Here is a 72,089-nt window from a genome sequence, read left to right as displayed (position 1 = left end):
GAGCTGATCCCCCTGTGCTAAAAGTTCCAAAGACTTTCTTAACACAAAGGTAACCATAGACAGTTGCACACTCGTTACTAGAAACCAGACTTTATCCCCAGTCTCCTATCTTGTGTTTAAAGTAGGTGAGCAGGTAAATCTCATACTCTTGTCATTCTAGCTGAAATCCTGGATGCCTGGACTAGTAGTCAGGCCAGAACTGGCAGCTCCATGCCTTTTATCACTTGGAACCCCACCATGCCAGCTGCCTGGTCCTCCAGGATATCCCAGTTACATAACTGGGGAAAGAGAATTCAAAGAAAGAGTAACAGAAATGGCTACAGGAGTTCAGCTCCATTTATAAACCATTTACTTTAACCATTAAACTTCCTCAAAAGGAATGGAGCCATGAAGAAGGAAGCCTTGGGATCTTCCTATAGGCTGGTATATACCATGAACAATAAATTACAAAATAAACTTACTTGATGAAATAAATTTGAAGGGTAATCTTCATTGACATAATGGAATCTGAGTATTTCTATTATATAGAGAGCATTTATTTTCCTTTTTCTGTTTTTAATTGATGACTTAATTCAGGCCTTCTGATTCCTCATAAGATGGTTAACTTGTATTGGCTGCAGGCATTTTCCCAGGACCAAACCCTGGAAATGTCATCATAGCAAAAGAGAGGATCTATAAAACTATGAATAAAAATGTGAGAAACCCTGAAAAGACAGAAACTGTTTTGGGAAAAAAAACAGTAACCCAGATGCAGCATACTTGAAGTCTTGGGAAGAGTTTGTTTGATATCATTTCATTTCCTCAAATGCTATTGGGTGGAAGAGTACCTTCTGCTTTGATACTGTGAGGCAGCAAAATGGTAGGACCACCAGGGCAGTGAGTGGGAGGGTCACACCAGGATGGTGCTGGTGGTGGTGAAGACTAGATAACAGCAGGTCCTGGAGTTATCCCTTCTTCCTCCTTCACTCCGAGAGCACTGGGTGTGTATAACCAAAACATTAGGAGACTCTGGTCTATGCCCAGCTCTCAACTCCTTAAACTCACCAGGAAGGGTACAATACAGGGACTGGGCTCTCCCCTCCAACCCAAGTTCGTATTACTAATGAAGACTGTGAATGTGACTGTGAGCTTACGGGGAACGCTAGATAACTGAGGAGCCCAACAGCTACAAAACAACTAAACAAGCTATAGTGGATGACGTTTGATCTTATTTCGTTAAGAAATAGATTACAAATTTAAGATAAGCATAATACATGTTCTCTAAGAAAGAAGAAAGCTAGTGGTAACATGAAATAAGAACTAGTAGTTATAAAGGAGAATAAAGAAGAAATACCTGAGTAAGAAATCCATGATTTAAAATAAATAGCAGAATAGAAACAACCAATAAATTAACAAGGAGGTGAAAAAATAGGTCAAAGAACTCCACCAGCAACACCAGGAATAAATAAAGGGAAATCATGTGACAAGTGTGGCTCAAATCTTATCTCTGCCACTTACCAGCTGAATGACTCTAAGCAAGTCACTTAACTTAAGCGACTTAACTCCCTGCAACCATTTTATTATCAGTAAAATGGATATATTAATAGTACCTACTCTATACATTTATAGTGAGGATTAAATGAGTTAATATATGCAAAGTGCACAGAAGAGTCTTTGGTACATAGCCAATACTATATACAATAAGCTATTATCATCATTAAGATATAGGATATATAAAAGAACAATTTGTAGGAGATGTAGGAGAGAAGCACACATGTCATCATTCAAATAATAGGAGTCCTGGGAGAGAAAAACAATTGAGTGGAAAAAAGGTAATGTTTGAAGAAAAGATTGCAAATATTCCAGAATGAAAGAAAGATGAAACATCTCTGACTGAAGGAGCTCACAGAGGGCTAAACAAAATGGATGAGAAAAAATCTATAGCTAGGCACATTATGATAAAGCTTAAGATCGAAGAGTGAGAGAAATTATAAATGATTCCAGAAAGAAAAAATAGAAAACCTTCAAAAGAACAATATTTGATTGACATCAGACTTCTCCACAATAACATTGGATGCAAGAAGATAATGAAGTAATGTTTCAAGGTGTTGAAGTAAAAGAAGTAAAAGAATTGGAAAAGTAGAATTTTGTATCCAGCAAAACTATTATTTAAATATGATGGAGCAAGAATGATGGTGTCAGGCATTCAAGGCTCAGAGGGTTTGTATCCAAAAACCAACTTTGAAAAGACTATTAGAGGGAATAGTCTAAGAAAAATGGAAATAAATTTAGGCAGTCACAATGAGATCTATGGAAATAAGAGCTGAGTAAAGAACTTATTAAGTAATTTATAAGAATAATATGCCTGTGTGTGTGTGTGATGTATGTGTGTGTGTATGGTGATGCAGAACTAAAATTCCATGTAACTGCAACCAAGAATGTGTGTGTAGTTTGGCTGCAGGAGCAGGTGAAAGAAAGAGGGAGCTGAGAGAGTTCTAAAGTCCTTGTCTTAGAGAGAAAATACAAATGTTGGTAAGTGTAGGTCTTCGTAAGTTAGGCATATAGAATATATAATTTTCACATCAGCAGAAAAATAATCTATCATAGAAGTGGGAGAGGGAAAAAATAAAAGAACTCCATCCTTTAGCTTCTCCCATGGTATTAAATCCCTACTTCCTTTATTCTTAATTTTGTCATACACAGGTTGAGTTAACAATTGGCCACACACTCATTTGGCTTATTCCATTGTCACTATTAGAGACAGATAATATACTAGCTATAAATTATATACCAATATATCTGAAACCTCATTAATTCATAATTAATTTGCTAAAAAATTAACTTAATAAGTTGTATTCTGTGACACGGCTGACAGAGATGGGTTGAGACTTAATTCCACAACAATTTAAGAAAATTAGGAGTGCACCAAGATTACAAGAGAGAATATTTAAATTACTCGAGACAACATTGTAAGGATCCCAAATATTTCCAAAGCAGCCATTTACTCACATCATTTGCTTGCAAATATGCTCAGCTAAATCACTCTCATGTATTTATTCAATCTGTTCTCAATTCTTTCACTCAGTATTTTATCGCTCAATTTTCTGTTTAGAATAAATATTTATTATCAGTCTGGACATATAAAACATTTGAATTTTTCTTAAATTAAGACAAAAGCTTTCCTCCTTTTGATCTGAATGAGTGGGGTAAGTTTCTACTGTAAGGAGAAATCTAGTATTAAATCTTTACTAACTGCAACACAACACTCGGGCCAACGTCACATCAACCTTGGGTGGCAGTGTACACCCCCTAGGTAGGAAGCTGACCCATCCATGGGGATTCCAGTTCTCACAGTAAGCAGTATCGAGATTTAAAAAAAAAAAAACTTTACACTTACATATACCATGCGGGTGCGTTCAGACAAGGTAACTGGTGCATAACCAAGTAACACATTCCTGGTTAAAACTACAACACATGTTTCTTTGGCTTATTACTATTATCTATCTTTTTTTTTTTTTTTAATGGCAGAGACTTGTTTTACTGAGTGGTTGGTCTTCACAGTTGCTGAGGCCAAGGAGAGGAAGGGGGGAAGCTTTATTTCGTGGTCTCTGCCTCCTGGCCGGCCTCCAGGAGCTCGGCCTTGGCCGGGAGCAGCTCCCCAGGGCGCTGGCGTGCTTCCCGTGTTCGCCCTGAGCTCTCGGCCCTGTCAGCCAGGAGCTCTCTGCGGGCGTTGTCCGTCTGCAGCTCTGATGTGTTCCGTAAGAATCCGCCTGCTCTGGGACACGCTCCCCTTCGCTTGCATGTACCGGCTGTGATGCAAGCGGCGGTCGCCCGACTTAGACCCGCGGTGTTCTCTGAGTAGTGGGCACAGAGTTCTCATCCCCCTCATCCAGGTTGCCTTCTTGGACATTCGAACGCCCTGTGCTTACCTGTACCCGTGTGCCTGCCCTTTTCCGGCATCCAGCCCGGGAAAGGACAGTCACAAGCTTGCGGGTGATCAGCCCATGTTTGATCGGCTCTGGATCTGCCAACGGGAGCCGGCAGTGGCTATTTCATTAGTCTCCTCAGAGTCCAACCAGGCCTTCTTCTCGACACAGCGGAGGACGCTGGAAGCGAGCCTCTTCTGAGGCCTGACATTCTCACGGCTGCGGTCCAAGCGCCAAAGAAAAGTTAAGTTATCGGATTTTTTTTTCTCTTAAAAAATGTATTATCTTTTTACAAAATAATTATATTACAAACTCACTGTTGCAAAAAAAAATTATCTCTAATCCTTTTGTTAATATTACATAGGAATATTTTACTTTTAATAAAAACAGGACTCTCCTTTTGCCATCAAAATCATAGTAAGGAGTGTTTCCCATGCCATGAATAGTTTTCCATAACAGAATTTTTTTTTTTAAAGGATATTTATTTTACTTTTTTTTTTAAAGGAATTCCTTTATTTTTATTATTTATTTATTTATTTATTTTTGGCTGTGTTGGGTCTTCGTTTCTGTGCGAGGGCTTTCTCTAGTTGCGGCAAGCGGGGGCCACTCTTCCTGGCTGTGCGTGGGTCTCTCACTATCGTGGCCTCTCCTGTTGCGGAGCACAGGCTCCAGATGTGCAGGCTCAGTAGCTGTGGCTCACAGGCCCAGTTGCTCCGCGACACGTGGGATCCTCCCAGACCAGGGCTCGAACCCGTGTCCCTTGCATTGGCTGGCAGATTCTCAACCACTGCGCCACCAGGGAAGCCCCATAACAGAATTTTTAATGACTGCAAAGTACTCCACGGTATGGATGCTTTACAATTTATTTAATCAAGTCTGGAATGTTAAATATTTTTCTAGCTGTGCAACCTCCTCTCTTTTCTGCATCTGTAAAATGAGGCCAGTACTCATGCCAGCTTTAAGGGTTGTTATGAGAATTAAATGAATTAAAACATGCAAAGTCTTAGAACAGCGCTGATTGATATTCCCTGTCTAAACTATGACCACCATCAAGGCAAGGATCTTGTCTGCCTTGTTCAATATGGTATCTCTAGGATCTAACATCAACTTGGCACAGAGGAGGTGTTCAATAAATGGGAATAGTAGTGTTGGTTTTAACAGTACTGCTGGTAGAATTAAACTCTCAAGAAATATTTGTTGAACAAAGTAATTAACATTCTTTTACTTATATATTGATAGACAACTATTTTAAAACAATTAAGTATACTCGGACGCTCTGTAATAAATTCCAGGGTAAGTAACATTCCAGGGTAACAAACATTTCGTTTTTAAATGCTCAGACCCTTTTCGTTGCCAGCTGGAAATTCAGTGCAGTCTTAAATTCACTGGAGCAATATTTTCCAGGAAGTATTCAATGAGTGTTCCACAAGTAATTAATAGCTATTCTATGAACCTGTTGGGTGATTAAATAAGTTTGTTAAACTTTAAGTTAAACAGAATTAAACAGTTATCTTTGCCACATCTCTGAACTTTTATAAAGCTTCTGTGCACTGAGAATTTCTGAAAGGAATGTAGTATGTGGTGTTTCTCAAATTAATTTTATCACATAACTTTTTTTCATGGAACATTTTCTGGTTTAAGTATTGTACTGAACACAGTTTGGGAATTCAAGGATAATGTTTCTGAGATATAGATCTTTCCATTTTATAAACAAGAACGCCTATGTGGAGTAGGCTGGAGAGAGGAAAGGGACGAATGTGAGGTGGATGCTATGCTAGATACTTTACATGGAATGTCTATGGTCATCACTGATGTTGCTTAGTAAACATGCAGGTGCCCACATTTTGGGTGCCGGTAGCATGATACCTCCTAGACCCCTTTGTTGGTGGCGACCTCTTAGACACTTTTGTTGGTGGCACCATGTGACCAGTCCCAGCTAACGAACTGTGATTGGAAAGAACATGTGGCAATTTGGAACTTAGCATGTAATTGCCCATGTGAGATCACCCAGAGCTCTCCTGTCCCTCTGCCATGGCCACCTACAATGTGACAGGTGGCAGTGCTCCATCAGTCTGGGCTCCTGAGTAAAGGGAGGAGGAATGGCTGCATGGGAGCAGACCCACAGCTACTGTAGCTCAAGAGAGAAATAAACCTTTGTTATTTTAAGCTGAGATTTGTGGGACTGTTTATTATTGCAGTATAACCTAGTCTACCCTGACTGATACAGTATCTTATTTAATCTAGACAACCAACATACAAGACAGACAATATTGTTGTAAGTGTAAGTGATGTGAAAGTGGAGACTTTGAGAGGCTAAGTAATTTGTGTCTAAAGTTACGCTGCCAGCCTTTGAACTGTCTTATTCCAAAGCCCATTTCATTTCCATCTTATCACTCTGACTCAAAAAATGTGTTGAAATACAACTCTTCGATTTACTAAAGTACTTAGAAATAGGTAGGAGCTAGACAATTTTTATTGAACAATGTTGCTTATGCCCTTGAATTATTCTTTCACTGGGGTTAGTGAAAGGATGGAGTCCTGTGCAGCGGTCCCCAACCTTTTTGGCACCAGAGACAGGTTTCGTGGAAGACAGTTTTTCCATGGACGTGAGGGGGCGGGTGGGATGGTTCAGGTGGTAATGCAAGCGATGGGGGTGCTGCAAGCGATGGTTTAGGTGGTAAGGCGAGCGATAGGGAGTGATGGGCAGCGACAGATGAAGCTTTCCTTGCCCGCCCGCCACTCACCTCCTGCTGTGCGGCCCGTTTCCTAACAGGCCAGTACTGGCTGGAGACCCCTGCTGTACTGTGCCAGCTAAGTACATTTCTAGAGGCTAAAGTGAAGGCTGGATGTAAAATTTCCTCTGGGGTCAGCAGAAATTTGATTCATCATAATTTCAAATCAAGGGATAAATCAACAGAGCAGCATAAATTGTCCAAAAGCTAATTTTGGAGTAATTTTCATCAGTTTCAAAATATGTTAGTTATAAGTTATCTAACCTTGACATTATGAAAGCCATTCCATGCGTATTTCAAAAAATAATTATTCGACTTTTTCTATAGAAGCAGGAAGATGGGGATGATATCTTTTTATGTATCAGCAATTTTGAAAATCACATAAATTACACTTTTCTTTCATTAGGTCACTTCAATCATTAAACTTTGAGAGGAAAATAAGCTGCTCTAATTTTTAATCTCTTATTCATTGATTGGACAAATAATTTTTGAGGGCACTGTGCTAGGCACTGCAGGTAGAGCAATAAATAAAGCAGACCAAAATCTCTGTGGTCTTGGATGCCATATTTTAGTAGGGGAAACAGATAATAACAAGATAATAAAATACAGTGTTAGATGGTGAGAAGCACTATGGAGAAAAATAAAGCAGAGATAGATATAGTTTGTATGTATGATGTGGAAAAAGGATGTAATTCACACAATATGGCCTTGGAAGGTCTTACTGAGAAAGTGAAATTTCAAAAAAGCCCTAAAGAAGATAAAATAGTCATCTACCTGTCTTTGTGGAGGGCGCACATTCCAGGATTATGGAATAGCCAGAATAAGGGCTCTGATGCAGAAGTTTGCCTGGTATGGTCAAGAAGGCTGAAAGTCACTGTAGCTGGAGTAAAGTAAAGGCTAGGATTTTTTCAGTCTGGTTCATCATGAATACTGACCCTGGCAACTAGCACTGTACCTAGCACATAGTAGGCACTCCGTAAATGTGTGTTGAATAAATAAATCAACCAATGGGAAAAGGGTGTAAATGGGGTTAGCACTGGTGGCCAGAGGGATTCTAATTTTATCATATGTGTGCATGTATATACACCTTTTTTTAATAAAAAAAGGATTAAAGTAAATATGACCAGATCTTAATTAACCCAGTAGTCAATTCTGGGTTGTGAGAAAGTATAATGTAATAGAAAGTACTCTTTAAATGTCTATTCAAAATTTCTAAAATTATAATACACAACAAACAAACCATGGCAAACAATTCAAGAGATAATACCAAAAAATCACAAATCCCAAAGTGTCCAGTACAGGGCTTAGTGTTTTCACTTGCTATATCATGTTATTCTACACACCTGTGAGAAAGTTGGTATTATGTCCATTTTACAACTGTGAAAACTAAAGCTCAGAGAGGTTACATGAGTTACATGAGTTGACCAAGCCTATGTACAACTGGGAAAGAGAAGAGCTGAAATTTTCATATAGGTTTTTATAATTCCAGTGCTTTTTTTTGAACACCATTCCGCATATAAAATATATGAAAATATCTTATATGCAGACATAAAAATATATGTATCTGTGTATAAAAATAGGCTTTCTACAAGTATAGACTATAAGATATGCTTAACTATTTGTCACATCTAGTAAAAATAAGTAGTAAGAAAAACAAACTTGTGTAAAATTTTAATATGATTTCCTGCTATTAATATTTGTTCATAAAGCAGTCATTCTGATTTTGCATCCTGTAGTCATTCTACCGACCACTCCCCTTCTTTCCTCTTACACCTCCAACTAATTGACATAGACACTACTCACCCACTTCCTAGAACTTAAACACATGCTTTGGACTTACTCTATATCCTAGTTATTCATAGAACTGAAGCCCTGTCTCTGGGTTACAGGGGGCTACTGGACTGAACCAGAGAAGTGGTTCTAATTCAGTCTGGTTAGCCTGCCCCATATACACAGGACAGAATGAAAATCAGAATTACAGATTGTAGTTGTTTCAATTACAGATTGTATTTCTTTCAAGTTTCCATTTAAATACATTATTCCTACAGAAAAAGATTCCAGTGGTGCTAAGACACAGGTTGAGGTGGAAATGTATCTCATTTATTAAGAATGAGAATTAGAATGGAATGACTAAAAGCTGGCAAAACATAAAAGGTCAGTGATTTCAGGGTTGCCCTAGAGATTGTACATACAAGCGGATCAATGCAAATTAGAACAGATATAATAATTGCTTAGAAAGATCTGATGCTTTAATTTAAAATGCAAACTATTTCCTTAATTTCATTTTCTGATATTTCTTTGTTAGTGTATAGAAATGCAACATATTTCTGTGTATTAATCTTGTATCCTGCAACTTTAGCAAATTCATTAATGACCTCTAGTAGTTTTCTGGTAGTGTCTGTAGGATTTTCTATGTATACTATCATGTCATCTGCAAACAGTGACAGTTTTACTTCTTCCTTCTCAATTTGGACACCATTTATTTCTTTTTCTTCTCTGATTGCTGTAGCTAGGACTTCCAAAACTATGTTGAATGAAAGTGGCAAGAGTGGGCATCCTTGTCTTGTTCCTGATCTTAGAGGAAATGCTTTCAACTTTTCACCATCGAGAGTGATGTTAGCTGTGGGTTTGTCATATATGGGCTTTATTTTGCTGAGGTATGTTCCCTCTCTGCCCACTTTCTAGAGAGTTTTTTTTTTTAAATCATAAATTGATGTCAAATTTTATCAGAAGCTTTTTCTGCATCTATTGAGATAATCATATGATTTTTATTCTTCAATTTGGTGTATCACATTGATTGATTTGCAGATACTGAAAAATGCTTGCATCCCTTGGATAAATCCCACTTGATTGTGGTGTGTGATCCTTTTAATGTATTGCTGAATTTTGTTTGTGAGTATTTTGTTGAGGATTTTTGTATCTATGTTCATCAATGATATTGGGCTGCAATTTTGCTTTATTGTGATATGTGGTTTTGGTATCAGGGTGATGGTAGCCTCGTAGAATGAGTTTGGAAGTGTTCCATCCTCTGCAAGTTTTTGGAATAGTTTCAGAGTGTTAGGTGTTAACTTTTCTCTAAATGTTTGGTAGAATTCACCTGTGAAGCCATCTGGTCCTGGACTTTTATTTTGGGGAGTTTTTTTTTTTTTTACTGGTTCAATTTTGTTACTGGTAATTGGTCTGTTCATATTTTATATTTCTTCCTGGTTCAGTCTTGGGAAATTGTACCTTTCTAAGAATTTGTTCATTTCTTCTAGGTTGTCCATTGTATTGACATATACTTGCTTGTAGTAGTCTCTTATGATCCTTTCTATTTCTGTGGTGTCTGTTGTAACTTTTCCTTTTTCATTTCTGATTTTATTGATTTGGGCCCTCTCCCTGTTTTTTTGATGAGTCCAGCTAAAGGTTTATCAATTTTGTTTATCTTTTCAAAGAACCAGCTTCTAGTTTCATTGATCTTTTCTATGAATTTTTTAGTCTCTATTTTATTTCTGCTCTGATCTTTATGATTTCTTTCCTTCTACTAACTTTGGGTTTTGTTTGTTCTTCTTTTTCTAGTTACTTTTGTAAGGCTAGGTTGTTTATTTGAGATTTTTCTTGTTTCCTGATGCGCTTGAATCACTATAAACTTCCCTCTTAAAACTGCTTTTGCTGCATCCCATAGGTTTTGGATTGTTGCGTTTTCACTTTCATTTGTCTCTAGGTATTTTTTTATTTCTCCTTTGATTTCTTCAGTGATCCATTGGTTGTTTAGTAGCATATTGTTTAGCCTCCATGTGTTGTTGTTTCTTGCAGTTTTTGTCTTGTAGTTGATTTCTAGCCTCATAGCACTGTGGTTGGAAAAGATGCTTGACATGATTTCAATTTTCTTTAACTTACTGAGGCTTGCTTTGTGGCCCAGCATGTGATCTATCCTGCAGAATGTTCCATGTGCACTTGAAAAGAATGTGTATTCTGCTGCTTTTGGATGGAATGCTCTTTAGATATCAATTAAATCCATTGGGTCTAATGTGTTTTTTTGGGGTTTTTTTGAATTTTATTTTATTTTATTTTTATTTTATACAGCAGGTTCTTATTAGTTATCTATTTTATACATATTAGTGTATATATGTCAATCTCAATCTCCCAATTCATCCCACCACCAACCCCTCTCTGCCCGCTTTCCCCCCTTGGTGTCCATATGTTTGTTCTCTACATCTGTGTCTCTATTCCTGCCTTGCAAACCGGTTCATTTATACCATTTGTCTAGATTCCACATATATGCGTTGATATATGATATTTGTTTTTCTCTTTCTGAATTATTTCACTCTGTATGACAGTCTCAAGGTCCATCCACATATCTACAAATGACCCAATTTCGTTCCTTTTTATGGCTGAGTAATATTCCATTGTATATATGTGCCACATCTTCTTTATCCATTTGTCTATCAATGGGCATTTAGGTTGCTTCCATGACCTGGTGATTGTAAATAGTGCTGCAATGAACATTGGGGTGCATGTGTGTTTTTGAATTATGGCTTTCTCTGGGTATATGCCCAGTAGTGGGATTGCTGGGTCATAAGGTAATTCTATTTTTAGTTTTTTAAGGAACCTCCGTACTGTTCTCCATAGTGGCTTCATCAATTTACATTCCCACTAACAGTGCAAGAGGGTTCCCTTTTCTCCACACCCTCTCCAGCATTTGTTGTTTGAAGATTTTCTGATGATGCGCATTCTAACTGTTGTGTGGTGATACCTCATTGTAGCTTTGATTTGCATTTCTCTAATAATTAGTGATGTTGAGCAGCTTTTCATATGTTGGTTGGCCATCTGTATGTCTTCTTTGGAGAAATGTCTATACACATTTTCTGCCCATATTTTGATTGGGTATTTTTTTTTTTTAATATTGAGCTGCATGAGCTGTTTATATATTTTGGAGATTAATCCTTTGTCTGTTGATTCGTTTACAAATATTTTCTCCCATTCTGAGGGTTGTCTTTTCATCTTGTTTATAGTTTCCTTTGCTGTGCAAAAGCTTTTAAGTTTCATTAGGTCCCATTTGTTTATTTTTGTTTTTATTTTCATTACTCTAGGAGGTGGGTCAAAAAAACATCTTGCTGTGATTTATGTCAAAGAGTGCTCTTCCTATGTTTTCCTATAAGAGTTTTATAGTGTCCGGTTTTACATTTAGGTCTTTAATCCATTTTGAGTTTATTTTTGTGTATGGTGTTAGGGAGTGTCCTAATTCCATTCTTTTACATGTAGCTGTCCAGTTTTCCCAGTACCACTTATTGAAGAGGCTGTCTTTTCTCGACTGTATATGCTTGCTTCCTTTATCAAAGATAAGGTGATCATATGTGCGTGGGTTTATCTCTGGGCTTTCTATCCTGTTCCATTGATCTATATTTCTGTTTTTTGCCAGTACCATATTGTCTTGATTACTGTAGCTTTGTAGTACAGTCTGAAGTCAGAGAGTCTGATTCCTCGAGCTCCATTCTTTTCCCTCAAGATTGCTTTGGCTATTTGGGGTCTTTTTTGTCTCCATACAAATTTTAAGATATTTTGTTCTAGTTCTGTAAAAAATGCCATTGGTAATTTGATAGGGATTGCATTGAATCTGTAGATTGCTTTGGGTAGTATAGTCATTTTCACAACATTGTTCTTCCAATTCAAGAACATGGTATATCTCTCCATCTGTTTGTATCATCCTTGATTGCTTTCAACAGTGTCTTATAGTTTTCTGAGTACAGGTCTTTTACTACCTTAGGTAGGTTAATTTCTAGATATTTTATTCTTATGGTTGCAGTGGTGAATGGGATTGTTTCCTTAATTTCTCTTTCTTATTTTTCATTGTTAGTGTATAGGAATTCAAGAGATCTCTGTGCATTAATTTTGTATCCTGCAACTTTACCAAATTCATTGATTAGCACTAGTAGTTTTCTGGTGGCATCTTTAGGATTCTCTATGTATAGTATCATGTCATCTGCAAACATGACAGTTTTACTTCTTCTTTTCCAATTTGAATTCTTTTTATTTCTTTTTCTTCTCTGATTGCCATGGCTAGGACTTCCAAAATTATGTTGAATCACAGTGGCGAGAGTGGACATCCTTGTCTTGTTCCTGATCTTAGAGGAAATGTTTTCAGTTTTTCACCATTGAGAATGATGCTTGCTCTGGGTTTGTCATATATGACCTTTATAATGTTGAGGTAGGTTCTCTCTATGCCAACTTTCTGGAGAGTTTTTATCATAAATGGGTGTTGAATTTAGTCAAAAGCTTTTTCTGAATCTATTGAAATGATTATATGGTTTTTATTCTTCAATTTGTTAATATGGTGTATTAACCATACACCATATGTGTATGGTTATATGGTGTATCACATTGATTGTTTTGCATATATTGAAGAATCCTTGCATCCCTGGGATAAATCCTACTTGATCATGGTGTATGATCCTTTTAATGTGCTGTTGGATTCTGTTTGCTAGTATTTTGTTGATGATTTTTGCATCTATATTCATCCGTGATATTGGTCTGTAATTTTCTTTTTCTGTAGTATCTTTTTCTGGTTTTGGTATCAGGGTGATGGTGGCCTCGTAGAATGAGTTTGGGAGTGTTCCTTCCCCTGCAATTTTTTGGAAGAGTTTGAGAAGGATGGGTGTTAGGTCTTCTCTAAATGTTTCATAGAATTCACCTGTGAAGCCATCTGGTCCTGGACTTTTGTTTGTTGGAAGATTTTTAATCACAGTTTCAATTTCATTACTTGTGATTGGTCTGTTCATATTTTCTGCTTCTTCCTGGTTCAGTCTTGGAAGGTTTTACCTTTCTAAGAATTTGTCCATTTCTTCCAGGTTGTCCATTTTATTGGCATAGAGTTGTTTGTAGTAGTCTCAGGATGCTTTGTATTTCAGCAGTGTCAGTTGTTACTTCTCCTTTTTCATTTTTAATTCTATTGATTTGAGTCTTCTCCCTTTTTTTCTTGATGAGTCTGGCTAATGGTTTATCAACTTTGTTTATCTTCTCAAAGAACCAGCTTTTAGTTTTATTGATCTTTGCTACTGTTTTCTTTGTTTCTATTGCATTTATTTCTGCTCTGATCTCTATGATTTCTTTCCTTTCACTACCTTTGGGTTTTGTTTGTTCTTCTTTCTCTAGTTCCTTTAGGTGTAAGGTTAGATTGTTTATTTGAGATTTTTCTTGTTTCTTGAGGTAGGCTTGTATTGCTATAAACTTCCCACTTAGAACTGCTTTTGCTGCATCCCATAGGTTTTGGATCATCATGTTTTCATTGTAATTTGTCTTTAGGTATTTTTTGATTTCCTCTTTGATTTCTTCAGTGATCTCTTGGTTATTTAGTAACATATTGTTTAGCCTCCATGTGTTCATGTTTTTTATGTCTTCTTCTCTGTAATTTATTTCTAATCTCATAGTGTTGTGGTCAAAAAGGATGCTTGATATGATTTCAGTTTTCTTAAATTTACCAAGGTTTGATTTGTGACCCAAGATGTGATCTATACCGGAGACTGTTTTGTGTGCACTTGAGAAGAAAGTGTAATCTGTGGTTTTCGGATGGAATGTCCTATAAATATCAATTAAATCTATCTGGTCTATTGTCATTTAAAACTTGTGTTTCCTTACTAATTTTCTGTCTGGATGATCTGTCCATTGGTGTAAGTGAGGTATTAAAGTCTCCTACTATTATTGTGTTACTATTGATTTCCTCTTTTATAGCTGTTAGCATTTGCGTTATGTATTGAGGTGCTCCTATGTTGGGTGCATATATATTTATAATTGTTATATCTTCTTCTTGGATTGATCCCTTGATCATTATGTAGTGTTCTTCTTTGTCTCTTGTAACATTCTTTATTTTAAAGTCTATTTTATCTGATATGAATACTGCTACTCCAGCTTTCTTTTGATTTCCATTTGCATGGAATATCTTTTTCCATCCCCTCACTTTCGGTTTGTATGTGTCCCTAGGTCTGAAGTGGGTCTCTTGTAGACAGCATACATATGGGTCTTGTTTTTGTATCCATTCAGTGAGCCTGTGTCTTTTGGTTGGAGCAATTAATCTATTCACATTTAAGGTAATTATCGATATGTATGTTCCTATTACCATTTTCTTAATTGTTTTGGGTTTGTTTTTGTAGGTCCTTTTCTTCTCTTGTGTTTCCCACTTAGAGATGTTCCTTTAGCATTTGCTGTAGAGCTGGTTTGGTGGTGTTGAATTCTCTTAGCTTTTGCTTGTCTGTAAAGCTTTTGATTTCTCCATTGAATCTGAATGAGATCCTTGCTGGGTAGATTAATCTTGATTGTAGGTTCTTCCCTTTCATCACTTTAAATATATCATGTGGCTCCCTTCTGGCTTGTAGAGTTTCTGCTGAGAAATCAACTGTTAACCTTATGGGAGTTCCCTTGTATGTTATTTGTCATTTTTCCCTTGTTGCTTTTAATAATTTTTCTTTGTGTTTAATTTTTGTCAAGTTGATTACTATGTGTCTCAGTTTGTTTCTCCTTCAGTTTATCCTGCCTGGGACTCTCTGTGCTTCCTGGACCTAGATGGCTATTTCCTTTCCCATGGTAGGGAAGTTTTCGACTATAATCTCTTCAAATATTTTCTCGGGTCCTTTCTCTCTCTCTTCTCCTTCTGGGACCCCTATAATGCGAATGTTGGTGTGCTTAATGTCGCCCCCTAGGTCTCTTAGGCTGTCGTCATTTCTTTTCATTCGTTTTTCTTTATTCTGTTCTGTGGCAGTGAATTCCACCATTCTGTCTTCCAGGTCACTTATCCGTTCTTCTGCCTCAGTTATTCTGCTATTGATTCCTTCTAGTGTATTTTACATTTCAGTTATTGTATTGTTCATCTCTGTTTGTTTGTTCTTTAATTCTTCTAGGTGTTTTTTCTTTAATCTTCTAGGTCTTTGTTAAACATTTCTTACATCTTCTCGATCTTTGCCTCCATTCTTTTTCCGAAATCCTGGATCATCTTCAGTATCATTATTCTGAATTCTTTTTCTGGAAGTTTGCCTATCTCCACTTCATTTGTTTCTTTTTCTGGGGTTTTATCTTCTTCCTTCATCTGGTACATAGTCCTCTGCCTTTTCATTTTGTCTATCTTTCTGTGAATGTGGTTTTCATTCCACAGGCTGCAGGATTGTAGTTTTTCTTGCTTCTGCTGTCTGCCCTCTGGTGGATGAGGCTATCTAAGAGGCTTGTGCAAGCTTCCTGATGGGAGGGACTGGGTAGAGCTGGGTGTTGCTCTGGTGGGCAGAGTTCAGTAAAACTTTAATCTGCTTGTCAGCTGATGGGTGGGGCTGGGTTCCCTCCTTGTTGGTTGTTTGGCCTGAGGTGACCCAGCACTGGAAACTACAGGCTCTTTTGTGGGGCTAATGGGAGACTCTGGGAGGGCTCATGCCAAGGAGTACTTCCCAGAACTTCTGCTGCCAGTGTCCTTGTCCCTGCGGTGAGGCACAGCCACCCCCCACCTCTGCAGGAGATCCTCCAACACTAGCAGGTAGGTCTGGTTCAGTCTCCTATGGGGTCACTGCTCCTTTGATGTGCACACTACTTTGTGTGTGCCCTCCAAGAGTGGAGTCTCTGTTTCCCCCAGTCCTGTCTAAGTCCTGCAATCAAATCCCACTAGACTTCAAAGTCTGATTCTCTGGGAATTCCTCCTCCCATTACTGGACCCCGAGTTTGGGAAGCCTGATGTGGGGCTCAGAACCTTCACCCCAGTGGGTGGTCTTCTGTGGTATAATTGTTCTCTATTTTGTGAGTCACCCACCCAGCACTTATTGGATTTGATTTTATTGTGATTGCGCCCCTCCTTCCATGTCATTTTGGCTTCTCCTTTGTCTTTGGATGGGGGATACCTTTTTTGGTGAGTTCCAGTGTCTTCCTGTTGATGATTGTTCAGCAGTTAATTGTGATTCTGGTGCTCTTGCAAGAGAGAGTGAGCAGACGTCCTTCTACTCTGCTGTCTTGAACCAATCTCCTAATGTGTTGCTTAAGGCCTGTGTTTCCTTATTGATTTTCTGTCTGGATGATCTGTCCATTGATGTAAGTGAGGCATTAAAGTCCCCTACTATTATTGTGTTACTGTCAATTTCTCCTTTTATGTCTGTTCAAAGTTGTCTTATATATTGAGGTGCTCCTGTGTTGGGTGCATATATATTTACAATTGTTATATCTTTTTGTATTGATCCCTTGATTATTATGTAGTGTCCTGCTTTGTCTCTTATAACAGTTTTTATTTTAAAGTCTTTTTTGTCTGATATAAGTATTGCCACTCCAGCTTTCCTTTGATTTCCATTGATTTGGAATGGGAATCCCCTCACTTTCAGTCTGTATGGAAACAATTCTATTTGCCATTGTATCAAAAAGAATAAAATACATAGGAATAAACCTACCTGAGGAGGCAAAAGACCTGTAATTCAAAAACTACAAGATGCTAATGAAAGAAATTGAGGATGACACAAACATATGGAAAGAAATACTATGTTCTTGGATTGGAAGAATCAATATTGTTAAAATGACTATACTATCCAAGGCAATCTACAGATTCAGTGCAATCCCTATCCAATTACCAATGGCATTTTTCACAGAACTAGAACAAAAATTTTTTAAATTCATATGGAAACACAAAAGACCCGAATAGCCAAAACAACCTTGGGAAAGAAAAACAGTGCTGGAGGTATCACACTCCCTGATTTCAGACTATACTACAATGCTATCGTAATCAAAACAGTATGGGTCTGGCACAAAAGCAGACACATACATCAATGGAATAGGGTAGAAAGCCCAGAAGTAAACTTGCACACTCATGGTCAATTAATCTACAACAAAGGAGGCAAGAATATACAATGGCGAAAAGGCAGTCTCTCCAATAAGTGAAAACTGGACAGCTACATGTAAAAGAATGAAATTAGAACACTTTCTAACACCATACACAAAAATAAACTCAAACTGGATTAAAGACCTAAATGGAAGGCCAGACACTATAAAACTGTTAGAAGAAAACATAGGCAAAACACTCTTTGATATAAATCACAGCAAGATCTTTTTTGACACACGTCCTAGAGTAGTGAGAATAAAACCAAAAATAAACAAATGGGACCGAATTAAACTTAAAAGCTTTTGCACAGCAAAGGAAACCATAAACAGGACAAAAAGACAACCCTCAGAATGGGAGAAAATATTTGCAAATGAAGCAATTGACAAAGGATTAATCTCCAAAATTTACAAGCAGCTCGTGCAGCTCAATATCAAAAAAAAACCAACCCAATCAAAAAATGTGCAGAATATCTAAATAGACATTTTTCCAAAGAAGACATACAGATGGCTAGTAAACACAGGAAAAGCTGCTCAACATCACTAATTATTAGAGAAATGCAAATCAAACCACAGTGGGGTATTACCTCACCAGTCAGAATGGTCATCATCAAAAAACCTACAAGCAATAAATGCTGGAGAGGGTATGGAGAAAAGGGAACCTTCTTGCACTGTTGGTGGGAATATAAATTGATACAGCCACTATGGAGAACAATATGGAGGTTCCTTAAGAAACTAAAAATAGAAGTACCATTGGACCCAGCAATCCCACTACTGGGCATGTAGCCAGAGAAAATCATGCACCCCAATGTTCATTGCAGCACTATTTACAGTAGCCAGGACATGGAAACAACCTAAATGTCCATCAACAGAGGAATGGATAAAGAAGATGTGGTACATATATACAATGGAATATTACTCAGACATAAAAAGGAACAAAATTGGGTCATTTGTAGAGACGTGATCGATCTAGAGACTGTCATACAGAGTGAAGTTAGTCTGAAAGAGAAAAACAAATATCATATTTTAATGCATATATGTGGAATCTGAAAAAATTGGTATAGATGATCTTATTTACAAAGCAGAAATAGCTACCCAGATGCAGAGTACAAAGATATGGATATCAAGCAGGAAGGAGGGATAGGATGAATTAGGAGACTGGGATTGACATATATACACTATTGATACAATGTATAAAATAGATTAACTAATGAGAACCTACTGTATAGCACAGGGTACTCTACTCAATGCTCTGTGGTGACCTAAATGGGAAGGAAATGCAAGAAAGAGGGGTATATGTATATATATAGCTGATTTACTTTGCTGTACTGTAGAAACTAATACAACATTGTAAAGCAACTATACTCTAATAAAAATTAAAAATAAAATAAAATTACCAGAAAGCTAAAAAATAAAATAAAAAATAAATAAAAAGGAATAATAAAGAAAACCCCCCAAACCCCAAATAAACAAACAAAAAAATGCAGACTGCTTTGTGGATTATAATGGCATTCTATTTTCCCTTTAGAGTTCCATGGGCCCTGTATTCCCTGCATATGAGAAAATGCAAAATGTTCTTGGCACAAAGAAGGAGTCTCCTTCTGCTTCCTCTGCTGTGACAAGTGACAGAGTTGGATAGTCAGAGCTGTAGTCATCTAGGGAGGGCACCACCCATGGTGTGCAATAAAAGAAAAGTCATACCTGAGGTACTGCTTTGCTTCAGGAATCCTCCATGGCCAGGTTTACTAATGTCTCTGAGCCAAGCTGGCCTCAGCCAAAGTAATTTTCTTCATTGAATATATTTATCATGGCACTTTAAAAAAGTGCCATCATAAATATATAGAAGTTAAAAGTCAAATTTAAAAGTTTCTGTGAGAGCTAGTACATAAGATTGGAAGTCAGAGGTGAGGAGTTGGGGACCCAGTATTGCCACTGACTGGCTCTGTGACGTGGGGCTGGCACTCCAGCCCCCCAGATGACTCTTAAGGTGTCAGTCAGCTCTGGTTCCATTGTACCTTGTTATCCAAGGAAGCACGCAAGTACACCAGTGAGATAACACAGGAAAGAGTTCATCATGCTCTCTCCCCAACCAAGTGTTTACGTTTCTAATCTTGACTATCAGAAAATTATTTTTTACATGTGTCAGTTTTCTCATGTTATGAGTTAAGTCAGAGGGGGAAAATATTTTTTTTCTGCATTACCTAACACTATTTCTAATATTGTAGTTGATTAAAAAATTAATTGGATGACTGGATTTTTTTAACTGAAAATGGGAAACCAGGGGCCAGATGATCAGCATAGCTCTACCATTATTGACAGATGATGTTACTGAAAGATGAGTTACTAGCATTCCATATTCTGAGGTTTATTGCAGTTTTTTTCTATACTAGAAAGGCTACATCAAATTAATTTGGTGATTCTAGCATAATGGTTCTCCATTCTTTTTTTAAATTATTTTAATTTTTAAAATTGAGGTATAATTGACATAACACTATGTTAATTTCAAGTGTACAACATAATGATTCAATATTTGTATATAATGCAACATGATCACCACAATAAGTCTAGTTAACATCTACCAATATATATAGTTACACCTTTTTCCTTGTGATGAGCACTTTTAAGATCTGCTCTTAGCAACTTTCAAATATGCAATACAGTACTATTGACTATAGTCATCATGCTGTACATTACATATTACATCCACATGACTTATTTATTCTATAGCTGGAAGTTTGTACCTTTTGACCCCCTTCACCCTTTGCCCTCCCCTCACTTCCTGCCTCTGGGAACCACTAATCTATTCTCTGTATCTGCAAGCCCCTTTTATCTTTTCTTTTCTTTTTTCTTTTCTTCTTTCTTCCATTTCCTCTTTCTTCTTTCCTTCCTTCCACATAGTTACTAGCATTGCATATTCTGAGGTTTATTGCAGTTTTTAAAAGTGAGATCATACAATATTTGTCTTTCTCTGTGTGACTTATTCACTTAGCATAATGCCTTCAGGTTCCAACCATGTTGTCACAAATGGCAAGATTTTATCCTTTCTTATGGTTGAGTAATATTCCATTATATATATATATGAGCCACATATTCTTTATCCATTCACCCATTGATGAACAATTATGTTGTTTATGTGTCTCCAGGCCTTAGCTATGGGTTTACTCCCTGTGTAGACCATTAACCTATGTACAAAGATCCCAAAGATTTGCTGCCTTGGAAAGCTAGGTTGTTAATCATGGGAGGTACACTGAATGGATGTAAAAATGGCTTGGTATAACCTATCACCAAAACTGGAAAAAGAGCTATTCTACTTTATAATCATCTTGGTACTGGCATTCACATCCCAGAGTCATGAAAAATTCAAATTAATCTGTCAGGCAGAAAGCAACAAATCAGGGTGAGAAAGTAAGGGGCAGTGAGTTGAATCAAACATATTTAATGTAAGTATGGAAAAAGCTCCTATACTTCTGAAAGGGTTTTGAGATATCATTTAGATTTGAGAGTCACCAAATTAAAGGAGGTTCTCTAGCTCCCAAGCTATATTCATTATTTCTATAAACATGCAAGTAGTTGCCATGTTTTTGGTGGATCTGTGCCATCATGGCCAGATATGGATGAAGGAAGCTCCAACACATAGAAAAGAAAGCAGACTACTACACAAGCCTCTTTTATATAAAACTGTTCACTTTTTACTACTTTTATTAGGACCAAGCTGGATTTTAAACATTTATAAGGACTTCTCATTGCTTTTATTTCCCTTTTGGGGTTTTGTATTTTATAGAAAGTATGTGAAGATAACTTAATCCAAAAAGCTTGCATTTAATATGGGGAAAAATACATTTACATGGTATCCAGATCCTTTATCCAACTATATTTTGCATACTCCTCCAGTTTTTTATTGGTAACTTTTTCTTTCCATGTTCCACAGTATTATTTATCTTTCTGGCATTTACAGAGCTCCCCTTCTATTTTCTCCCTCACCAATAAGTATCTTTCAACTTTTGGCTCCTTTTCAAAAACACCTCTACATAGCTTATCTTCTTTCTTCCATTCATTTGGATCACATTCCCCATAAACTTGCAAATAAACTTCTAATAAACCCTAATTTGGGATCTATTCCTGAAAAATAATTCAAGTTGGTATAAGTGTTTTAGATTCTCTTTTCTAGGAACCTTGAGAAATAAAGTTAAACATCATTCCTTCAATTTTACATGTAAAGAATATAGTTTTAATAGCATTTGAGAAATATACCTATTTACAGGCTATGGATAATAAAAGATTTAGAAGGAATCTGACCAAAACGACATATAATATAAGCAGCAGAGGGGTCTTTAAGTAACACTGTCTTATCTAAAGCAAAGTTCTTTGGCCTGACTCTAATGCCTATTGAGGAATTTTTCTTTATTTGGTTTCCTTTATACTTGGAGTAGAAGAAAAAAGAAAAAAGAAAACTGGAAATGTAAAACAACCCTTCAGTCTACTTCCAAGAACATCTTGTGCAGCTCACAAGATAACATCTCCACCTAGTGTCATTTTAAGGATCCTACAGCAACTCCTTAAAAAATGATTAAACTTTTCAGACTAATATGTCTAACACAATTTTAGTTAGTTTAACCTTAAACATGTGTTATTTAGAATTAATTAATTGGAATTGAGGAGGCATCAGCATGAAAATTAAGAATGTAAGGAATCTTTTTCTTCAGAGAAATAAAAAGAGCAGCCACAAATAGTAATCAATATGATAGAACAATTATCATCCTTGTAGTTCCTGAAGTGGAGAAATGACATGTTTAAAAAAAAAAAAAGCTAAGTAGGTGTATCCCATCAGTCTAGGTTTTCTGGTTGCTGTACTTTGAATGCATGCAGCCTATATAAATGAGATTGGTATTCATTGACTGAAAGGCAGAGAGTTTAGGGAAGAGTATTTGTTGAGCTTCTAGTATGCACTGGGTATTATGCCACTTGTTTCTGGACACACTTTGAGACAGTATAACATAGTGGTTTTGTCTGCAGGTTTCAGAGACAAACTGGGGCTACTTATTGGCTATATGACCTTGAGTAAACTACTTAAGCTCTGTGTGTCCCAGTTTCCCCAACTGAAACGTGGGGCTACAGGGGGCTAGCATGTTTGCCAAAGTTACTGGGAAAAATAAATGAACTAATATGTGAAAATCCCTTAAAGTTGTTTCTGGCAGATAGTAAGTGCTCATTATTAACATCATCATTCAAACCTCATGAACCCCATTTTAAACTGAGGCTCAGAGAAGTTATTTCTCCAGGGTGTCATAATCACAAAATGGTAACAGGGATTTGAGCCCAGATCTGTATGACTCCAAAGTTCTTGCTCATTCCTCACTGTTGGAGTATGTTAAAAAAAAAAAAAAAAAAAAAAAAATATATATATATATATATATATATACGCACACATGACTTGTTAACTAAGCAAATTTAAGACATTCATTAGTGCCTCGAATATATGGAGACAACAAATTGAAATCACAAATTAGTGTAGAAGAAAGCAACACGAGGTTGGGAATTAGGGGGCCTGTGTTACTGTGTTAACTCAGTGCATTATTCTGGGCATCAAGTTCCTCCTTTGTTAAAGGAGAAGCTACATGATCTAGGTTCTTTCCAGTTCTAATATTCCATGAATCTATGGAGTTGGTTCCTAAAGTCATCTTTTTCTTTCGTTGTCTGCCATATAAACCCAAGCTCTATCTTTAAAGGAGGCAAAATTCAGGGTTATGCGTGCAGAATGCGACACAACCGTATCCATGAAAGCTGGTTTTACACGAGTACAACCTGGTTCTTCAGCTCCACCACCGCCAAATCACTCTCCCAACTGATTAGCGGTAGAGTCCGACCTGTTACTACTAAGTCTCCGATTCAGCCCAACCTCTTGCGCACTTAAACTACTCAATCTTTACAAGTCTAGTCTATTGCAAATCCTCCTTTTCGGCTTATACCTCCCCACCCCCACCCCCACCCCCAAGTCCTTATTTAAAGAGGTCCATAGTTAGTATATATGACTGTCTTGGGTCAGACTAGCAGTTTAAGACTTGAAAACGCTGAGAAAAAGAACCTTTACAATGCATCCACATTCCCCCCAAGTAAGAGAAGTACGGAAGTTCAAATCACAGCCCTTGTTTTTAAACGTCTCAACAAAACACGCAGAACCCTTTTTTGGTATCAGTCTCTGTCCAACTGCGCCGACAACTGGCTCTTCTCGCTCCAATTGGCTAAAGCGTCTGTCACTCCAAGAGTTTTTTTCTCCCCTTCCAAGAGCCACCTTCGGATTTAAACCTTGGTCCCGCCCGCTCCCCCGCCCCCCTCCCTGGGGCTGGTCACTGATTGGTCGAGGCGTCATTCCGCGTGGGCTGCCAAGGCCACCAAGCGTTGCGCCAGCTAGGCGCGAGGACCGCGCGAGCTCCTCCACGTGGGCTCCCCTCCCCCCTGCGGCGACCACCGCTCCGACCGACTGGCCCCGAAACGGTGGCGGCGGTTTGTGGTCGTTGGTCCCAGGGATTTAGGACGAACATTTGAAGACTCGAGGGGTGAGGAAGGGATGGGGGTCGCGGGGACACTGCCAAACCGCTGGTAACGGCTGGAGACCCTGTCTCCTGGCTGCAGAAAGCCCTGTCCGACTCCCTGCCCCGGCAATTTAGCAGCGGGGACCCAAGCCCGGCGGGAGGCGGTGTTTGCGGGTTGCCCCAGCCCCGTCGAGCAGCGGGAGGGCAGGTGCCCTCGGCCTGGCTTCCCGCCCCAGGGGCATCTTTTGAGCAGACTGGTCCCGCCGTCGCCGCTCGCGCCGCGTGGCCCCGCAGGCAGTCCGCCCCCAGCCCCGCGGTCCCGTCGGGGCCCCTCTGCGGCTCCTTCCGTCCGCGGCGCCCTGCCCTCTCTCCGCCTTATTTCCGCTCTTCCCCGCCGCCTTCCGGCCGCTTCCCATCCGCTTCCCTCCATGTTCTTCTCCTAACACTCTTCTTCTGTCGATCGCCGCAGGTCCAGGCCGCCCGCCTGACCTCCCGGCCGTGCAGCCGTTGTCGCGCCCGCGCGTCCCCTCTGGAGGCTTTGGGACGACTCCCTGGGCGTCCGACTGCTGGGTGAGATTTGGCAGTTACGTCGTTCTTTTCATCGAGTTGTAACGGGGATGAGCCTCGAAGTTTCTTCTCTGCCTTGGACTCTCTTCTGTTCCTCCCCAAGGGCTCTCTTGTGTGTCGCGTGTTGACAGTGGCGGGCTGCGGGTGGAGAGGGCGATACTGACCCCTCTCCCCCGCGACAAGCGGCGTGCAGCCATGGACGGTATACACGCGTGAATACCCGCATAGTATCATCTTTGTTTCCTAGCGCCAGATGATTTTAATTACTAAGTAAATAAAAATATTTTTGGGGGGTACCGGAAAGACCGCTGAACCTGGAGTCAGGAGACCTGGGGTTTCATCCTTGCATTGGTTTGAATTCTGAGATCCTTGTGAAGCTGCTTGGTTTATTTGGGCACCGTTGCCTTCATATGTGAATTTAGTTTAGCTAATGTTGACGTTTCTTTAAGCTGTCGCTTTACATTCTTGATGAATACTCTATAGCCTTTATCGTATATGGTGATTCTAATATAGGCCAATATCATGGAACATCAGCAGGTGCTTTTAAAGACTTGCCTTCTTTTACACATCTGTACCACTTTGTGTTTGAGTATGATGCTATAGAACCAGGAGGCAGGATATGTTGCATGTATAAGTAGACTAACATATAAATAACATTCGCGTGTTGATAGAATTTTGCTAATTTAAATAATTAGAAGGTATTTTCCTTTGAAGAATCACTGCAGTGTATAGTTGAGGAGTTCGACAAACTTCCATTTAGAGCTTTTCAGAATTAAAGTTCATCATGGGCTCTAATGATATATTCCTTTCCAGAGTACACATTAAAAATGTTCTATTTTAAGAATAGCTTGTTTGCAATTATGTGCCATTATAGACATAAAGATTACTACTAGTGCTGCAGTTATTAAATATTAGCAGTGCCGTAATTAGCACTGCTTCAATTGCTAATTTTCACTTAAGAAGATGGAGTATTCAACTTGAACATAATTACCTAAGATTATAATACATATCAACACTTGAAATATAAAGTGAAATATAAAGTGTATATTTTATTGAAAAATAAGATGTAGCATTACTAGATATATAATGAGGTAAAAATTATTAGTAACAAGAATATGCCCAATTTGTGGACAGAAATTAAGCCTTATATTTTTAAGGGTGTCATTTTTGTTGTTAGGAAACTTAGACATGCTAGTTTAAGGAGGGTTTGGTGTAAAATCTGTCCAGATATGCATATTAATGCTGGGTGTTGTTTCTCATTTTATTACCTGAGAGTTGGTGAAGCAAGAAAATGAGGGAAGAAAATATGATCTCTGTGTTCAAATTGTAACAGATTTCAGGTGACAGATTATAGAAAACCTTATGTAAGCAATAGTAATGCATAATTTTGTAGTAGTGTACAAGAATTTTGGTGCTATCGTGGATAGCTTTATCCGAAGTTCAAAGAGCATATTACACTTTTGTATCCAAAGCACTATTTTAAAAATTTATTTTTAGTTACAATTATTTTTTAAAGTAGTTCAATTTTTAAGTCTTTTCTGAATTTAAACCTGCCCTCCACAGTATTGCTAGAGGTTGTGAGACACCTAGTACTAAAACTTTTTATACTTTATGTATTTAACTTCTAGGAATAAAAATGTGCTCTCATTCTTTCATAAAAGTAATGGAATTGAACTGATCCATTTATACCCTTTTAATGTTAGACTTACACATCCATACATTTTTGACTAATCCTTCTCATTTTTCCAACCATGTTCCTGTAGTACAGTCTGTCACTAAAATGAGTTGTTGCTAAAAAACCTCCATTGACCTGCTAACCATGTACCACACTCAGTAACAACTGAACAAGTGAGGAATTTAATGCCATGTAATTTAAGGGATGCCTTAAAGATCTAATGTGCTTTCTATAAATGTATTTTGATATTTTAAAAATTAATACTTTTTCACTATTGCATTGTTTTTAAAAATCCAAATAAAATTTATAAAATGTTCATTTTCACAACTTCATAAATTTTTACAGTAATTCAGAAGATGAAGTTTCAATTTAAGTAGTTTGAACACAACTGACAAGTTCCTTTAGATGAATGATTAATTTTCATTTATATTTTGCTAAAATTGTGCTTGTTATTTTTTCATTAATATATTTTCTATTTTGAAAGGCAGTAGGAATTTGAAATTTTATATTTTTGTTAACTTATTAAGATGTTTAATATTAATGAAGCTATAGTTAGCATTTCAAGCTAAAGGCTTGATTCAAATTGCTGCTTGAATATCTATCCTGTGATTGCCTATGCTATCTTGGACTTTTGCTTTATAGCTTAGTGGATATTTTTTTTTTTTCTTTTTCTTCTACTTTTGAAACTGAGACGGAGAGGAATCTTTGAAAGTCCAAAGTTTAGGAAAAAAAGATTTATCTGTGAAAGCTAGAGTTTATAGGGTACAACAACTTTTAATCTACCCTTCCCACTTTTTTTTTTTTTTTTTTGCATAAACCATGTATGCCATTCTCATGCTCAGGACCCTCCTTCCTTTACTCAGATTCCTTGGGTCAGCAGGGTAGGAAGAAAGTTTGTAAAACACTTAGGACTGTGAATACACAGCTGAAAGTGGCAGAGGACTAATTGAGCCTTGGAGGCTTCAGTTGGTATGTCAGCTTTGTCATAATGTATTGGACTGCTATGCTTCCTTGGAATTTTGGTAATTCTCAGATTGATTCTGGAACATTTTGGAATGAATATAAAGATATTGTATGCCTGTTTTAGATTTGATTTATAATTCTCTGGTTGAGGTTCTTGAATTCTGGCTCTTTTAGAAATGTATTTTGGTTAAATTAAGTATGGTCTTCATGTTAGATATTTTTAAACTTTCTTAATTGTGACTTAGATATGTGTATATGTTACTTGTGTTTTGGAGACTTTAAGATAAGAACATACTCCTTTTTAAAGAGAGGGTAGGATTGGTGACTTTCCAGTGTATCTTATACTTCTGTAATTTCAAGTTTTTATATTTTGATTGAGATTTCTTGAAATGTACTGAATATAACATACGTTTCTAGTATTTCTTTAGTGAAAAGAGTCTTTAATGTGGAGTCTGGCCTATTGGGGGCTTTAGATAATGTCTTCAAAAATATAACTTCAGTGACATGGATTAACCCAAAATATATGTCTATAAAGTAATTGGAGGGGTGGGGTGAGTTGCAGAAATCAGCCATTTAGAGCAGGCTACGCATTACAGTAAAAAAAAAAAAAAAAAAAAAAAATAGTCCAAGACTTCTTTGGATAAAATGGAAGCAGAAGCAGTATTTATCTATTATGTTTATAGGCAGTAAATTTCATGTGTAAGGTAGCATATTAAACTAGAGTCTTTTTTTCCGCATCCTTTTTCCTGCAGCCTGTTTTAAAAATGGAAATCTCACACTTTGCTTTTCTCCACATTGTATCAACATGATGTCTTTAGTGTAGTGGGCCAGTATGATGTCCTGTGGGATGTTTATTCCATTAAGGTTCCTCTAGACTAAATGATAGAAGAGAGCCAGAGTTCATAAATCTCTGAGGGCTTGAGCCTCAGGTCTTTTCAGTTACTAGTTTTGTGACCTTAAGCAAATTTCCTTACCTTACTTTTGATTTTCCAATGTATAAAATTGGAGGCGGTTTGAGGTCCACTTGCAATTATAATATTTTCTTACTGTAAAGTCTTCAGTGATGGTATAATGGCAAAACCTAGAATAAAAACCATCTTAAACGGAGAAAGGTAGTTATATCATTTAAAATGCTTTTGATTTTAAAGGAATGATAGTAGAAAAAAATTGTGTTTAAAGACAAAAGGTTGGTTAACTAATCTTTCTCTCATTAATGATTTTGATTGTCAAAGAGTAGCATCTCTTTTATAAGAATCTATTAATAATACATTGATTTATTTATTGGGATTTGATGTCACATTAATAAAATATATTCCTGAAATATAGTGTAAGGTACACAGCTGAATATACAGACTTAAGACTTTTCCCTTGATAAGACTTCTTTCCTACTTCTGCCATTTAGTAAATATATGAGGCCAGTAAATTAAAAGAATCTGAAAATTATATAAAGAGAAATGAGACGTTACTAGCCATGATGAAATGAACATGAAAGGAGGAATCGAGGAAAAGCTGAACAGCTTTTTACCTTTTCTGGAGATGGGCCTTTACAATGTAGCTTTATTATTTAAAACAAAAGTTCTTTAGGATATCACATATACCTGTTCTTCAAGTGTAAATACATTTTTAAAATGAATTATTAGTACCCAAATAATATTGATGGGTGGACATTCTGTTTTATTACAAGGATGACAGAATGTTGACTATTTAAGCCAATGTTGAATTCTGTTACTATTCACTGGTTAGACTAGGGCAGATTTAAGTTGTTTTTTTATTATATTTGGAAAGATAGCTCTTAATTAAGCTTGGACATATGTGAAAGTTGTGTCTTGGAAGAGGGGGATAAGTTAGGTCATTTCATGTATGGAGCACCAGTTGGATTAGAGAGGAGGGTGGGAAGAACTGGTGGGTTAAACCTAAGAAGATGAAATTCAGTATGACTCTAAAATCTGGTTACGTGATATAGTCTAGGACAGATTTGGGTTTTTTGGTTTTTGTTTGTTTTTTTGACAGTTTGCTTAATTTGAACTGTGAGTGTCATGCAGCTGTGTAAAACATGTAATCTTTCTCTGTACTGGTGGACTTTTCACTCTTGGCCATCATGCTTTCAAAGGAAAAAGAGGATAGTGAGGGAACATGAAACTATACAAGAAGCAGTTAATACACCCATTTTTCCAAATGGCTCTATAGAAAGCTAATAGAGGTACTAAGGAAAATTAGGGTATCATATTGAAATGTTTGGAAAACACTGAGTTAAACAAAGCTGAAAGGTTTGTTTAACTAAAACTTTTTGTGGGCTTAAATATGCTGGTGTTCCTTGTGATGCTCTTAAGAGGAAGGTATAGTGATTCTCAGATGTTTTTAGGCATTGAACACAATTTTGAGGCCTATTTGTTAATAACTCCTGGAATAATCATTTTGGGGACATCAATTTAGAAGATGTTGGGTTAAAGAAACTGATAATGTTTAGCCTAGAGAAAAGAATCGTTTTTCAAATGCAGTTGTATGAAAGAGGCATGTTCAGTTTGGCCAGAAGAATAGAGTCAGAACCTATAGGTGAAAGTTACAAGGAAAGAGATTATGATCCATTAAAAGGAAGAACTTTCTTAAAGAGTTAGCCAAACTTACGTTGCTCTAGTGGATAGTGAGTTTGTTGTAAGAATTCAAGAATAAGATGGATGACTGCTCTGCAGCAATATTATAAAGAAGATGTAAACATCAGGTGGGTGGTTGAATTAGATGATTTTTAAGGTCTCTGATAAGTTTGAAATTATTTTATTAGGGGTTTTCCAAAAAGTTTTTGTTGATGGATTTTTTTTTCCCTCTAAGTTTGTACAGTGTTGTGGTTTTTTTTTTTTTTTAATTGTATTGTAGTTTTTCAAAGAAGGCATGAATAATTGATTAGTTATTTTAACCTTTTTTTTTAAACTATTCTGAAAAAAGTCTGGATTCAGGTACTGGTATTGCAGTTTATAAGTTATATGATCTCCAGCAAATTATATCACTCTTTGGAGATCTCAGATTATTAAATAACTAAAATGAGGGTAATATAAAGTAGGGGTTTAGGAGTCCAGTATTTAGGCAGACAGGTCTCTAATTTGCATATCTACCCTACAAGTGCTATGACTTTTGTCTCTCTTAGTCTTAGTTTATTTATTTTTAAAATGGAAAAGAATACTTACCTCACAGGGTAAGTACTAAATGAGATAATGTGTATAAAGTGCCTGTCGTCATGCAGAGTATATAATGTGGTAAATAAATGAGAGCAGAAATAAGCATAAAATGGAATTTCAGAAATTAGTAAAGGTAAAAGTGTAAAGTGATTTGTCAAAGGTCTGTTGACTGAGAAGTAGAACCCAGGTCCATTACTTTTAGTTAAACCACAATGTCTCTCCCTCCCTGTCTCATTCATTGAGAATTAAACATATGCCAGGGAATGTACATTGTGATAGAGATATGGAAATAAAAGACTAGACCCTTCTAAAACTCTGTCGGGGGTCGGAGAGGAGGAGCGGTAGGGGTTGACAGCCCAGCACTCTGAGATGGCAGCAGTACAAAGGAATACAGTACCTAATTTAGCGTTGAGAAGGGAAGGTCGACAAGGGTTTTTTTGGAAAATATTAAGAGTGGGAAAGGCAAAGAAAGTGAGGAAGGACTGTGGGAGCAGCCTATGCAAAGACTGGTATATGAGAACATGGCACATTTGCGAAATTGCAACTAGATAAGTGTTGTTGTTGACATATAGTAAGAAATGAAGTTGGAGAGGGATAGGTGGGCCAGGTTAGGAAAGGACCTTTATGACTTTTCTAAAAAAGAGTTTAGATTTTATCTTTACGGAAGAGTGGGAAATCCCTGAAAGGGCTTTCTGCTTTTAATAAAAGTAGCATACTCTTGATATTCACAGAATAGTGACAAATTAAGGTCCCTTAACTCCTCATTCCTACTTACCAATGATAACTACTGTTAAAGTTCCTTGTAAATTTTTCCAAAATTGTATGCCTTAATTTTTGTATTCACAAGCATCTGTGAGTGTATACATATATGTCTTTAAACAAAACACACAGTTGATATATAGTAAAATGTATTGTTCTCCAACTTACTCTCATGTGATATTTCTTGAATATTTTTCCATATCAGCACACACAAATCTATAACATTCTTTAATAACTACATAACATTCCATTGTGTAGTTATACCATAATTTTTAAATCACTCCTCTATTGGTAGACAACTAGATAGTTTTTAGATTTTTTTATTTTGCATACAATGTTTCAGTGAACATGCTTGTGCATATATCTTTATATACTTGTGCAACTATACCTGTAGGTTAATTTCTTAGTAATTGAATTACTGAGTATATGTACATTTTAGATTTTAATAAATACTAACAAATTTTCCTCAAAAAAATCATTACAATTTAATGCATACCTGCCCAAAGTGTATGAAGTTATGTTAAGGATTTTTTTGAATTTTCTGTTAGATTCTTCATCCAACAAATAATTACTGAGTACCTACTGTGTACCAAGCACTGTGGTGGGTAACAGGGAAAGTGTTCAAGGCAGGTGGGATCTCTGCTCTTATGCAGCCCAGAGTTTAAACCACAGAAAGTCTGCAGGTATTTTGTTTGGTCTCTACAGTTTTTATTATTGTTTTTTTAAATTGAATTTCCAGTTTTTTTTAAAACCCTGCAACATTTTGTTTTCAAGGAACTATGAATCTCTTGTAGAGATAATGCTCTCTGAAATGCAGGCTTAAAACATAGAAGACACCTAACTGGATGATGATGATGATATTACTCTTTCCTGGATTGTAAGTCCTTTTAAGGCAGGGTCTACGCGTGAACTCTCTTTGTACTAAATTTTGGAAGGAACGTTAAAAGCCACATGGTCCAGCAATGCACCCTTTGTTTGAATCTCTCCAGCATGTCCAACCTGTATTTGAATACTTCAATTTGGCGGGAAGATACCTTCTGTTCAGCCCTTTCCAACTTTGTGCAGTTCTCTCTGCTTAGTAGAACAATACAATAGCCAGGTGTTCCTTTTAAAATGAAAGATCATATTACCCTTGTGCTCAGAATCTCCAGTGGCTCCTCATTTACTCAGAATAAACCCTGAAGTCCTTCGGCACCTGACTTACAAGGTCTGTGTGATGTGGCAGCTTGTTACCTCACTGACTTCATCTCCCACTGTTCTCCTCTTGGCTTTACCATACTGGTCCCCTTGCTGTACCTTATATGTGCCATGCATACTTCTACTCTTGGGCCTCTGTCCTCATTTTTCCATTTGTGTTGAATGTTCTTCCCAAATAACTGCAATGGCTAGGTTCCTCAATGTTATAGGGAGGCCTATGCTGGTTATCTGTTTAAAATTACACCCTGTCTTCTGCAAACCTCTTCCCCACCCATGTGCCCTATCTCTGTTCTTTTTCCCCCTACTGTTATCTTTTAACATATATTATTTACATATTACTTGTATTATCATTTGTTTTCCTTACTGGAGTATAAGCTATACAAGGGAGGAATTTTGGTCTTTTACTTACTGATGTATCCCAGACATAAGGAATAGTGCCTGGCACACAGTTGGTCCTTAATAAACATTTCTTGAATAAATGAATAAATTTGAGTTTGCAGTCCCTGGTCAGCAGTTTTTTTTTATTGTTTTATTAATTTATTATACAACAGTACTATTTTATTAGAAATTACTATTAATTATATATTGTATTATATTAATTAGATAGTAAATACATTTATAGTGCTTATATGCAAAATACTATTTTAAGCACTTTATGCTTAATCCTGACAATAACTCTGTGAAGTAGAAACTGTTACTATCTACCTTTTAGAGACAAACTGAGGCCAAACTTGCCCAAAGTCATAGCTAGTAAAGGGGAGGAACCAGGGTTCACATTTAAGCAGTCGTTTAGGTACCTGAATTTGCTCTCAATTATGACACCATGCTGCTCTTTTTATGTGAAGGAAATTAGCCTTTTATTATGTTGTGTTGCAGATCATTTTTCCCTGTTTGTAATTTTCCATCTTAGTTTTGTGGTATTTTTTGCCTTCAAAATAGTTAATACTTAGGTAGTATAAATAATCTAGTAATATTTTTCTTTGAGGCTTTTTGTTTATTTTTTAGCAGGGCCTTCTTGACTCTAAGATTTAAAAAATAAATTTACCCATTTTTCCCCTTAGTTTTGATTTGTAGGAGAAGCTTAAAGTAGTCATATACATATTTTATATCATCTTGACAGCATTGTGGAGATTTTGTTTGTAAGAGACAAGGCTAAAACCTGGAACAATGGTTAGGAACCTAGCATAGTTGGCCCTCCGTATCCATGTTCCACAGCTGCAGAGTCAACCAATCTTTGATCAAAAACATTTGAAAAAAGAAATTTCAGAAAGTTCCCCAAACTTGAATTTGCCAGGAATGCTGGCAACTATTTATATAGCATTTGCATTGTATTTACAACTGTTCATATACCATTTACATTTTATTAGGTGTTCTAGTAATCTAGAGATGATTTAAAGTATGTGGGAAGAGGTACATAGGTTATAGGCAACTACTATGCTATTTTATGAGACTTGAGCATACATGGGTTTCGGTATCTTTGGGAATCCCCTATGGATACTGAGTAATGAGGAACGACTATGCTAATTCAAGTAAGCAATAATTGAGAACAGGCTGTGGGGATAGACAGGAAAAGATTGATTTCAAGAAATATTTAGGTGGACACAAAGCACCAAGCTGATCTCCCTGTGCTATGCATCTGCTTCCCACTAGCTATCTATTTTACATTTGGTAGTGTATATATGCTTGTAATCTCTATATGGCAGTTGCCTCTCGATGAGAACCAGTTCTTTCTGGTACATTTACCAAATGCATTTCATTTTTGAAAAGTAGAAATTAATTATGTGCTCCATCAGCTGAAGGAAAGGAGGTCAATTTATTTCGAAATGGTAGAATTTACATGGAAAAATTCAGCCAAAAGAAGTAAGAAATATGTATTGTAGGGTTACATTCAAGGTCTACAGTTGGTTCTACACGATGTTCATGTCTTTATTTTTACAGCATTCTTTTTTTTTCAGATTTTAAAAATTTTATGTTGCACATAATAGAGTTATTTCAAAGTTATTGAGAACTGTTAGATGTGATAAAAAATAACAATTCTTTCCTTCAAAAGAAAAGAAAAAAAAATATTTAGAAGGGAAAATATGCAGGTCTTTGTGACTGATAGCTGTGAGTCAAAGGAAGGACTCAGGGTTAAGTCCCAAGTTTCTGGTTGTGACAGTTTGGAGAAGGAGTAATACATACTCCTTGTGGTGCCGTTTATTGGTTGGATGGATGAATTGATGGAAGTCAGGTAAAACAGGAAGGAACATGTTTGGAAGATAAAATGACATTCAGTTCTGGATCTGTTGAATTCAGGATGCCAAATGAAAATCTCATTCTCAGTGCTCGTTAGGCAAACTCAGTAGGCAGTTTGATAAATGACTTTAATAGTAGTTTAATAAAGTAGTAGTTTATTAAGTTACTTTAATAGTAGTTTAATAAAGAACACTGGGCTACTAAATTTAAAGCAATGAGGTAGATGGCAGGTAGAAGCTGTATGGGTGCATGAGCTACTCTCCTGCCGTGTTCAGAATTACATCATTGGATGCAATAGGATTGCTTGGAAATAAATTTAAAGACTGTAAAAAGATTGTGTGGGTGTGATGTGTATGATATGGATGTGTTTGTAGCTGTATTCCTCATCACTCAGAAAAACTCAGATATTTTAAAACTAGGAAGGACTTTGGAGGTCACCTAATTTTAGCTCTATCACTTTATAATTTCTGAATACTTTGTTACTACTTCTGCTTGCTTTTTTCTCCTCTAACTCCCTTTCAGTTACTTCTGTTTTCCCACTTTTGTTTTTGTTGTTCCCTTTCTCTTTTTCACTTTTGACGTCCTTTCTTTGTAGCTTAGGCCTTAAAAAGGTACTGCTTAATTGATCAGAGACATTAAAAGAGGTTTCCAGCTTCCACTGTAGGGAAGAACTTTGGGGGCAGGGCTACAGTGATAACCAAATGTAGCAGCCACAACTATCCTTGGTTTTTTGCTACTCAAAGAAATGCTTCATAGATTCCTCCTGGTGCTCCATGTCATAAACACTGCTTTTAAACTTTGCTTTAGGAACTGCAACCATGAATGAAGAAAATACAGATGGAACAAATGGATACAGTAAAGTCCGAACTGGTACTCAGAATGAAGCAGCATTACTTGCTTTGATGGAAAAGACTGGATACAACATGGTTCAGGAAAATGGGCAAAGGAAGTTTGGTGGTCCGCCTCCAGGTGTGAATTTATTTATATTCAAAAAATTGAATCTTTAATGTAGTCATTTACATCAGGTATATATCTCCACAAGTATCCCAAACAATATAGCTCTTTCCTTGTAACCGCTGTAAGACGTCAGCAATCATTTTTACTGTTGTGAGGGAAAAAAGGTAGATTTTATGTGTTATGCATGTCTTTCCCTTACATTTTTTAACTCTCCTCTTGGTTTAAGAAGCAGTTGAGAAAGAAGTCAGGATTAGGTCAGTCGGGAAAGGGTACTCTAGCTATGAAAGGGGAGGTCATTTGGGGAGGAATTTGAGAATAGTGAGTAGAGGAGTGCTGTTTATACTAGATGCAAACAGGTTATTGGATATAATGTTTTGCCTTTCTCCCAATAACCAGTACAATTTCCTTGCTCAAACCCTCCAATTAACTTTCTGTCAGACTTTAAAGAAAATCTTGGCCTCTGACTGCATTGATGGCCACCATTTTACTCCTCCCTCAAGTATGCATTTCCTATACAGACCTGCATGCTCTGGTTGTTCTAATATAACTAATATAAAAAGCACTTGCTTTTCTTTTTTCTGATATATCCTCAAAGCTCATTCCCTCATTTCATTCAGGCTTTATTTTTCTCCATAGCACTTATTACTCGTCTCCTTTCTCAGCTGAATATAAGCTTCATGAGGGAAGGGGGCTTCTAGTTTGTTCACTGTTGTATCCCCAACACCTGTAATAGTGCATAGCACATAGAAGGCTCACAGTAAATTTGTGGAATGAATTACTGAATAGTGAACATAAATATCTTATTAGAATTTGTCTGTTTATTTATTTTTGTCTTTCAGGTTGGGAAGGTCCACCTCCACCTAGAGGCTGTGAAGTTTTTGTAGGAAAAATACCTCGTGATATGTATGAAGATGAGTTAGTTCCTGTATTTGAAAGAGCTGGGAAGATATATGAATTTCGACTTATGATGGAATTTAGTGGTGAAAATCGAGGTTATGCTTTTGTGATGTATACTACAAAAGAAGAAGCCCAGTTAGCCATCAGAATTCTTAATAATTATGAGATTCGACCAGGGAAGTTTATTGGTGTGTGCGTAAGCCTGGATAATTGCAGATTATTTATTGGAGCTATTCCAAAGGAAAAGAAGAAGGAAGAAATCTTGGATGAAATGAAGAAAGTTACAGAAGGAGTTGTAGATGTCATTGTTTACCCAAGCGCAACTGATAAGACCAAAAATCGCGGTTTTGCATTTGTTGAATATGAATCTCACAGAGCTGCTGCTATGGCTAGGCGAAAACTAATTCCAGGTAAACTTATACTTTTTCAAAGGTTATTTTTCTGTGTTAACCTTACTATACATATGGACAGACGACAGTACCTCATAGATCAATTTATGAAAATATGTAGTGCCCTTAAAGAGGAATGGAGATTGTTTAAGGAAGTAAAATAAATCAAGTGATTCCAAAGGACATGAAGCTGATCTTATGAGTCATTATTTATAATAATTTACTGATTTACTGAATGTATACATTTTAATTTAGCTGTTAATTGTTGTTTGATAAAAATACAAAGGACAGTACCTAATTCTTCTAATAAAGGTCCATCTTTGAAGTGGTTTTGTTCTTTTGACTCTTAAAATTAATTTCACCATAAGTTCTGGCTAGGTTTGCCTTAGTAAAAACTATTTTGTGAGTAGGAAACTAATGCTGACCAAATATATCGATATGTATTTGAGTTTCTGCTTCTTTGGAGAAACAGTTTTACTTAATTTTGACTTTTATTTGTTTTAATTGTCTTCAAATTAATTTATTCTTTTTTACAGGAACCTTCCAACTGTGGGGCCATACCATTCAGGTAGATTGGGCTGACCCAGAGAAAGAGGTTGATGAGGAAACCATGCAGAGAGTTAAAGTTCTCTATGTACGAAATTTAATGATCTCAACTACAGAGGAAACAATTAAAGTAGAATTCAGTAAATTCAAACCTGGTGCAGTTGAACGAGTAAAGAAACTTAGAGATTATGCTTTTGTTCACTTTTTCAACCGAGAAGATGCAGTGGCTGCTATGTCTGTTATGAATGGAAAATGCATTGATGGAGCAAGTATTGAGGTAACACTGGCAAAACCTGTAAATAAAGAAAACACTTGGAGACAGCATCTTAATGGTCAGATTAGCCCCAATTCGGAAAACCTGATTATGTTTGCTAACAAAGAAGAGAGCCACCCCAAAACTCTAGGCAAGCCACCAACTCTTCCAGCTCGTCTCAATGGCCAGCATAGCCCAAGCCCCCCTGAAATTGAAAGATGCTCTTATCCATTTTTTCCTGGAACAAAGCTTACTCCAATTAGTATGTATTCTTTAAAATCCAGTCATTTCAATTCTGCAGTAATGCATTTGGATTATTACTGCAACAAAAATAATTGGGCACCACCAGAATATTATTTATATTCAACAACAAGTCAAGATGGGAAAGTACTCTTGGTATATAAAATCATTATTCCTGCTATTGCAAATGGATCCCAGAGTTACTTCATGCCAGATAAACTCTGTACTACTCTGGAAGATGCAAAGGAACTGGCAGCCCAGTTTACATTACTTCATTTGGGTAAGTTTAAAAGTACTTTAAACAATATTGTAGAATATGAAATTAGGAAGTATTATTATAGATTATTTATAAATTCATTTCGTTTGAACTCAACATTAGTGGTGAGTATTTAACATAAATTTTACCTCAATTTTGTGAATTCATGGTAAATTTTGTTGAGACTTTTCTTTTGTATAAACTTCCTATATTTAGCTATTTAAACATTACTTACTTGGGGGGATCATTTAGTTTTGATTTACTTTAGAGTTCATGATCCTGTTTCATCAATTTACTGTTTTTGTAATGACTAATCCTCATTTGAAATGATTTCTATATAAGTTACAAGATTTGTTACTTAAACCAATTTATAAGAGTGTTACTGCATCTTTGGTGAAGTCTACACAATAATCTTTTTTTGAGGGCAGGGATAGGGAGTTGGTAAAATCAGAGGCATTTCAGATGGGTCATGTGTAGACACAACCTTATGCTCACCAATCTGGAAATCTGTCATTATTACTCATGAAAGGCAAAAAGCATCATTAAGAGATGTTTATGACCATTCTCTTTAATTTCATGCTTTAAAAAAAGTAAGTTTCTCTAATGCATTTGAGGGATAATTAAGACAAGCTTTGGGCCATATGCTAACTAAATATTTGGCATTGTGAAGGAGGAGATGTAATATCACTCTGGTGTTTTCCTGCTGCCTGTTTGTTACTGTGTTAACCTCTCCCCTCCCCCCGCACCAGTTTGTTTCATTTTTTTTTTTTTTTTTTAAATTTATTTATGGCTGTGTTGGGTCTTCGTTTCTCTGCGAGGGCTTTCTCTAGTTGTGGCAAGCGGGGGCCACTCCTCATCGCGGTGCGCGGGCCTCTCACTATCGCGGCCTCTCCTGTTGCGGAGCACAGGCTCCAGACGCGCAGGCTCAGCAATTGTGGCGCACGGACCCAGCCGCTCCAGGGCATGTGGGATCCTCCCAGACCAGGGCTCGAACCCGTGTCCCCTGCATTGGCAGGCAGATTCTCAACCACTGCGCCACCGGGGAAGCCTCCTGTTTCATTTTTTAATGCAGCTATAGACTTCAGTTGGTTATTACTTCATGCTCAAAATAATATTAGAAGAATATTGGCTTATTGAAAATTCCAATAGAAAGAAAAGGTCTCCTACTAAGGATTATAATTGTTCTTGATTATAATTGTCAAAGTCATAGCTTAAATTGATTTGTTATATAGTTGCAGAATCATACTACTGAACCTTATATCTTTTTAAAATTGATATTCTCAAATTTGTTAAGAAAAGGAAATCAGAAAGGAAAAACATTGTCAAAAGGGAGAGTAATTTTTATACACTATATAGACTTGCTTATCCATCATGGCCACTCCCATGGTATTATGATGAATACTTTTAGGAGATTCTGATTAGGAGGTGGAGTCAGAATTTTAGAGCTGAAGGGAGGGTTCCCTACAAGAAACTTTTCAGCAGTGTCCTCAATTATTAGTTTGGAATTTGGGAATTTTACAATCATCTAAGTTAATAAAGTCTTAGGTATGATTTCTGTTAATTTACAAAATAGAAATCCTTCCATTTTTCTTTTAATAAAGATAACTCAGTTAAAGATAAAATTAGGTGGATAGCAAATGATTAACATTAGGGTTCTTAGAGCAAATTGGATTAAATTATTCTTTTGGAGTGGAATATTAGGCATTCAGTTGCTGAGCAAGATACTTGTGTCTGATTTAACATGGTAATGCTGAAACATTTTATTTCTATATCCATTCATTTCCCTTACAAATTTAACTTAAATTTACGAGATTCTTAAAACTGTTTTTAGTTTGTCAGATTTTCTATTTAAACATGGTTTACCCATCTGCTTTTAATTCGATTTTTAAGATGTTTTTTACTTGAGTCGTAGGGCCATAGTTAACTCCTATTCACCTGTAGTTCCCAGAGAAAACCCCTGTTCAGTTATAGCATTTCCAACTTGATTATATTCATTAGGGATACAGTTAGCGTCAAGAATTGAAATTCTTAGAGGGCACAGACAGTTTGCTTTAGTCATTCTATTTCAGATTTTATAAACTTTATATCAGAACTGCTTATAATAAAAAACTGAACAATTTGTGTTCTATATATTTTTTCAGTTTTAGTTCATCATCAGAGGCAAAAGCTAAGATCCACATACAAGCCAAAAATTTCAATTAAATACTAGGGCTTGTAAACACAAGGCTCGAGGCCTTGTCTGCAGACAGTACCACAAAAATCCTTACTGTGATTGACTAGAAATATGAGTGAAGCTTGAGTTAAGAGGCAACTAAGCAGGAAAAGAGAGAGAATTCAAGGAAGTGGAAGAATCAGAGATCAGGGGTCTAGGAATCTTTGATAAGAAAGCAAATATCAGATCTTCAGAGGTCATTAAAGTAGGGGCAGGAGCTATAGACAGCCAGGAAGTTACATATTGCCACAGGGCAGGTTAAGAATAGATTGAATATTGTTGGCAGTGTTCGGGCTTACCTTTTCCTTTTAATATTGGATCCTCTGGGCTTTAAAGAGCTGATGCCTTTTTATGTGCAGTTTCCTTTAGATAAAGGTTGTAGGGTTTCGCTGGATGGCTCAGGGTTGAGATCATTTGGTGGTAGTGATGTGTTTTTAGAGGGGAAAGGGTACTGTGTTACTGATATATCCTGCATGTTTCAAGCATTGGATTGTTTTGAGATCTTGAGAGGTTGCTACTGGTTCCTAGAGTCCCTTAAATGCAGTTCATTAGATCATCCTTTGCCTCTGTTTTCTTGAAGAATTTGAATCTAATTTTCTAGATAGTGAATTTAACTGCTATTTTAAGATGTTTTCTTTGGGTGTAGTATTTTTTTTTTTTTTAATTTGCTTTGACACTCTTCTATTACCCTTTCAGTTTTGATGCTATTTCGAGCATTACTATCAAATCTTACCTTAATGATCTTTTGCTATTGTATATGACATAAACAGTCATTTACCTTTTTATTTCAGAGCTCTTTAAGAATGTGCTTTTACTATCCACATTGTTTTGGCATTACCACGCCCATTTTTCAAGTCTGAAAAATAAAAGAGAAAAAAATTAGACTTTATTTAGTTAAATGACGATCATTGGTGTTGAGGAAAATAGAAGTTTTTTCCAAGGGAGAGCAGGCATCTATATAAGTACTAAAGCCAGAGTACTTCTGGTGACCATTTAGTGCTCTTACTAGAATCCCAAATGTTCTCATTGCATAGTACCTTAAAATAAATTTTAAAAATATTTTGGTTTTTTTTTTTTTTTGGTTCCATTTATAGCAAGCTTTATTTTAAGCAAAATATTTTAAGAAAAGGTGAAAACTGGGGTTAATGCCAAAATTACCGCCCCACACACACCTTTTTTTACTTCAAAGATAGAGACTGTCTCCATCTTCAAAATGTCAGAGAATAACCTCCCTAACCTCACTGGGAACTCAGCACCCAACCAGCAGGGTAAGAAATTATCTATCACCTGGTTATATTAGGAAGCTGTAATAAATGGGATACTTACTGGGTTTAATGGGTAGAGTACAGACTTGGGGGCTAGGAGATAGGTTCTATACTAAATATTTGATGTATGGAAACATCTTAGGTCATTCAGTATCACATCTTTTTAAATAAGCCTTTTCTATCTCATAATTTTGTATCTGTTTAATAATGGAGCAGACTATCAGTGTGAATAATCCTGCTTTTGCTAAAATTTTGCCTCTGTTTTGAATCTGGGCCTTCTAATATTGCCACTGCTTTCCCCTGGAGGATTCTTCACCATCTAGGAGATCAAAATCAAGGAGATAAAGGAGAGTCTTAGTTTTGAAGAAGAAAGTCCTGGAAAATATTTAGTGGAAGGAGGGAGGTAGCCTCAGTGTGTGTTCATAATTCATTTTGTTAAATAATTTATTAACAAATAACTGTAGGCAAGGCATTTCTTGTCTCTTTTCTGTGTTTGTGTAATCCTGTTGCAAGTGGTAGTTTTTTACTTGAGTGACCAGCTAAAACTTTTAAAACAGAGGTGAAGAACCTCTGTCACAAACGAGCTTGTGCCATTGATTTAATTTCATCTGACTTTTGTACTGTTGTTTTGGCCATGACTGATAAAATTTAATTAAAGAACAAATCTGTTTTGAATGCCTCTCATGTGTTAATTGTACTTTCCTAAGCAATCTGGAGCTAAAGATAAATAAAACATTGTTTTGGCTCTTAAGGAGTCACAGTCTGCTGAAGAAGGCAGAGACACAAACTCTAAGCATAGGTTATTTGGGGAGTACAGAGGAAGGGGACGCCTCCCACCTGATCTGGGTTGTAAATCTTGAGGAGAGTTTATGGGCAGAAAGGGGCACAGTATGAGCAAACACCTATTAGAAAAACAGCGTGATGGTGACTAAACGGCAAACAGTTCTGTGTAGCATTTGCTTTGGTGTTTTCAGTGAGATTTTAAGAATTAGAAATTGAGAAGATGTGGACTTTTAGTTAACTGAAATTTTATCAGTCCCGCTTTTTGAGACTTTGCAGATTTTTTTTTTTTTTTTAGTACAACTGTGTTGACTGTGCTTGCTTTTTCTCTAAGTAATTTTTTTCTTAGATGAATCCATTCTGATTTGTGTGGACCATTTTATGTGTGAATATTCATTTTTTAATATCTTCTGTACTTTCTTCAGTATTCATTTTGTGTCTGACTTGCATATTGCTTCTCATATTTTGACTTTGTAATGACAAACATCATCAGAAACTTTAATTTTTTTCTCGTCATTGAGTGCTAAAATATTTAATATATATATATATATATTCTAAGCATGATAGCCATTGTGTTTGCTATCCCTTTAATATCATTTAAAGATTAGGGGATTAGGTTTTGATTTCTGTTATCACTTGTAAGTTGGTTGAAAGTTACTGAAATAGAAGACACAGCAGGATGAAGGTATACTATTCTGAGAAGTTTTAATCTGAAAAATAATTGGTGCTTTTTTCTTATGAGCTATCATTATTTCCAGATTGATGGGCAGAAATGCAAAAATAAAATTTTGATTTAAAAAATTTGCCAATAAATTGCTTTGAAACAAAGAGAAACCTTCTCTAGTTTTTTTAAATTTAAGAAATAATTTTAGAAGACACTTAAGCTAAGTATAATATAATGGTTATATTATAGTGAAATTTTATTATAAATAATTAGAAGAAAAATAATACTTTTAGAAAGTTATTCTTTTCTTTCCAGTTTTAATTACAGATCTAACTTTTATACTGTTTCAAACTTACATTTTAAAGAACAAAAATAATTTGCTGAATTTGCTTTAAAATTCACCTAGTTATGTAGGATGAGCACCAGCATTTTATACATTGATTTGTTTTCATATGACCAAGTGGTGAGATGAAAATTCCATTAACTCAACTATGTTTCTTTGACCCTGTGAGAGGGCCCAGTGTTCATGAAAATGTGTTTCTATTCCTCTTGAAACTTACAGGGTTTTTTTCTGAAAGATCATCATCTGGTATTACTCATAATTCTTATCTTACTAACACTTGTATTAACGGACCATAATTGTTACGGAGTTGCTGCTGTGAGAGGAGAAGCTTAACAGAGTAATGAGTAGTCAAGTAAAAGTAAAAGAAGCTGTAGTCTCAGCTGCCAACAAATTGTGACCTTGAAATGGGCAATGAATCATTTACTCTCTTTGTGGACCTCAGTGCCTTCATCTCTAAAGTATCAGGGTTTTACTTGGTGACCTCTAAGGACATTTTTATCCCCCAAATTATGGTTTTGTTTAAAATATGACAAAAACTCTATGAAGTACCAAAAATAATACTTGAGTTTTTTTGTGTGTGTACTGAGATAGATATTTGAATTAAAAATAGTTTAAAATCAAGAGCTACTTTTGTAGGAATTAACTCTTCTCAGTTTAATATTCCTTTCTTCATATATAATAATTCAAAGCTTATATTTGTCCACTTCATAGCAGAACAACTAGATAAAAAAAAAATGAGTCAGTTACCTGTTTCATTTTCATGATGACAAGTATTACTTTTTATTTCTTTCCCTGAATTTGTCAATTAATTATAATCAAAACCAAGATTTTATAAAACAACCTAATTACTTAACAGTTCGGAAATTAGTTTTCTTTTTGTAACAGAAAATCCAGGAAAATAATGATGCATATTAAAACATATCATGTGACCAGTATTTGTTCCATAGTTATGTTATTAACTGATGAATGTGACCATGTGATTTCATTTACTTTATACATTTGTTTAGTCATGCTTGATCCTCTGTCCTACAATTTCTTAGTATCTTTGGTTAATACATTCCTAAAATATTTGTTCTAATACACTAGTTTTAATAGTAGCTACTGCTGTTTAATTTATAAATTTAATGTATGATATTTTCATTTAATATTTTAAAAAATCATGGTTTGTAAATTTTCGCCTATTGTATCAAAGGCCACACAATAAATTTTGCATGTGCATTCTTAGATGTCAGCAGCAATTCATAATTTGCCACATGATGTCCCCTAAAATATTTTTCAGTGTGGCTTTATAAAGGAATTTCAATGTTGTATTGATTTTTCTCTCCTCTAAGGCTTACTTATTTTGGGGGGTTTAGAATAGTGAAAATCTATGTAGAGGTTGCACTATCGTGTCTTTATGTCTGTTTCCTGTTTAATATTTAGTAGACAGTAATTGCTTGTGCTATAGAATGAATGGACTAGTGAATGGAGACAGAAAATGTTTTGGAAAAATGGTTTTACTGTGATGAATTTATTCAAGTGATCATGTGCTTTTAACCATTTTAAGATTATTCAATGTGAGTTGCTTCCAGGCCTTTCGGTTAAGATTAAATATAGTATCTACTTTTATTAGTTAATTTCAGATATATTATCTATCCTAGAGCAATTCATCCTCTATCCTAGAAGGATACATCCTCTATCTAAGATCTGGTAGTGCGTTACCTCTAAGAGGAGTGCACGTCCCTCTGGAGATTCAAAACAAAAGCAAACAAAATAAAAAAACTCTAATTAGAATCTCTAAATTGCCAAAATGTTAATAACAACTTGGATTTTCTTGCCCTTAAATTTGTAATATTTGGTTAAAGATCTATTAGTTACATGTGGGCCATTCCTTACAGCAAGTGACGTTTGAGCTGTAAAAATGGCCTGTATATTGATTTTTATATGTATATAATAATTAATATTTTAAGAAAATGATTTATTTGGCTAGCTGTATACCTTCCTGCATTGCTTTTAATAAATATAATCTTACATACCACCCTGATAATGATTTCTACTATTTATAACTTTATGTTAAAAAGCATATAGGAATGCAGTCATTAGAAAACATGTCTGTTGTAATTGTATTGCCTGATAATTTGATGAGTATATTCTGAACTCCCTCATTTCTTACATGTTTAAACAGTATAGCTTGATTTTTTTTTTTAACTGATAGTTTTGAAGAAGGGAGTGCTTTTTTTTTTTTTTAATTTTTATTTATTTATTTATGGCTGTGTTGGGTCTTCGTTTCTGTGCGAGGGCTTTCTCCAGTTGTGGCAAGTGGGGGCCACTCTTCATCGCGATGCGTGGGCCTCTCACCATCGCGGCCTCTCTTGTTGCCGAGCACAGGCTCCAGATGCGCGCAGGCTCAGTAATTGTGGCTCACGGGCCTAGTTGCTCCGCGGCACGTGGGATCTTCCCAGACCAGAGCTCGAACCCGTGTCCCCTGCATTGGCAGGCAGATTCTCAACCACTGCGCCACCAGGGAAGCCCTAGCTTGATTTTTATACACAGATTAATCAAGAATTAAACGTGAATAAATAAACATTGTAAACTAGGATGTACAACTCCAGCTTCTTTTATACAGTAGTTACGTTGACCTTCACTTTTTCTTTTGCATATTTGATTTCCTTTCATTATATTTTCTAAGGATGTTATTTCTAGAGATACTTCACGCTTTTTTTTTGTAATCCTGTTTTATAGGTGGATTGTTGTAAGACTACAAGCCCATGAAATTAATTTTTTTCTTGTTAACTTTGTTTCAGCATACATGTTCCAGTCTGCTTGTTTACTGGCCAGATTAGGGGGTAAACAGATTTACAGCAGATGTGCCATATGTGTCTATGGCTTTTTTTTCTTCTGCTGCTATGTCAATTTTTGGTCCAAAGGTGACCAAATATGTAGTTATAGATTTGTGAAAGTACAATTTCCCCCCACTATCCAAGTTAGAGCATTCCTGTGAAATCTTTTGTAGGCTGAAATGGCATAAAGCGAAGAAGCAGTTACCTTAGGACACATCTTGCTAACAGATGGACAAAATAAATCAAGGTTAAGCACAAATGCTCACAGACACAGTTCAAAGCTATGATGGCTTGATGCTGAGGCACTGATGTAGTTCTGGGGGAAGGATCTTGGCCATGCCAGTCTGGATGTTCAGGCTGCATGCTGCCTTTATAACGAAATTGCTACAAAACAAACCCTGAACGCTATTTTTGCTTTTTACCTTTTTTCATAGAAGGGAAAATCCTCTTTGGATTTCTTTTGGTTAGCAAAAACAGATACTAATGTATGGTGTAAAGTGAACTTTTGAAAAGTGGGGGATACCTGTATTGGATAATTTGGGGCACAGAATTTAAAAGGTTCCAAGTGAGCCATTATGATTCTTTGAAAAACAGGTTTAAAATTGTATTCTGCACTATAAAGTTATAATTTTTACCAAAAGCAAAATAATTCAAACAGAGAAATGTTTACTCATTTAAATGCCTCACTTGTGTGTATTAAGTGTCTACATATATTTCTTTGAGAGATCACAAATCAAGTTTCCTTGAGGGATTCCTAGGTGTAAAATTTAGATATATCAAGTATAGAAATAATGAAGATATCAAAGCATTGGAAAGTTAATTTCTTTTCTCTTAAGAACTAGAGGGAAAGAGGAGGTACTGAGCAAAGATAGGATTACTTACCCTGTGAAAGCACTCTTTTGGTTTCTGAGGGGGATTTACAAATATGATGAGATAGCTGTGATTGTTTTCCTTCTTTATTTCTTAAGTCTATGATTTACTGACTTAAGATTTTTAAGTACTTGTATTGAAATGCGTCTAGGATATCTGTGACTCTCTAGGATATCTGCTCTTTTTTACAATCATCTATTTCTCATTTATGCACCAGTGTCTTTTTTAAACCTCACTTTTCCTGATTTTTAAAAATATTTGCATTTTTATTTATTTACTTGCTTATTTATTTTTATTTATTGTGGTTTATGCCACAAGCAGGGAGTGGCATGTTACTGAACATGACTTGGGAAGGAGGATGAACAGCCTTTTTCCATCAATCGTCTTAGGCTTTGGCAAGTAGATTGATGTCAGCCAGTCTTTGATTTAAATTGGTAAATAAGGCAAATTTCATTACCTTGAGATTTTATCTGAATTTTTAGGCAGTAATGATTTTTATTTTCAGTTCTTTTAGTCTGATGTTCTATTTTTAAAGTTTTTATATGAGAAGAAAAATTTCTATAGTCAACTAACAAATATTTATGTTTAGATATGAGGTATAAATAAATTGAAACTAAATAATTCAAATGTCATTGCCTCATTTATTTAATTATATTTATCCTGGGGTGATCTTTAAATATGTAGTTCATTAATTCAGGGAACTTACATACATTCTAAAGGCCTATTATAAAATCCAGGTTAGGAGTAAGATTGAAAGATGTTCAACTTCCCCTCAGCTCAGTTTCTTTTTGGGGAGAGATAGCATTGTCTCATATTGATGGGGCAGGCTGACCTAAGCAAAATATTAATCTTACCTTTATCTTTTTGTTTTTACTTGTGATGGGCTATCCACTGTAGTCCCTGCTTCACTCCCTGAAAGATATGAGGTGGCTTATTAAAAATAAGTAAAATACGAAAAGATTCAAATCTTACATTGAAGGAATTGAGGCAATGGGAAATTATGAGTAGGAAAATAAAGCCAAGCAAAACTAAACAATATATTGTTTAGGGATGAAGGAATATATGACAAAACTATAAAGGAAAGCAAGAGAATGGTTAACACTTAAAAATTAGGATCATGATTACTTTAAGGACTAAAAGGAGAAGTTGGAAAGGATACAAGAGAGACTTCTAAGGTATTGATAATCTTCTGTTTCTACACCTGAGTGGTGTGTGCATGTTTTTATTTTTAAAATTATGTTACTGTACATCTATATTTTATACATTCCTCTGTTTGTATAACATACTTTTATAATAAAATAAATAAGGTGACAAAGAATGAAAGTCAGCCAACCAACCAATAGTAAAAACCTGAATTATTTTGTCAAAACCAGAATGAGAGTCATTCTACTCTAGAGATTGTCAGATTAACATACATACCCTGGAAACAATATGGGTTTAAATTGTGCTGGTCTACTAATATGTGGAGTTTTTTCAGTAGTAAATGCTACAGTACTACGAGATCCAAGGTTGGTTGAAACTGCAGGTGCGGAGGGCTGACTGTAAGTTATATGCGAATTTTCAACTGCTCAGAGGCTCAGCACCCAACCTCTGCATTGTTCAAGGGTCAACTGTAACTCAAGGCAAAATTGGAAAGTTATGTAGTATTCAGACCAAATAATTTTATTCTGCTCAGCCTATATCTGGAATGTTTTGTTTGCTTTTGGGCACCAGCATTTCACTAAACATTGACAACTAAGGAAGACTTAGAAACTCTGTAATAAGAAGTTGGGACAGTGAACAACTGAAGTATGTAGGTCTGTTTAGTCTGTAAAAATTAATTAATATTAATTAATTAATGCAGTATTTACAGGGGGAATATGATTGCTGTCTTCAAATGCTTGAAGAGCTGTCACATAGAAGAGAGACTTCAATATGAAGCTCCAGGGGTTGGAATTAAGTCTAATAGAGGAAAGTTTCAGGGAGGTAGATTATGATTGAATATAATGCAGAACCATGTAAGCTTTTAAACTACTAAAAGCTCTGTACAAAAGGAAAAAAACCTTTACTTTTTTAACATTTATTTTAAAATTTTAATTTTTTAATTGAAGTATAGTTGACTTACAATATTAGTTTCAGGTGTACAGCATAGTAATTTGATATTTTTATAGATTATACTCCATGCTAAACTGTTAGAAGATGCTGCTATATTCCCTGTGCTATGCATTACACTTTTTTAAACTTATTTGTTTTATACCTAGTAGTTTGCGCCTCTTAAACCTGTTTACATTCTTAAGTAAATGTATGGAGGCAAAGCAAGATTCTTTACTAGACTATTTTAACTCAGAATTATCGTCTTTAACACCACATGGAGTGTATTAGCCTTGCTATTTTGATGCCCTCTGAAAAATTTGCCCTTTTGCACACTTTGATTTTAGAAAGTTTATTTTTAGAATCCTTATTCTTATCATATGAATAATCTTTTTGTTATTATTCAGTCCTGTAGGCTTAATTATTTTCATTTTCAGTTTATTAGCTGGCTGATGGTTAATCCTTGTTAGTATATATGTTCATGCAACAAATATGTATTGAACACTGTGCTTTATATGAAGTCCTGAGGATCACTGTAGTGAATCAGACACAGTTGCTGCCTTCATAGAGTTTACATTGTATTGAAGGAGACAGTTATTCAGTTACAGTTCTGATAAACACTCTAAAGAAGTATGGGGTGTTATGAGAAAATATAATTGCATGACCTGACCTAATCTGAGATGAGAGGGTCAGGAAATAGTACATTGCATTTTAGAAAGAATTACAGCAAAAGGAAGTTCAGTACTTTAAATTTAGTATAGTGTACAGGCCACATTGAATAAAAGAGCATGGCATTCAGAGCCAGATTTCCTGGATTCACATTCCAGCTTCATTACCTACTTGGAAAAGTTACTTTAACCTGTCAGTACTTCAGTTTCCTCATCTGAATGTTAACAGTATTTATCTCATAGGGTAATTATATATATTAAATGAGTTAAAATTGTAAAGGGCCTACAGCAGTACCTTTTATATTAAAATATGCTATATAAGTATCGAAGAATAATACTTGTTCAGAAAACAAATCCAAGACAACAGATTTTTCCAATTATTTATAATAATGAATTTTATTAGTAATAATAATAGTTAAGATTCTTTGAGCACTTACTGTATGTTAGGTACTGTGCTAAATGCCTTTACATGATACTACATTATTCTGTCAATTCTTTGAGGTACTATAGATATTATTTTAATGTCTTCACTTTCTTTTTTCTAACAAATGAAGAAACCAAGGCTTCAGTAGATTGAATAATTTGCCCAGGATCCCCCAGTTGGCTAAGAGGCTGTGCTCTTAACTGCTATTCTTTGTTAACTTCACATGATCCCAGTGAAAAACTGACCTTGGCTAGTGTTAAACATTTGATAACAGACTGTGAACTTGTGGAATATTATTGGCAAGTTATTCTTCTAAAACTTAAAATATAGTGTAATGGGCTTTTGTTTCATACTTTATCTCCTTTTCAGAGACAGTTTTATCTCCACTAGGCCAACAAGCCCATATACCGGACCACTCCAGGTAGTGTGGACCTAGGACATCTGTCTGAATCCTGGAAGAATCATTCTGAGCTACAAAGACCTTGCAAACATATCTTGTTTACATTGTAGCTTTGAAATTTTTAAGTTTACTCTAGGATTAGCATTGCCAGCTGATGGTATATGTGTCAGGGTGGCAGAAGATATGTGTCTTTTTCCTCCATCAGATGCTAAGACAGAATTTCAAATAGGCAAAGTTTGTTTACATCTATTTCATGGTCTCTTGTTGCTTGGTATTCTCATTTTGCTTTTTGATTATACTCCAAACGTCTCATTTTGTAATTCAGCTACATAATTTATCACTCCAGTTATGTCTGATTATTCTTTTTCATCGTTATTTCCTTGCTCAGGAACCTACAGTGGCTTGCTATTGTAATGTAATAAAGTCCTCTCAACTCCACATTCTCCTGTTCAGGATGCTCTGTTGTTTGGCCCCATCTTACCTAACCATAGATAATACCTCTTGCTTTGATTATCTGAACTTGCCATGCTCATTGGTGTTTCCAAGCTTTTCCTAGTGCTGCTTACTCTGCTTGGAATATTATTCTACTTTTATCTACTTTATCTGTTATACAAAGCTTTTCTTGGACATTGTAACTGAGAATGATTTGTTCTTTATAATATTACTCAACAGTTTAGTAATTTTTATATTACTGTTTATTTACTATTATAAAGTTTTGATCCATTAGGATTATAAAGCCAGGGGACTTTGTACATATATTTTTTTAAATTGTTGTTATTATGTCCTTCATTTATTATAGGTCAGTACTATCTCCTCCTTTAATACTCAGCATGTGGTGCTTTTCAAATAATTGAAAGTGATCTACATTCTGTAAGATTAAAAGATAAAATTCTGAGGAAAGATTAAGTTTGGCTGTGCTTTGAGCAGAAAGAAGAAAGGATTAAAAAAGAAATATCTGAGATATAGAGTTGGTAGGTGCAGACACACAATCAAATTATGAATGGTGCTTAACAGGATGATATATATTTATATCTCACTGAAGTAGAAATGAACAGTAAATAATTTTTAAAAGGCTGATAAAGTTTTAAAATAGTGAAACCTTTGAAATATAGACTGAGTCGTGGGTTATTTTGAATATGTTATATGTTATGAACATATTGAATATGTAGATATGTATTGTGTGTGTGTGTGTATGTATATATATGAATGAAATTTGGATATTGGAAGAACAGGAGAGTATGGTTGTAGTAGTTGCTTTTAAACTATCTGAGAAAAACTTCATGTTTTTATCTCTGTCAACAAAATGTAGTATAGAATATAATGGATTGTATTATGTACAATATTATTATTATTTTAATGAACATTATGATAGCTTCCTAAGTTCATTATGTAATCCACAGTTCTATTTAGTGCCATTTGTTAGGACTTCACAAGTGGAAAATAATTGGCAATAGCTTATTGTGTATTATTTCTAAACTTAGTTTATATTAGCATTGCATTTCTTCATTCTTCTACGCAGGTATAGACCTAGGAGATGGAGTTGTTTCAGTTTAGTTTCCTAAAGGCAGGAAAAGCCCTGAAAATTCAGGATGCTAATATAGCAGTCTTATTTGGAATATACTGGAATCCTGTGCATTTAGTCATTTTCTATTTTCAGAAGAAGAAATAGCAGTATGACACATCCGAGAGTCTGAAAAACAGCTTTTCATCTTCATACCATTTACTATAAAATGTATATGGAAATCTTCAAACTGAAACCAGTAAAATCTTCAAAGATACAGAATATACTTGTAACATTTAGTTTTAAGTGACTTTTTAAAATAAATTTATTTATTTATTTATTTTATTTATTTTATGGCTGTGTTGGGTTTTTGTTGCTGTGCGCCGGCTTCTCATTGTCGTGGCTTCTCTTGTTGCGGAGCACGGGCTTTAGGCGCACAGGCTTCAGTAGTTGTGGCACGTGAGCTCAGTAGTTGCGGCTTGTGGGCTCTAGAGTGCAGGCTCAGTAGTTGTGGCACATGGGCTTAGTTGCTCCGCGGCGTGTGGGATCTTCCTGGACCAGGGCTCGAACCCGTGTCCCCTGCACTGGCAGGCGGATTCTTAACCACTGCGCCACCAGGGAAGCCCTTAAGTGACTTTTAAAACTTTTCATCACATCTTTATAGAACAAGTCATAGTTCTACAGTGTCATGTCTTCATGAGTATAATGAAAATTAGAATCCTAATTAGTGGAAATTATACGTAGTTTATCTTTCTTTTGACTCTTATTCCTACATAGCAGAAGAGTAAAATAACATATCCAATGATTTCAGTTTTCAGAAAACAAGATCCCGTCTCTGACCTTTGAAGTTTAATGTATCCTGTTCTTATTCTTGACTTTCAATATACCTTTTCTTTTCCTGGCCCCTTTCTGTGCCTTGATTACTGAATAATCTCATTCAAAATAATTTATCGGAATATATCAGTCTTTTTTTTAAAGGAACGACACTAATAAATGGCAAATTAAACTGGACTAAAGCACCAGTAGTAACCTTGTGTTTGATATTAAATTGAGGTTCTGCTGATAGGTTTTCACCATCTCTTCTGTGTATTTATTAACAGAAATGTAATTGTCCTATATCAGTAATTGAAATCCCAGCATTTTTTTCCTGTTGAACTTGATTTCATTCAACTTAAAGATTAACAGAAAACTAATTCTTAAAACTCCAGGTCCAGGTGGTAGTCTGTGAAGGCATTTTGGAAGGAAGACTTGTTCCATATTAATAGTAATTCCATTTAGCATCTCTACTGAAAATCACCATTATAGTTTTTTAAAATTACTTTGAATCATTTTTCTTTTATATGTTATTCTGTATTGATAGTAACTTTATTAAGTGGTTTAATTTTTTATAATTATAAATGATCAACTTCTCATTTATGTGTATGTTCTAATTCCTCTTTTTTATAACTTACTACATTACATACAAACAGAAAAGTGCACAATTCATAACTGAAAGCTTTGTGAATTGCCACAGAGGGACCACATCAGTGTAACCACTAGGTGAAGACATAAAATATCAATACCCTAGAAGCCTCCTTTGTACCCCCGCTCAGATATTACTCTCTCTGTTCCCAAGGAAACCAGTCTTCTGACTACTTCTGTTTTTGAAATTTGTACAAAATTTTGTAAACTTTTGTCTGGCTTATTTGGCATTATGTTTATGAGATTGGCCCATGTTGTTGCATGTAGCAGTACTGTTCATTCACTCTTATCGATGTAAGGATTCAATCGAAATCATAGAACTTATTTGCTATTTCTGTTGTTAGAAATTTGAGTACTTTCAGTTTGGGCTGTTTGAGATAATGATGCTGTGAAGATTCTTGCACATGGTATTTTTGCATGTATTTCTGTTGAATACATAAGAGTGAAAGTGGTAGGTCATATTTTTAAAACTTGAGTAGATAATGCCAAACAGTTTTCCAAAGTGATTATACCAATTTACACTTTATTAGCAGCACATGGGTTTCAGTTGTTGCATACATATCCCTGCCAATACCTTGGGTATTATCAGTCTTTTAATATTGAATATTCTGGTTAGTATATATTGCTGTCTCGTTGAGATAATAACTTCTATATCACTATTTAGTAATGATAGTGAGCATCTTTTAATAGGGTTATAGGGCATTAAGATATCCTCTTGATGAAGTGTCTCTTGATTTAAGTCTCTTGTCCCTTTATTGTATTGGGTCATCTGGTTTTTTTCTTTATTACTTAAGATACAAGCCCTTTGTTGGAGATATACTTTAACAGATACCTTCTTCCACTTGTGGCTTACCTTTTACTCTCTTCATGATACTCTTTGAAAAAAACAGAAGTTGTTAATTTTAGTGTGGTTCAATTTATCAGTCTTTAAAGTTAGTACTGTTTGTACCCTGCTTAAGAAATCTTCGCTTACCTTGAAGTGATAAAGTCGTCTCCTGTATTATCTTCTGGAAACTTTTTTTATCTTTCAAATTAGTGAGGTTGTGAAGTATATACTGTATGTATGTGTGTGTACACACATACACATACCTATATACACATACATATATATAAGTCTTACTATACATTCTGTATTCTCTTCCATTGATCGATTTTATTACAGTGTGTTAATTATGAAAATCTTAATATTTGGTAGAGAATATCTTCCCAACTTTTTTCTCCATAATTATCTTGACTCATCACAGCCCTTATACTTCCACATGAATTTTAGAATCAGATTGTAAATTTTTACCAAAAAAATCCTACTGAGAATTTGATTGGAATTGAATTGAACCTGTGGCTCAATTTGTGAAGAAATGACATTTTTATAGTATTGGGCCTTCTGATCCATGAAAATTATAGATCTATCCATTTATTTAGACTTTCTTTAATTTCTCTAAACATTCAGTAGCTTGTAAATATTTGTGTAAAAATCTCCTACATTTTTTATTAGATTTATTCCTAGGTATTTAATGTTTTGCAATGCCATTGTAAAAGGTGCCTTTTCTATTTCTGATTGTTTCTGATTATATAAATACAATTTATTTTTTATGTATTGAATAAAACATTTGAGTATAATGGTTTGTTTTGGCTCTACATTATTTAAAATTTTTCTACATACACAGTCATGTCAATTGCAAATAATGAGAAATTTTTTCTTCCTTTCTATCCTTATACTTTTCTTTTTTCTCTTGCCTTATTGCACTGGCTAGAACCACTTGTCCAGTCTTGAATACAAATAATGATAGAAGGCATGCTTGTATACTTTCAATATTTTTCCATTAAGGTATGATGTTTGCTGTGGTTTTTATTATAGAAGCCCTTTATCACAGTAAGAATAGTCCCTTCGAGTCCCTTCCTAGTTTGTTAAGAGGTTTTATCACAAATGGGTGATGAATTTTTTCTGTATCTATTTAGATAATTATATCATTTTGTCTATTCTAATGTGGTGAATTGCATTGATTGATGTTTGAATGTGACATCAGTCTTGCATTTCTGAAATAAACCCAGTTTGGTCATGGTACATTATCCTTTTTATGTACTATTGATGAATTTGATTTTTGATACTTTCTTTAGCATTTTATGTCTATGTTCATTCATAAGATTGGCCCATACTTTTCCTCATAGAAACATTAGGAAGTTTTTTCTCTTTTACCATTCTATGGGAGAGTTTGTTTAAGATTGGTGTTGTATATTTTTTGGATATGTGGAATATCATTTAAGAAGCCATCTTAGTTTAGAGTTTTCAGCCTTTCTTTTATTACATTGTATGCATTTCCAGGCTACAAATTGACCTCTTAAGTATGGTTATAGCTGCATCACATATGTTTTGATGTACTTTATTTTTATCATCATCTTTTTGAAAATATTTTGATTTCTTTTCACGAGTATAAATTTCTAAACATATGAAGATTTTTGTAGTTATATTTTTTTATTTTACTATGATTGGAAAGTATATTATGTATCATTTCAGTCCTTTGTCTTTTGTTTTTTAATGACCAATTAAAGTAAATATTTCATGCCTGCTTAAAAAGGATGTGTTTCCAGTTGTTAATTGCTGTGTATTAGTTTGCTAGGGTTGCTGTGGCAAAGTACCACAATCTGGATGGCTTCAGCAGCAGAAATTTATTCTCCCACAGTTCTGGAGGCTAGAAATCAGAAATCAAGGTGTTGATGGGGCCATGTTCCCTCTGAAACTGGTAGGGGAGAATTTCCTTGACACTTTTAGCTTCTAGTGTTTGCCAGTAGCCCTTTAGTTCATTGGCTTATAGATGCATTACTCCAATCTCTGCCTGTGTTGGATATGGTTATCTTCTCCCTGTGTGTCTCTGTGTCTTTACGTGGCATTCTCCGCTCTGTGTTTCTCTATTCCTATAAGGATATCAATCATAGTAGATTTAGGGTCCACCCTACTCCAGTATGACCTCATCTTAACTAATTACATTTGCAGTTACCCTATTTCCAAATAAGGTCACATTCTGAGGTACTAGGGGTTAGGACTTCAATATATCTTTTTGGGCACACAGTTCAACTCGTAATATAAATTAGGCCAAGTTTACTAATTGTATGTAAATTTCTTTATCTTTCATGTTTTTTTGGCATGTTTATTCTATTACTATGAGAGGGTCATGAAAATCACCTACTATGACTACAAATTTATCTTTTCCTCCTTTTGGTTCTGTCAGTTTTTGCTTTTTATATTTTGAGGTTGTGTATTAGGTGCATAGAAATCTAGAATTGTTATATTTTTCTGGTGAAGTGTACCTTTTATTATTGTACTGTGTCATTCTGTCTCTATCATGCATTCCTGCCTTAAAGAATACTTTTTCTGATATTAACATAGACTTACAAGCTTTCTTTTGATTAGGGTTGCATGCATATATTTTTCTATATTTTAACTTTTACTTTCCCTGTATCTTAGTCTTAAGATGAGCCCAATATATGGTTAGGTTTTGTTGTTGTTGCTGAAGTTTGTTTTTGTTGAAAGTCTGTGTTTTGAGTTTGCTCAGCTTGAACTGAATATACTTATTGAAATGCAGAGAATTAAGTCTGTTGTCTTGCCATTTGCTTTCTATTCCTTGTTCTGTGTCCCTATTCTATTTCCCTTTTCTCCTTTCTTGCCTTCTTTTGATGGATTATTTATTTGCCCTTTTCTCTCTTCTTCTTTTAGCTGTATTAGTCATAGAGTCTTTATTATCCTTTTAGTTATTACCCTGTAGACTCCAACATGTATTCTTAACTCACTGAAATCTAATATTAATTAGTGCTTTTATTCCATTCCAGACAATGCAAGGACCTTAGTACACTCTAACTTTTTAAATTTTCTCTTCCAGTTTTGTGTAGTGTCTTGATATTTCTGTATGTCTTTAACTTATATGTTTTAACTCCCCACATACCTAATTATAATTTTTAGTTAGTATAGATTAGTATTCATTTACCATTTATATATCATTTCCTTTGCTCTTTATTTCCTCCTATGCGTCAACTATGATTATTTCTTTATTCTGCTCAAAGAACATTCATTTGTGTTTTCTTTGGTATGAATACACCTATGACAGGTTACCTCAGTTTTGTTTGCCTGAATATGTCTTTAATTCACCTGCCTTTTGAAAGGGTATTTTTACTAGATCAGCAGTTACTTTCCTTTAATTCTTTGAGGTTCTTAATTCCACTCACTGTCTTCTGGCTTCTGTTGTTTCTGTTGAGAAGTCAGCTATAATTTGCTTATTACTCCTTTATTGTAAACCTCCCCACCCCCCAGCTACTTTTAATATTTTCTCTTGTGATTTTCACAAGTGTTACTGTGATAGACTTACGTGTAGTTTTCTTAGTTTTTATCTTAATTGGGACTTTGACCACTTCTAAAATCTGTGGATCAGTGTTTTTCACTTGTTTTAGAAAGTTCTAAGTGATTCTGTTTTCATATATTGCTTTTGTCCCATTTTGTCTATCCTTTCTATATGGTACTCCAGTTATACATTTCTTAGACCATTTTACTGTATCCCGTTTATCTACTATGTTCTTTCTGTTCTTTTCCATTCTTTTGTATGTTTAGTTTGCATATTTTCCTCAGACCTATCTTTTGGTTCATGAATTCTTTTTTTCATCTGTGTCTAACATGACAAAACCATTATTTGAATTTATTTCTCAGTTCTAAAATTTCATTTGACTTTTTTTTATGATTTTCACTTTCCCTCCAAAATTTTCAGGTTTGTTTTTTATTTCCTTGAGTATATTAGTCATAATTATTTTAATATCTAGTTCTGAAAACTTTATCTACATTTCCTGTAGATCTGTTACTGTTGACTTTTGTTTCTTGTGCTTTTAGGTCACATTGTTTTATCTCTTTATTTGATTGGTTCTTTTCGATTGAATTCCAGATATTGTATATGAAAAATTGTGGAGATAATTTGAAAGCGAACATGCTGTTAACTTTATTCAGAGAGGATGTATTTTTGCTTCAGAAAGGTGACCAAAGGACTGGCAATCCCAGATTGTCTTAATCCAGGCAGGGGTTGAGAAGATTTGAATTTAGTCATCATTAAAGTTGGTCTACTTCTGGTTCAGTTTTATTCACGGTTCCAGACTTGCCTCATCAGTAGCTCCTCAGTTCCAGTTTTTGTCCTCTTATCCTCAGAAATTTGTCTGTCTCTTGCCATCTTCCCTAGCCTTTCAGATTCTTTAGAATTGGCCAATCCTCCTAGGCAAAACACACCTCCAGAAGATGTGCACACCTCTTTGGGTTTCTTGCCTAAGATCACAGTCCCACAGTTCTTCAGTCTTGGCCATTCTCAGTGCTTTCATGTAGGTAGTTTTGCTTTTAATAATTGTCTAGGTGTTCTAGTTCTCACTGGGGGGGTTGATTAAATTACCTATTTCGTTATGTAAAAATCAGAAAATATTGTGACTATTTTTTCTGCTGAGTTATCTTCAAGATGGGTATTTAAAAATCTGTAGTTTTATGTGGATCATCAAACATTTTTCATTTGTTCATACTCTAATGCAGTTTCTTAGCATAGCTTTGGATATACATTCCTATGAAGAGAGATCCACCAAAATGGATGGATGTCCAGAGTTGTACTATATATGGCTAAACTAGGCTTCTAAAGTTTAGCTGTTAATAAGCCAAATATTTTTTATGGTTTGTATTATTTTGACCATTTATTTCTTTTTAAGGTGGAAAGAAAGGATATTGATATTTTTCAAATTCACTTAGATTCTTTGGCTATCTGCTTATCAAAAATTGGGCAATCTCAGCTGTTTTTAAAATCCTTTTCTTATTTTATTGGTAGAGTAGTACTTCTTGGAAAAACCAACTAATAAGGACTTAATTTGTATAGAAAGATATGTTTTTTCTGTTAATGTATTAACTCATAATTTTCATTCCAAAATCAAAATACTGTTCTCTTTGTTCATCTTTGCAGAACTTCAGAAATAACTATCACTTTTTTCTTTTCCTCTAAATTTATTTTCATATCTACTGATCAAATAGTTTTTACCTAAAGTTATCAAGGATTCCATGCACTTCCAAGATAAGGGGTAACAACAATCTAAAGACTCAATTCTTTTCTGTCTTCACTGCTTACAGACAGGGAACACAATCTCTTCAGCCTGGACCTATGTAGAAGAATTTGGAGAAAATAAACAGGTAAGAAAAAATCTCTTAGGAATATTAAGTGATGTATTTAATTTCCAGAAAGCCAGTTATAAATTATTATTCTTATGGTTTTAAGAAGAAATATTTAAAATTGTTCAATGAAACCTTGTGAAAATTTTTAATTATTATAGCTTTGTTAATTATAGATGCATTAAGCAAAGTTTTAAAAAGTTAAACTGACTTCTATATTTCAGGTCTTCTGAAAACTTTTAGCATGCTAGTGTGTACATTGTGAACCACCAGGATGGCAAACAGTATTAAGGTAGATGTAGTTGGAATGAGTGTATTATAAAGTAGGTTACCCAGAATTTCTCAAACTTATTTGAAAGTGAAACTCTAGTTTTTTCAAACTTACTAAACCAAAATTATTATTGATACAATTTAGAATAAAAGTTATGTTTATTAGGATTCACTGTTTAGTTTTTCCTACATGGTACTGAGAAGGATAAGTTTTAGTAGGAAGCTAAAGGTAGTTTATAGTTTGAGTAAAGATTATTACTATCCAAACTCCTTTTTACATGTAGAGGCAAAAAGAATGTTGTAGTTCCCTGGGTAGTAATCCATGTGTTCTTGAGTAGGTTACAATCCTAGTTTGCTATAGCTTGGATCATAATTTTCCCTCTCATAGGCTGCTCTTTTATTCCTCTCTTTCCAAAATGGTATAGAAACTAGCATTAAAAGGAATTTGACATAATTCAATCTCTTAATACAAAGGTAGCAAACTGGAAGCTCTTGATATGATTTGTTTGGTCTCTTCAGTTTTTTGAAAGGAAAGCAACTGGGTTTCATTTCAGTACAAATAGCTGGACAACATTTGTTTTATATTTGGTCCTTTTTGAGTTCTTTTGTTTGTTACATCTTGGCCTCTGAAGGCATTTGAGTTTGTAATTGCTGTGTTTAATGTATTTTAAGAATTTTTCTGATTTGTTTTTAATGTTTTCCCATTATATAGTATCCCTATTAAAAGTTCTTCCCAAACTGATTTGCCAAGTTGTTGAGTGAAATAACTGTTTCTATGGTCAAGTTTGGGAAGAACCATGTACTATATATACTCCCCTTGGAAATCATAATGCATGTTAGCATCCTGAATAATTGTAGTAGCAATTTGTTTAGCTGTTAAACCCATCTTTCCTAAAATTTTCCCAATGTTTTTTGGCCTAAGGGATTCTTGTTTTGACAGGGTACTTGAATTGTGTGGGATGTAGTTTGAGAAACATTTAAACTAACCTACAGAAACACTTGGGATTTCTTTATAACTTTTTTGAGGTATAATTGAAATACAATAAAATGCACATATTTAAAGTGTACACTTTGGTCAGTTTTGCTTTATGTATAAGTCTGTGAAATGACACCATAATCAAGAAAATAAACATTTCTATCACCTGTACTATAATCCATTCCTCCTCCTACTCTCTTTCCCAGGCAACCACTGAACTGATTACTGTCACTATAGTGACATTAGTTCGCATTTTCTAGGATTTCAAACCCTTGTTTTTGAAGGTTTAAATTATAATCTTTAGAGATAATTTAGAATGAAACAGCTGTAATTTCTCAAAAATAAAAGTACTGATATCTGACAAAGTATATGTTTATGATTATTATACAATATCAAAGTTTCAGAGTAGGAATTTAAAATCCAAATCACTCTTTCAAAATTATATGGGAAAATACGTTGTAAATTAAAAAAATAATTTAGTTGAAAACAGAAATAGATGATTTTTCCCCCAAAATTGAATCTGAAAAATATAATCATCTAGTAAAATCAGAGAACTAATTAATTAGAACCTTATAAGGAAACAGTTATAGACAATAATTTTCTTATCCAGCCACCTGTTACTAAGATTATCATACTCAAACCCTCCTATAAATCATCTTAAAACAGAAATAGTGGCCTGAGTTACCCTGTGGGCCTAGTCTTAGAAAAAATGTTGGTCATTGCACGTCTACTTTTTGCCCTTTGCTGTCAGTCCCTGATGGGAAAAATTAAGTAGACAATAAAAATACTTTTTAAAAATTGAATTGAAGTAGGGAAAGTAAATGAAGTAAGAATGCCAGTAAATTTGATAATACTAGTGTATTCCAGCCAAAAGTATCACTTAAAAATTTATAGTTAATGATTTTTAAATATTTCGTAGGTTATAAGTTGCTTAATAATTACCAATTCTGAAAATTCTTTCCTCTGCCTTATAATTAGCTCTTGGTCTTCTGTACTAGGAGAAAGTACAAAATAATAAATGATAAATGTTAATAATATTCTAATACAGATGATTTTTGTAAATCTCTGTCTCTGAACCCAGCTGTATTTTATATTCTGGGTATGTATAATAAATACTGTTACCAAAAACTTGCTTTGCAGATGAAATTCAGTGGTTCAGTAAAAGAAGGTTATTGAGTTATTATAGTTATAGCTCTTGGAATGTTAGAAATTGAAATAGTAAAATGGTAAAATGAAATTTTTTCGAAAATTTTAATAAAGATCCCATAGAAATCTAAAGAAATGCTTAAAATATGTATTAAGGTGGGAAATGTATTTCATAGGTCAAAATATCAGGTGCTTCACCCTTATACATTGCTGTTGGGAGTGTTAAAATGGTACAGCTACCTTGGAAAATATTTGGCAATACCTCAGAAAGTTAAACATAGAGTTTACCATATGACCCAGCAATTCCATTCCTAGTTATTTACTCAAGAGAATTTAAGACATATGTCCACACAAAATCTTGTGCATATTATTCCTTAGTGACATTATTCCTAACGGCCAAACAGTGGAAGCAACCTGGATGTCCATTGACTAATGAATGGATAAACAAAATGCAGTATCTCCATACAGTGGTTATAAAAAGGAATGAAGTTCTGATACATACTACATGGATGAACCTTGAAAACATTATGCTAAGAAGCCAGTTAAAAAAGACCACATAAATTATATGATTCCATTTATATGAAAAATCCAGAATAGGCAAATCTATAGAAACAGAAAAATTAGTGGTTGCTGGGTCTGGCGGAGAGGGAATGGGGGGCGATTGCTAGTAAGTACAGAGTTTCTGTTGAGGGTGATGAAAATGTTCTGGATAGTGGAGTTTGGTTGCACAACTTTGTGAATATACTAAAAACCACTGAATTGTACACTTTAAAAAGGTGCATCAAAAAGAGAGGGGGTGGGTGTGAAGGTAGAACTCAGAGCTAACAAGGAAAAGTAAAAAAACAATTATGAAGAATTTACTTTCTAATGGAAAATTAGTTTAAAGAATACCTGGTCAGAAACAAACTAAAAGAAAAAGATTAGTATGAGAAGACACTTTCAACTGAACTCACTTTAAAGTCTCTATTAAGGGTTTCCCCCTCTTCATATGAAACAAAAGCAGCTAGAGAATCTGTGACGTTTGGTCAAGAGGTGTAAGAGAATTAGAAACAAAAAAGGGACAAACAAGAAGAGAGTAAATCAGTATATATCTATTGCTTAGTTTCCACTGAGGAACATATTGGTGGTATTCGTCTCTTGTGCTGGACAGAGAAAGGTAGGAGACCAAATTATAATCGCTGCAGAGGCGGGACTGGCAAGCAGGTGCTGCCAGGCTCTGCTCTTGCGCCCATGTCAGATGTGACGCTACAGTTACTACTCACTTTCTTGCTCATTCCAGACACAGCTTCAGAATCTTTTGGAATCCAGGGTCCTTTTAGCGATTACTGCTTGATTAGAATTGGCACTTACGGTTAAGCCTATTTACTAGTCTTAATATAGGTCAAAGTTATTCTGTAAAAATGTATCCATTCAACATATAAATGTGAAATTTTAGAGGATTTGATCAAAATGTTATCTCCAATAATTATATTAAAGCGTTATATTAGAGCAAGTTACTCTCATACGTTTTTTGTTTTTGTGCAAAAGGGCCTTTTCTTCAAATGAAGTGTTACATAAAAGTTTAGCACATAAAGCAAGGGAATGCAGAGCTGTGTGAGTTGAAGTGGGAAGTGTGGGCGTGGGTAGGCTCAAGCAGAAGCCAGGTAGCTTAGAGCGCCCTCTACTTTATTTCTCTCCCCCTACACACAACAACCTTTTTTTTTTTTTTTTTTTTTGGCTGTGTTAGGTCTTCGTTTCTGTGCGAGGGCTTTCTCTAGTTGTGGCAAGTGGGGGCCACTCTTCATCGCGGTGCGCGGGCCTCTCACTATCGTGGCCTCTCTTCTTGCGGAGCACAGGCTCCAGACGCGCAGGCTCAGTAATTGCGGCTCACGGGCCTAGTTGCTCCGCGGCATGTGGGATCTTCCCAGACCAGGGCTTGAACCCGTGTCCCCTGCATTGGCAGGCAGATTCTCAACCACTGCGCCACCAGAGAAGCCCCACAACAACCTTTTAAAACGCTTTCTCTCAACCCAGTTTTGAGAAGATTGCCAGAGTAAAAAAGCTTGATCAAGTGGAAATAATACTTTCCTAGGAACTGGGAAGCCTAATTTTTAATTTGTTTTTTTCTCCATTTAACTGTGGGAATATGGAACAGTCACTTAATCAACCATCTTTTGTCTGTAATATTCTTCAGTGAAAGAGGTGGTTTGAATTAGAGATTTCCGAGGACTCAACCTATTGCTATTTAATATTTTGATTTAGAGAATCTAATTAGTCAAAAACTTTATTGATATCAACGGTAAAAAGACAAAACTAATAAGAATGATCAAAAGTCTTGAACAGGGCTTCCCTGGTGGCGCAGTGGTTGAGAATCTGCCTGCTAATGCAGGGGACACGGGTTCGAGCCCTGGTCTGGGAAGATCCCACATGCCACGGAGCAGCTGGGCCCGTGAGCCACAGCTACTGAGCCTGCACATCTGGAGCCTGTGCTCCGCAACAAGAGAGGCCACGATAGTGAGAGGCCCGTGCACCGCGATGAAGAGTGGCCCCCGCTTGCCGCAACTAGAGAAAGCCCTCGCACAGAAACAAAGACCAAACACAGCCAAATAAATAAATAAAAAAAAAAAAAAAAAAAAAGGCTTGAGCAGATACTTTACTAAAGAAGATGTTCAAATGGTCACTAAACACGTTACTAGTCATAAGGAAAATCCAAATTAAAGCCAAAATGAGATACCATTCATATCACTGGAATAGCGATGATTAAAAACACTGGCAATAACAAATGTTGGTGAGCGTTTGGAGCAACTGGAGCTCTCATATTTTATTGACATGAGTGTAAAAATGGTCACAGTACACTGTTCGGCAGTATCTATCTCTAACCTACCACCCAGCAATTCTACTCTTAGTTATTTACCCCAAAGAAATGAAAATATGTATCCACAAAAGGACTTGTATAAGAATGTGCATAACAGCTTTATCCATAATAGTCAAAATTTAGAAACAACCCAAATCTTTATCAACAGGTGAGTGTGAGTGGATAAAGAAATTGTGGTATATTCATTCAATGGAATACTACTGAACATTAAAAAGGAACAAGCTACTGATATATACAATATGAATGAATCTTAGAAATTATGTTGAGAGAAGACATAAAAAAATACTTTAAGAATACATTTTATATGAAGTCCAAGAACAGTCAAAACTAAGCTATAGTGATAGAAATCAGAAAGTGGTTGCCTCCAACAGAAGGGCTCTTGACTGGAATGGATAATGGGAACTTCTAGATAGATGGACATGTTTTATATCTTGCTTTGGGTGTTGGTTACATAGGTTTATACAGTTATCAGAACTCATTGAAATGAACACATAGGATGTATGCATTTTATTGTATGTAAATTGTACCTCAGTTTAAAAAGTGTTAATTAAGACAGTTGAATAATTCTCAGTGTAAAACTTAAATTCTGAAATTGGCTCTGTATCATTCCCTTAAGAAGAGGGGGAAAGGGGAGTAATATCCCAGTCTGAGGCAGAAACAGTGGGATTGAAGAGCTAAGGATGTTCATTGGGAAGAAAAAGAAGGGGTGGGCAAGTAAGTATATGTTAGGAATTTTAATTCATTTGTTAATTTGTTAATCAGTGATGTTTTCTGATTTTTATTGTCTGTGATATATAAGTTGTATGTTAGGGGAAAACATGGTTCATCTAGGTTTATCTCACAATTATTGTCTCAAGTTTGACATGTATTATATTTTCTAATCACCCAGATGTTTTCCCAAATATATTTAGATTCTTAAATTGTAAAAAAATTATTTTTGAAATGCTTATAAACATCTGAAGCTTTTCGTTTCCTAATCTTTGTAGTATTAGGGGGAAATTTTTTTTCTTGATTTATCCTCTATGAATAAAGTCATCAAAGTGAACTTTTAATATGATACTTTAGTCTCCTTAAAAATGTGAGAATAAAACAGTCCATTAGGGTATTTGTAAATTGAAGGTTTACATCAGGGGAATATCAGAAATACAAATTTTCAGACCTGATAAGCACTCTGCTAGTAGCCAGTTGTCTGTCTATCTTCTTTGTGAAATCTTCTCCTGAAGATCTCTTTTTTATCCACATTTCATGAGTAGGCTGCATTAGATCTTAAATGGATATAAACCCAAAGTGAAAGTGATTTCTCTGAAAACTACATTTCCCCACATACAGAAGTATAACTATTAAAAGATCTGTTCTTCTAAATCATGTTGTCTATACCACACTGTTAAAATTTGAAAGAGCTAGTTATAGATACATGCTTAATAAGGAATTTATTGTATTTGCGTGATAACGTTTAGAAGGAGAGAATCAGAACTTTTTTTTTTTAGCAGTTATTTGAATTATCAGGAACACTAAGGTTTTTGTTTATACTCAATGCCATAACGCTTCAGGCAAAGTGGATCCATTAAGAGAAGAAAAAAAGTTCTCTAATACCTAGAGTTATCCTACTTTTGGATATTAGAAAAGCAAATGGTGTCAAAGTCATTCCTTATCCAGTTTCAAAATACTGAAAATATTTTGAACTGTATGCCTTGAATGTATTTATGTCTTCTTGGAACAAACTGCTTTTATTGATCTTATGGTACCATTAATAAAAATAAAAAGGTTATAAAATTATTCTAATTAGAGTTTTACAGTGCTAGAAATTAAACCTATATTTAACTGATTTTTATTTTTTCCATTTTTTTTCTTAACTAGGTCCTTTCTGATGTTGCTTGAACTTATTCTCCTGCAGTTGATCTCATTCCTGTTGGCTTAATATTAAGTCCCATGGCAATACTAAGTTAACATTCATTTTTAGGTCTCATTTATAGCACCAGGAAAATATAGAAAAAACTTTACCTGTGCATTAGATGACCTAATTTCTTCTGTTCCTAGAAACACCATACCTTTTATAAATAATCACTTCATAGTCATTTTCACACCCTTGGCTTACTCTACACCAAAGAACATAGTTGAGTTTTTGGAAAGTACAGGATTTACAAATTTGGTCTTAGTACTCACACACATCTATAAACATTATAACTAATGAAGCAGGAAATTATTGATACATAAGATGAATGTTTATTGTGGAACAGTAGTATTTCAAATGTTGGTTTCTAAAGAAATAATTTGGTTTAATTTTTGGATTTTTCTGTACTGTAAGTTGATAATGGTTTCTTGAAGTTTATTTTATAAAGATGATTCATTTTACTGTTTTATGGTACCAGTAGGATTCTAACGTTAAATTGGTTTGTGGGGTTGTATAAATGTTTACATTAGTATTTAAATAATGAAATATTAGACAGTTTTTGCAGTCCAGGGGTAAATATGTCTGCTGGTTTGATACCTAATACAGTTTCAAAAAAGAAGCAAATATGAATTCACTGTTTTATATCTTTTCTTCTTGGACAATCCCTTAGTGTCAGTACCAAATTTAAAAGGAACTTCCTTGTGGATAGAGCAAGAGAAATCAGAGGTTCTCTTTTTCGGTGATCATAAAGACACAAAACAATTAATAGATATCCAAGAATGCATTCTAGTAAGATCTCTGAAGCATTGTGTCAGTGAAAGTTTACGTAATACTGACTGATGAAATTATCAGGATTTGCAATGCAGTGAATGCTGAAACAGTCTTTACCAGCAATATAAGATTATCAGGATTTTGAATGTTAGAACATTATGTTAAACTGTGATTATAGTTTTAATGCTTTGTTTCTTTGAATTAAATTTGTAACCATAAAGATGTGAAGCATAATTGTTACGTATTTATTTACAGACTACAATTTCCGTCGCAGCTCAATAAATAGTCTTTCCCCTGTTAGTGCTACCCTCTCTTCTGGGCCTCCCAGCCTGCTTCCTTACACTTCAAGGCCTTATTCTTATCCAAGCTATCCCTTGTCACCAACAGTCTCACTTGCTAATGGCAGCCATGTTGGACAGCGGCTATATATCTCCAATCAGGCCTCATTCTTCTGAAGAAAATATTATAAACAGGGGTATGAAAGTTTCCTTGTAAAACATGCAAATTAAAATACTGTTTTATTTTAGAATCGGGTTTGTACATTTGGTTTTAAAATGATAATTATATATTTATTTCAACATAGTAAATATCAGTCACAATTCAGAATAACCTCCCATTGTAAAACTTTTAAAAATGCTAAGTTTAAAAAGTTACTTAGTGATTTCTCTTGATAAAGTTATAACAAACTGCTGTTCTTTTTAAACTTTTGGGATTTTAAATAACTTCTGATTCCTGAGTGGTCAGTAGAACCCAGAAGTTTACATTAAAGTTTTTCATTATAACTTTGCTAAATAGAGTTTCTCAAGTATTAAAGCACTTGCAGACAATGGTTACACTAGATTTGATTACCAAGGATCACTATCTGTATTAGTGATTAGAACAATTATATAAACAGAAGCATCTAACTATTATGTAGAAAGAAATGAAGGGCAAAAAGATTAAGAGGCAGATTTTATGCAGTACTAAAGAAAAAGCAATCTACCATTGTGGTCCTTGAAAATAACTATAAATATTTTAGTTAATTGTTTGTTGTAGAAATACATTATAATTTTGCTGTTAATGTATTTAAGGTTTTTATAGTTATGCTCCATTTGTGTTTTTGATATTCACTGTATAGTTCTTTGAGTAGTAAGTGTTATGGTTTTTAATGTTGAAATCATGTGTTAATTTTTGTACTTGAATTCAAGTTCTTTGACATTAAATATATGATGCTTCTAATATGCACGTGTTTCACTTTTGTCTATTAGTATGCACAAAAAAATTAGCTCTCACAATCGCCTTGACCTTCTGAGAACAATTTCCCCTACTTGGTATACATAGGCTCAGTGTCTTCATTGGGACCAAAGCAAAGGATACTGCAGAAAGAAAATTAATAGTTTTGTGAAACGTAACCAAAGTCCTTTTCAGGGACCAATAGAAATACTTTGTTCATGAACCCAGTGACGTTTCCTCCACTTTTTAATGAATGAATCCAGGTCATTTGGACTGTTTAATATTTTAGCAGTATACATCTGTAATCAGTTTCTAATGATGGTTTGCATAATTTATAGAGACAAAAATCTTTCCTCTTAGAATACCAGACATTAACTTTGTTGATCAACTCATTGTATGGGGTATAGGGTTTTCATTAATAGAATATGAAATAGTTGCATATATTTCTTCTCCTAAAGTTTTTTCTAGCAGAAGTTATTGGAGAGTAAATTAGTTTCTTTTTTCATCCTCTAAAGAAAGTTCATTCCATCTAACTATACGTAATACTTTCCAGATTACTGCCTTAGATCTTCTAATTTAAATGAGCATAGACATTATACTTAACTAGCATTAATTTTTTTCTGACATCTGATTTTACAGTTTTAACTCCCGTGACTCACATGTTCATATCACTCCTTCAGCAAACATAACGAGTATTTACTTTGTTAGCTACCGTGGAAATACCCTTGGGATGCAGAGGTGACTCAGATTGCAAACCAGAAGATAAACAGACAATTTAGTTTTTCATAGAAACATTTGGAATGGCCCAAATAATAATAATTACAAGTTCCCACATAACTTTTTCACTTAAAATATTACACAGTTGACCCTTGAACAATATGGGTTTGAACTGCACAGGTCCACTTATACATGGATTATTTTTTCAATAAATACGTACTGCAGTAGTACACCATCCATGGTTGGTTGAATCAGCCAGTATGGAACCATGGGTGCTAGAGGGTGGGCTCCCCCAACCCCTGCATTCTTCAAGGGTCAATTGTATATCACAAACAATTCAGAGAGCTTACTGACCACATAGTGTATTTGGAGGTCCATAGTTATATGGTGGGAAACGTATAAGCTTTGGCATCAGGTTTGATTACCACTTCTGCCAAGTAACAGCTCTTTGAACTTGTACACATTTTTTAATCTCTCTGAGCCATACTTTCAAATCTGTATAATCATGATATAAATAAACCTTATAATGTTAAAGGTAAAACACTTGCTAAGTAGAAGGCATTCAAATGGTAGACTATATTGTTTAGGTATAATTATATAAAGAATATAGTAGTCATTTATTTGTACTGGTTTTTCATTCCTTCTGCCCCCTTCAACCAGAAATATATAAATCAGTGCATTCATATCAAGCACTGTCTCTTTCTATGATGTTATGGTTGAGCAGTTTTATTCATACTGCATATGAAATTTCATTTGACTTGTGAACATAGCTACTAATTATTTGCTGCATTAATTCTTGTAGCACAGGCTCTATAATAAGCTATCGACCACAAGCCATTATTGGTAAGTTTCTTAGCTATATCATGCAGCTCATTGGGCAGGGAAACACTTCTAAAGACAGCCCTTTATCAAATTCTTTGTACAATTTTGTGCCAGGGGCTGTGGCTGAGATGTTCTACTAAGTAGCCATGATCCCTTGGCTTGCATAAAATCCCTTGTAAGCAGAAAGAAAGGTTATGCAGAAAGTTTAACCTTACCTCTCTTCTCTAGTTTTTCTTTTACAATATTGGAGTGGGAAAGTTTTCCCTAACTATGACTCAAAATCTAGAGGCCATAATAGAAAAATTTGGTAAGTCCAATTTAAAAAGGAAAGCCTGTGTGGCAAGAAAGTGCCATGGGTCGTGTCAAAAGACAAATGATGAACCTGAACAATAATGGCGAATTGTTTCACAAAGGGCTAATCTCTCATATTTCTAAATTTCAATAAAAAGATCATCTACTCAAGAGGAAAATGGACAAAATGTATGAAGGCAGATGATGGATGGCCCTTAAATGTATGAAAAGGTGCTTTATCTCATAATAAAAATGCAAACTAAAAACTCAGATTTGCAGAAATTCAAAAGGTGGTTAAACCTTTGGAGGCATTGAAGGAAATGAGCATTCTCATACATTGCTGGTGGGATTATAAACTGGTGTAGAGAACAATTTGGCAGCTATCATCCAAAATTACAAATACTTAAATCTTTTGATCCAGCAATCCTACTTCTGGATATACTTGCATATGTGTGCAAAATGGTATGTGTAAAACACTATTCATTGAAATAGTTTTTTAACCCAAATACCCATCATTAGGGGACTGATTAAGTAAAATAATAAATTTATTGGTGCATAATAAAAGGTTGTACAAAAGAATAAGAATACTCTTTATTCCTAATATAGAACGAGAGATGTGAAAAAGAGCAAGTTTCCGAAATATGTGTGTAAGATCCTATGATGTATTTTGGGTAAAGAGGGAGAAAACATTTGTATGTGCTTATATATTTGCACACCAAACTGTGGAAGGATTACAAAAAACTAAATGATTATGAGGAAAGCATACAAGATCACACTTTAAAAGTTTCCTTTACTTCAGACACAGTGCTATGATAAATCTATCTATCTATCTATCTAACCTATATTTTATCTAAATTTCTTTTAGCTAAAAAGACATATAACTGTTCTCAGAAACAAAATGAAGATCTTTAGTGAACCATATCCAAACAAAAACACATTAGGAAAAACTACACTGATGTATTTACTGAGTGACCAGAAGTTAATGGGTTTTGAGTAGGGATCTAGGGCAAAATAAACACATGTGGTAAATGCAGCAATGCAATCAGCTATTCACTTCACCAATTTTGACTCAATGGGTTCAACGTACTTCAAATGTGTCACTAATTATTATGTGTGCATGAAGCATGTATAATCTCTGATAGTAAAAACAATGAAGACCTCTAAGATTTGAAACAAAGTTGTGTTATCTTAGGCAAATAATTCTCCTTCTGAAAAACAGGTCTTAGCTCTTGATTTGGCTTAATAGAGACTGACCCGCATGAACTGGGTGTTACTTTATCACCACGTACAAGTCCAGCAGCACCACCATCAAGTGGAAATGGCATATCACAGTCTAAAGAACTTTGTGCTATACTGCCGTCCTTTGCTCAATCTTTTGTATTATGGGGATTCCTGAAGTCAGTTGGCTAAGGGGAAACA

The 72,089-nt window shown here is 35.2% G+C and overlaps 1 protein-coding gene and 1 pseudogene across 2 annotated transcripts; one reads left to right on the top strand and one right to left on the bottom strand.

Moving 5' to 3' along the window:
• Positions 1-3,573: 3,573 nt before the first annotated feature.
• LOC133091835 (large ribosomal subunit protein eL19-like) lies at positions 3,574-6,726 on the bottom strand (annotated as a pseudogene).
• A 28,631-nt stretch (positions 6,727-35,357) lies between these two features.
• On the top strand, positions 35,358-68,083 carry RBM46 (RNA binding motif protein 46). 2 transcript variants are annotated; one of them, XM_061191582.1, is made up of 4 exons: positions 35,358-35,508; positions 36,336-36,803; positions 37,319-38,101; positions 67,884-68,083. In XM_061191582.1, exons 1-4 carry the CDS (start codon positions 35,358-35,360, stop codon positions 68,081-68,083), a joined length of 1,602 nt encoding a protein of 533 aa, XP_061047565.1. The 2 variants fall into 2 exon arrangements, with proteins under 2 accessions (XP_061047565.1, XP_061047566.1); XM_061191583.1 differs by lacking the exon at positions 67,884-68,083 and adding an exon at positions 59,682-59,737.
• Positions 68,084-72,089: the final 4,006 nt, after the last annotated feature.

Source organism: Eubalaena glacialis, chromosome 5, assembly GCF_028564815.1.
Source record: "Eubalaena glacialis isolate mEubGla1 chromosome 5, mEubGla1.1.hap2.+ XY, whole genome shotgun sequence".
Taxonomy (NCBI): Eukaryota; Metazoa; Chordata; class Mammalia; order Artiodactyla; family Balaenidae; genus Eubalaena; species Eubalaena glacialis.
This window is presented reverse-complemented; position numbering and strand designations above follow the sequence as displayed.

Excerpts from the sequence above, each read along its gene's own strand:
- RBM46 (XM_061191582.1), top strand. The coding sequence starts at position 35,358 with ATGAATGAAGAAAATACAGATGGAACAAATGGATACAGTAAAGTCCGA. Across the intron at positions 36,804-37,318 it reads TAGGCGAAAACTAATTCCAG|GAACCTTCCAACTGTGGGGC; the intron begins GTAAACTTATAC and ends TCTTTTTTACAG. Across the intron at positions 38,102-67,883 it reads GTTTACATTACTTCATTTGG|ACTACAATTTCCGTCGCAGC; the intron begins GTAAGTTTAAAA and ends ATTTATTTACAG.